The sequence below is a fragment of the Glycine soja genome, unplaced genomic scaffold (assembly GCF_004193775.1).
Source record: "Glycine soja cultivar W05 unplaced genomic scaffold, ASM419377v2 Super-Scaffold_81, whole genome shotgun sequence".
NCBI lineage: Eukaryota > Viridiplantae > Streptophyta > Magnoliopsida > Fabales > Fabaceae > Glycine > Glycine soja.
Genome location: NW_021143574.1, coordinates 268,605 through 320,618, shown reverse-complemented (window position 1 = coordinate 320,618; position 52,014 = coordinate 268,605). Strand labels below are relative to the sequence as shown.

The 52,014-nt window shown below is 33.0% G+C and overlaps 2 protein-coding genes and 1 pseudogene across 2 annotated transcripts; 1 reads left to right on the top strand and 2 right to left on the bottom strand.

Moving 5' to 3' along the window:
* Positions 1-21,760: 21,760 nt before the first annotated feature.
* Positions 21,761-23,451, top strand: LOC114404097 (class V chitinase-like). The gene is made up of 2 exons (XM_028367209.1): positions 21,761-22,856; positions 23,288-23,451. The coding sequence occupies exons 1-2, from the start codon at positions 21,782-21,784 to the stop codon at positions 23,308-23,310; spliced, it is 1,098 nt and encodes a 365-aa protein (XP_028223010.1). The 5' UTR covers positions 21,761-21,781; the 3' UTR covers positions 23,311-23,451.
* Positions 23,452-27,775: 4,324 nt separating this feature from the next.
* Positions 27,776-33,474, bottom strand: LOC114404104 (annotated as a pseudogene).
* A 1,249-nt stretch (positions 33,475-34,723) lies between these two features.
* On the bottom strand, positions 34,724-37,215 carry LOC114404103. The gene is made up of 9 exons (XM_028367215.1): positions 37,075-37,215; positions 36,728-36,995; positions 36,555-36,639; positions 36,328-36,455; positions 36,145-36,251; positions 35,691-35,848; positions 35,482-35,602; positions 35,060-35,122; positions 34,724-34,864 (listed from the first exon to the last, which is right to left on the bottom strand). Exons 1-9 carry the CDS (start codon positions 37,213-37,215, stop codon positions 34,724-34,726), a joined length of 1,212 nt encoding a protein of 403 aa, XP_028223016.1.
* Positions 37,216-52,014: the final 14,799 nt, after the last annotated feature.

Sequence of the window (52,014 nt, the reverse complement as noted above, 5' to 3'; positions counted from 1 at the left end):
GACCTTTGTCTTGCATATGAAAAAGATTTTGCTACAGTTCGGGAAAGACCCTGCAACACACAAAAAAATTATTAATAAACATTTTACAAAATAACATTGAAGTAAAACAATTGAGAACATGTCACATACCTTCTGTTGAATTTCAATCTCAACCACTGCAAATGCAACAGGGAACATGCCTTTATTCCCATCAAGCCTAACAAAAAATAATAGTACCCCTCCAAATGGACCCTTCAAATGGCCGCCATCAATAACAAACCAAGATTTGCACCCTCTTACAAATTCATTTTTCATGGCATCCAAACAAACAAAAATCACTAAAATTTGGGATTCATGCCCACCCTAGGTTCCACTTCAAACTTTACTAAACTCCCTGAATTTGTTTCTATTACTACACATGCCCAAGGAGGTAAAACATTGTAAGACAAAGAGTGTACCCCTTTAGTGGTTTGGAGGATCCTATTCTTGGCATGATACAATTTCATGCGTTACTTTGGTTCAACTCAAATACTTGTCAAGGAATGCTTTCTTCATTGCTTCATAACTAATATTGGGATCTACCAAAGTTAAGCTCTCAAGCTTCTATGCAATCCATGTTGATATTGCCTCAAAGTTCTTTGTTGTTCGAATACAAGCGTATTTACCATAGTATGCCTTGATTTGGTAGGTTATTTTTTTCAAGGTTAGGGATGCATGGATCCTCTAGGTACATCCTTTAGCATCACATTGAGAAGTCACCCTTAACGATTCATTTTTAACCTTATGTAACTCAAATCGTTCTTGAATAGCAAAATCACTTTGGATTTCCCAAAAATGAGTTACATTCAAGAACAATTTCCCCTTTTTCAAACTTCATCTTGTCATCTACTTGCCTCTCAAAAGGTTTCCCCAAAATACCTCTCTCAACATATATTTCATTTATATCATCATTTGAGTGCACTTCATCTATTACATCAGTATTTTCCTCAAAATCACTTAATTTATCACTCTCATCACCATTACATCCATCAACATAATCTTCAATATCATCGTATCGAGCTTTATATGTTTCACTACTAGCATTAACCACATTATAGGTCATATCATCATAACTAACATAGACTTCATGAGTAGCACCAACATGACTAACTCCAATTTTCAACCACTCAAATGATACATTGAAAATTTCTGACCCAACCTCACCATGTTCATCAACAAACTTATTCACAGATTCTTTAACAACTTCAAACATCCATCGATTTGTTTGTCTTACACTAGCACCAACAGGCTAGTCAAGAAGCTCCATAAAGTCGACCAAATTGTCCATATTTCCTGGGGTAGGACCAATATAAGGCAAATTTTTCATCTCATTCATTGGGTCCAAAAATAGAAAAAAAAATAAGGGGTCAAACTCATCAACGAACACGGATTTTAGGGTTAAAGTTGTTCATTGTGTGCACAATTCATGGTCAAAATTGTCTACACTAGTATGGGTTAGTATGGTACCAAAACACAATTATACTAAGTCACTGCTCCATACATAAACCCTCAATCAATTTATAAATAATTCGATAAAAAAATAAAGATTCCTTAATAAGGTTACAATTACCTATTCACGCAAGTCCAGAGAATACAACTCCTTCACATGTTGACGTTCCTCGCTGCATCGCTCCTTCATGCTTCGATGCTTTGCACGTAACTCCTTTGTTCTTCAACGCTTCACTCAAATGCAAAGAACGTGACCCTTCTTCAATTGCAGAGAACGTGACCCTCATTCAACCAGGAACACTACCCTAATTCAGGTTTCAAACCATAATTGCCCAAACCCCTTGCAACCAGAATTGAGAACCCTAACAAAAATGACCCAAATGCCTTCTTTTGTGATCCATAACCACCATGGTGACAAAGGACGGGAGTGCGGGCAAAAAGCCAAAGGAGCATCTTCCAAAAAGGAAAATGCACGGGAGTCGCCACCAACGTTTATTCGAGGAAAACGTTAGAAAAACCAAAAGAGGTCTACAAATATTGAAAAGAAGGGTTCGGGAGTTGTTTACGCATGGAGAAGGTATTAGCGCCCCATGCACCCATTATAAGGGACGACAACCCTTAATCGAGTGTGCAAAAACGTGACTTCAATATTATTTATTTTCCCTTTCTATGCTTCTTTATTTTTTGGGGTTGACAAGGGTGTTGCCCTTGCTCCTACATATCCTCAGGTACGATGACGAATTCAGACCTACGTAGTTCTTTAAGTCTGAATGTTTATGTGTTAATTTGATTTTATGTTTATGAAATATTTATTTTAATTGCAAACAAAAAGTCATTTGAGGCATTCGACTTTGAAACGTTGTTTTAAATTTTGAAAAGCGGAGAGAATCATTAAGGTGTTGGACCTTGGAACAATCTCAAGCAATATTTGATAAAACGAAGTTAGTTGTGAGTTGGTTTTACCTTGGTTTTGTTTATTAACTTTCGATCTCTTTAAAGACAACCTTACAACACTAGTGATCGGTTAAGATTGAACTTTACAAAGATAAACGAGATCGTCGATGATAGATGGACAAGATGAGTGTGCCCATAATAACAAGGGGGATCCCAAAGGGTGCATAGATCACATTCAAATCTTAAAAACAAAATTAACCGACGATCACACAAAGAACACCGAACAAGGAACGATGTAGAGATTAATCACAATTGCAATTTGGCAGCGCCTTGGCTTCATTTCCTCTTCTTTCTTCTTCTTCTTCTTCTTCTTCTTCTTCTTCTTCTTCTTCTTCTTCTTCTTCTTCTTCTTTCTCTCTTCTCTCAATTCCCTCAACTTCTGGACCGTGGAACCATTTAAAAGACCCCTAGGATGCCTATTTATAGGCAAAAGGTCACTTTGGGGCAGTTGCAGCTCGCCCTGGCGATCTGAAACTTAGTGCTGAAGCAATGAGCTCGCCCAAGCGAGTTGGTTTCTTCACCATAAAGCTATTTGGTGGCCCAGGTGAGTCAGAGGCTAGTCTGGGTGAGCTATGGTCCAGGAAAACCAAGGAAAAGACCCTTTTGCTCCCCTTTTTTTGGTATTTTTTGCATTCTTGATCAAAATATTGAATGATCATCTGTTTCGCACTATAATTGGCATTCAACACCATAAGTCGACTAGCAAGGATCAAAAGATCAACGAACAATAGTCCCCGGATGAAATTAGGGTATGATAGTTGCCCCTTTTTACTTATCTTTTATTGGAAATAAATGGGAAGCAAAGATAAGGACACTAATTTTGTTCGAGTGACCTTGCTATTTGACCGGGCAACTGGTGAAAAACAAATTAAGTGAAATCGAAAAACAACAGGACATTCAAGTCTTATAAAATGTAACATGGAGGACATTGAAGTCTTGTAGTGTAGAAGAGATTTGAAGAAGTTTTTTTTCAAAGCATAGAAATAGAGGATGTTGAGTCCTAAGAAGCACAAAGACAAGGACATTGAGTCCTATAATAGACATAAGACGTTGAAGTCTTCTAAAGTGTAAAAGACAGAAGACATTGAAGTCTTGTAAAATGTAAAAGACAAAAGACATTGAAGTCTTGTAAATGTAAATGAAGACATTGTAGTCCTTGAAAGCGTAAATGACTGAAGACATTGAAGTCTTTGAAATGTAAATGAAGACATTGCAGTCTTTGAAAGTGTAAATGATTGAAGACATTGAAGCTTTTGAAATGTAAATGAAGATATTGTAGTCTTTAAAATTGTAAATGACTGAAGACATTGAAGTGTTTGAAATATAAATGAAGGCATTGTAGTCTTTCGAAAGCGTAAATGGCTGAAGACATTGAAGTCTTTCAAATGTAAATGAAGACATTGTAGTCTTTTGAAAGCATAAATGACTGAAGACATTGAAGTCTTTGAAATGTAAATGAAGACATTGTAGCCTTCTAAAAGGGTAAATGACTGAAGACATTGAAGTCTTTCAAATGTAATTGAAGACATAATAGTCTTTTGAAAGTGTAAATGACTGAAGACATTTAAGTCTTTGAAATGTAAATGGCAGAGGACTGAGTCCTATGAAAGCATAAAGATAGAGGACTTTAAGTCCTATGAAAGATAAAGGCGAGGGCTTTGAGTCCTATGAAAGATAAAGGTGAGGACTTTGAGTCCTATGAAAGATAAAAGTGAAGACTTTGCGTGCTATGAAAGAAGCCAATAGGCACTAGTACCAAAGGGCTCAACCTTATGAGAAAGCAAGAGGTTGACTCTTTGAGAGGACCTCTCATCCTAAACTCAAAAGATAGGACATTAGATTTGGGAAATTGGTATATAAAGAGAAATCTATGCACTTATAGCCTAATATGAACATGATTTTTGGGATGCAGATGCATGCAACCTTCATCTTGAAATGCAGTAAATGTAGGCTTTGCAAAAGGTTTTGAATCATGAAAATTGTGTAATGCTCATGACATTCTTTCCTATTTTTTTTATTTTGATTTGATTTTTATTTTTGCTTTTTTTGTGGAAAACACAGATTGACTGTCTCTTTTTGAAAGTGTGATAACTCATGAGACCTCATCTTATCTTTTTGCAAATCTCTTCGGGGACTCCCTCGGAGTGTATATTTTGTTTGATTTAGTCACTTGACAATTTTGGAGGACGACAGTGGAGCCGTTTGACATTTAAAAAATCAATTAAAATATTGATTCTAGGGTTCATCCCTTTCTTTTTAAAAGCTTTGATTATTCTGCACAGTATGAAAACATAAGGCTTTGGGATCAATCGTGCACCCCATTGAAGGATGGTAATGGATTGTCACACTTTGGTATGTGACCAAGTGAAACTTTCCCTTTTTAAGATCGTAGAGTGAAGCCAAGGGTCTATCGATCCCTCTAAAACTTGATGACATGGGTTGATTCCAAAAGAATTTATATAACAAAGGCCACCCTTGGATTCAAAAGGAATCCTAAGGAGTCTCCATGAGAGACTCACATCAAATGTACCCTACTATCAGAATTGTATTTGGGCATTTTCCATGAGCTCTTGGTCGAACGAGTTTTCTTCTCAAATGTGCAAGTGTGAAACCTAGAGGATTCTCTTTTTTTCATATATATATATATATATATATATATATATATATATATATATATATAATCAACAATCACAAGCGTGTGCGAGTTTTATTCCAGAATCCTAACTTAAAAACAAACCATTTTAAGAGTATCAATACTTGTATAACCAGAATTGGACGTAGTTTTGTGAATGCTTTTGTTCAATTCCTTTTTAGTTTCTAATTTTCCTTTAGGTTTTTGCCCCTTTCTTCTCTGTTCATTGTTCAGTCTGCTATGTAATTCAGGGTGACGAGGTGTGGGACTATGGGGTTTGGATTTCGGATTTGATGGGAGAAATGGGTTTGGATTCACATTTCGAATCTGCTCATGGAGACGTCATCATTGCAATTGTGGAGGGCAGCGCGTGCCCTTTGCGTGCCTCGGCACCTGCGCGCTCCTAGCGTCGGCCTCTAGGCTCTCCATTCGTCCCGTCATGAAACACGGACCAAGGAGTCTGACATGTGTGCAAGTCAACAGGCGAGTAAACCTATAAGGTGCAAGGAGCTTATTGGTGGGATCCCCCTTTGGGTTGCACCACCGGCCGACCCTGATCTTCTGTGAATGGTTTAAGTGAGAGCATACCTATTGGGACTCGAAAGATGGTGAACTATGCCTGAGCGGGACAAAGCCAGATGAAACTCTAGTGGAGGCCTGCAGTGATACTAACGTGCAAATCGTTTGTCTGACTTGGGTATAGGGGCAAAAGACTAATTGAACCGTCTAGTAGCTGGTTCCCTTCGATGTTTCCCTTTGAATAGTTGGAGCCCATGGGCGAGTTCTATTGGGTAAAGCCAATGATTAGAGGCATCGGGGGCACAACGCCCTTGACCTATTCTCAAAATTTAAATAGGTAGGACGGCATAGCTGCTCTGTTGAGCCACGCCATTGAATCAAGAGCTCTAAGTGGGCCATTTTTGGTAAGCAGAATTCGCGATGCGGAATGAACCAAAAGCTAGGTTGCGGCGCCCAAGTGTGCGCTAACCTAGAACCCACAAAGGGTGTTGGTCGATTAAGACAGTAGGACAGTGGTCATGGAAGTTGAAATCCACTAAGGAATGTGTAACAACTCACTTGTCGAATCAACTAGCCACAAAAATGGATGGCGCTAAAGCGTGCGACCTATACCCGACTGTCGGGGCAAGGACCAAGCCCCAATGAGTAGGAAGGTGCGGTGGTCACTGCAAAGCCCAAGGTGTAAGCTCAGGCGGAGTGCCCGTCAATGCAAATCTTGGTGTTAGTAGAAAATATTCAAATGAGAACTTTGAAGGCTGCAAAGGGGAAAGGTTCCATGTGAGCGACACTTGCATATGGGTTAGTCGATCCTAAGGAATAGGGGAAGCCTGTCTGATAGCGCTCTGTGCATGTACTCCGAAAGGGTATTAGGTTAAAATTCCTGAATCGGGATATGGCGGCTAATGGCAATGTTAGGGAGTCCAAAGACGTTGACAGGGGCCCTGGAAAGAGTTATCTTTTCTATTTAACAGCCTGCCCACCCTAGAAATGACTCAACCAGAGGTAGGGTCCAATGGCTGGAAGAGCACTGCACATTGCATGGTGTCCGGTGTGCCCCCGATAGCCCTTGAAAATCCGGAGGACTGAGTGCCTCCCATGCCCGGTCGTACTCATAAGGACATCAGGTCTCCAAGGTGAACAGCCTCTGGTCAATGGAAAAATATAGGCAAGGGAAGTCAGAAAAATGGTTCCACAACCTCGAGAAAAGGATTGGCTCTGAAGGCTAGGCACGAGGGTCCCAGTCCTGAACCCGTCGGCTATCAGTGGACTACTTGAGCTACTTCCGCGGTGAGAGTGGGTTGTCGCGTCTCGTTCGGGGGATGAATTGGGAACGGGCCCTTCGGGGCCTCTTCCTCGGGCATCAAACAGTCAACTCAAAATTGGTACAAACAAGGGGAATTCGATTGTTTAATTAAAACAAAGCATTGCGATGGTCCCTACAGATGTTGACGCAATGTGATTTATGCCCAGTGCTCTGAATGTCAAAGTGAAGAAATACAACCAAGCGCGGGTAAATGGAAGGAGTAACTATGACTCTCTTAAGGCAGCCAAATGCCTCGTCATCTAATTAATGACACGCATTGTAATGACCCACCTCGTCGCTACGATATCACCACTCTAAACCGCAATAATTTCAATTGTTAAATGAAAACTCTGTTAATTTTCTTATGAAAAATGAAAGTAATTTTTTTTCTCGATATACATTCACCAAACAACGCACCATTACTTAAGTGAATATATATATATAGGTATTGTAACTCAGTATACATCATTCACATAATGGAAAGTAAATTTGTTCATACATATAATTAAATTTATAATTTACATCCTCAATTCACAAAAATAATTATGGAACCAGCTATGGAGGAGTTGATTAACAAAACACAACTCTTTCCCAAAATCATCACAACGTCATCACGTCGGCTCGGCGGCTCCACAAAAGAATCTCATTTCTCGTACTCTATTGTTGTCATTCTGCTCCCACAAACAAAGGTTCACGATTATCACAGGTAATAACCACATGGTACAAAAATTGCGAAGGGTGAGTTTATTATAAAAGATATCAATACAAAAATCAAATAACCACAATTAGTAAGAAAACATTAACAAATATCATAAGCTTACACAAACATTCATTAGTCCAACACACGCTCAATGAATAGTCATCATCGGTCCATAGTTCCAATCAATCATGCTCAGTATGATGCATGCACCTGACCTCAACTCTCAAATGCAACGTGGTACCATCCCAAGGAAATAACCTAAGTGTGTCCACACAACACTCTCACTTAGGAAAATTAGATAGCAAGTGTCGAGATCACCCTGTCATTCACAGGTAACTCCCCCCCCCCCCAATGGTGATTAGCCTGTGTCTCAAGGGAGTTCCAAACCGAGTGACATGCCCCCAAGTACAAGCATTCCTCTTGATGAGAAACTACAAGACTACAAGTACTTACTGACAATGTTTATACTATTTCCATGTCATATGAAGTATGAAACATGGGCACCATCAATGCACTGACCGTGGATAATTAAAGATTCTACGCCATCCCCCTCTAGAGATGCTTAAAACTCTTTAACCACTTTATTTCCCCCACCAGGGATATCCAACAAGGTCACTGCACCCCCATGTACATGCACAACATACATCATCACAATGACATTTTCAACATCATCAGCATCTCATCTCAATATCATTATCTACATCAGCATTGCCTCATCTCATTTCAATGACATTATCAACAACAACAACATCATATCATATTAGCATAATCATCAATAACAACATTAACTCATATCAACATAATCATCAATGGCAACAGCATCCCACATCAATTAATATCCTCAATAGTAGTATCATTAGTAAGTTGCATACCACATATACATACATGAATAGTTCATGCCTGGGATTCACACTCCGCAGGTCTTCAGACCATACAAGTCTAATAGAAACAATAATGTTATTCATCAATGATAGATATATCGCATCCCATTAGTCAAAAATATTGTTTTCTTGAAAACCAGCATGCAACAGGGACATGCATACATCCCCATAGTTAGGCTCCCTGACCCCCAATTATGGTATTAAAAACTATAAATGATAATAAACTCCCCTCACCTATCACGAGCTCTTCGAAAATTCCTCTTTGCATCACTCAGAGGTCTCTCTCGTTCACGCTCGTCAATCCAATCGCAAGGTTCTATATAGCAAATTGAAAGAAATTTAGTATAGATTTCAAAAACAAGGTTAGTAACAATATTTGGGGTTAAATACCCTTGTCAAAACATAAAAGGCTGAGGGGTGTTTCAGATTCTACTAAAAGGAGACATCATTTTAAAATTCTGATCACGCCAATGTGACTGAGGTTTAGTGAAGGTCATGAAAATAACATCAATGTTATAAAAAGATAACTTTTACAAGCAATAAGAGTTGAAGGGATAGAGAAAAAGATGCATGCATAATTTATATTGGTTCAATTTCTAAGAAATCTACGTCCACTTGATCCATAGTAACCCATTAGAATCTTTCCACTATAATATTTGAGTTACAACCAAACTCACAAGCAAATGCACACTACAAATGCCTATACTCTTGAGAACCTATCAAGAACTAAACCTACATGTAGAAAACACACTAGTGCAGACCATTGTAAAACCTACTCAATGAAAACGAAAAATCGGAAACACAAATTAAGAAAAGATTTCACCTGATATGTGAAAATTTGAAAACATTTTCTTTGTAGTATCAACTTCCCTTCACGATGCTTTGCAAAGATCCATTGCACCCAATGTAAAATGATGTTTCCAAATAAGGATCAAAGTGGTGATGACACTCAAAGGTTCTAAAGTTCTCTCAATGAAAATATAAGAGAAAAGTGTCACACTCGAAGTCCTTTGGAAAACTCATTTTTATAGCTTTAGAACAAATATAGTTGATTGTCCTGTAGAGATAATCGACTAAATTGTTCTTTGCTTCACCTAGGTTTCCTAATGAATAGATAGTAGATTATATAACCATATAGTGAATTGTTTGGGAAAGCAGAAACTCATGAAACTTAATATAGTCGATCAGATACTAAGGCTAGTCGACTAAATGTGAATCAATCTCAATTCCAAAAGAACATAGGATCGATCTAGTCTACTATATCAGCATATTGTTGATTATATAGATGCAGAGTTGAAACTTCATGATTTTAAAAACTAAGTTACGATAATTTCAACTATTCAAGGCTAACAACCATGAATCAATGCAATGCCAATCATTTTGAACATGTTGAATTACATCTCCTAGTCTAGGATTCATGTATGCATGATATCACACACAATTAAGCATTAAAGCAATACCAATCATCATAATCAACTAGTGTTTATAAATTTTACAACTCATCATCAACAAAAAACTAAGAATCACAAAGTCTTCATAAATCTTTCATGTTTACATATGGGAACTCGGTTTATCTTGTATGTACCTTGGTTCTATTTTGTGAGGCACATGAGAACTAAGAGTATTATCTTAAACTTGTATATGTTATACATGTTTAAGTTTTAGTTTCATGTAGTTAAATCTTATACACTTATGTTCTAAGTTTACAAGATTTAGTAATATAAAAAGGAAAAATGTAACATTTTTTAGGGTGTTATAGGTATGTTATTCCCTGTCTCCATCCCCACTCAATAAAATTAAATAAAAAATAATAATTAAAAGATATGTTAATCTTACCCAAATTTGTAATTATTTAACCCCAAAAATTGTATAAGTGATGATTGTGAATTGGTATGAAAACAAGATACGGCGAGGATGAGTATGTTGTTTTTCATCTCTGTCCTCTTCTGTAACCTCTATCATCCTCATCCCCAATCTGGGTTGGGTATATTTGCCCTATCCCCATTTGTTTCTACTAAAACTAGCTACTACTTAAAAAAAAATGTAGATATTTTTTTGTGTATTTTTTAATTTAAAACTAATTTTATAGGTCACTAAATTGAATAAGCAATAAAAATGCAATGATTCATAACATAAACTTAACCTATTGCAATAAAAAGTCATGTTTGAAAAAATGATTAAATATATTTCAAAAATGCAAAAATAGTAGGAGCATTCAAATAGAGAAAATATATTTGATTATAGTCAAATAATAATTATTTTTTATTTTATTTAAAATATTTATATAATGGTATGATAAATTGATGTTTCAAAGCTTAAAAATGATTTAACTTATTTTAAATTCATTTTTTCTTGTAATTTTCAAATATGAAATAAAACAAGCATTCAATTATTTTGTAATTATACTCTATAACATATTAATTTGATAATATTATTTTATTAAATAAAAATAATTTAATTTACAAAATTATTTAATAAGTAACTTAAAACAATTTTTATCAAAAATATATTTGATAAAATAAATATAATATAAATTTTATATATTATTATAAATAATTAATATTATTATATAAATATTAATCAATAAAATTTTTCTTTATAAAATTAATAAACATGGAGTCAAAATAATATTTTATAATACTAATATTAACCAATTAAATTTAAATATTTTTTAGTGCAAAAGAATTGAGCAGAATAATATGAATATTATTCAAGAAAAAGATTTATTTAGTAAAAATGATTTTGTAGGATTTTAAAGTAAAAATAAATTTAGTTAATTAAATTATAATTAATTTGAATAAGTAATTATGTAAATTTTAAAGTGAAAATAAATTTTATTAATTAATTCATAATATTTAAAATGGAGAAAAAACTACAAGAAAAAGAGAAATTTTGGAGAGAGTAAGTAATTATGTTGTAATAAAATAAATTTGTGTGTCGAAAAACAATAAATAAATTATTATTAAGCTAAAAAAATAACGTAAACAGAACAAAAGAAAAGAATATAAAATTAAGAAAGAAAACAAATAAAAAAAAATAAGAAGGAAAAACATTAAAAAAAGAAAAAAAATAAATTAACATAAAAAAAGAAATAAAAAGAAAAAGAAAGAAAAAAAAAAAAAACTAATCGGTGGTCATATAACATATGTGTGCATCTCTTGACTTAGGGGCTTGTATATAACGAGAAGGATCTATCTCTTGTTTAATCGGTGGTCACGGTCAAGCTATTATATATCCTCCGAGTTAGAGGTAATTGCCAATTTGTCAATTGTCATTATTGATGGTTTTGTGTGCTGTTCCTATACGTTGTTGGAATGGTCCAAAATCCAAATAATCATGAATCAACAAAAAACTGTCCCGTAAGTAAGCGTGGGTGTACTAGGTGGAAACGTGGCATTGCATGCTTAATAGCCATTTTTCTTGGTGACTGGTGTAGCAGCTTGTGTAATGCATGGAAATACGTTAACAATATCGATATAGATAAATATTAATAACGTACATATTTTTAAATTTAAAATATACTATAAATTTATTTTATATCTTATTCAATAATGTCTATTAAATTTTAAATGTTATCATGGACAATAAATAAAAATTAGTGATTTAAATTAATAATAAAAATAAATACTTCAGGATATATATATATATATATATATATATATATATATATATATATATATATATATATATATATATATATATATTAAAGGGTTTTATTAATCAGTATCTTTTATGTATTGATTAAAAAACTAAAAAAATATTTATTGTGAAAATGATAAATGAGATAAAAAAACTTTATATATAATATTCAATCATTGTATGAAATTATGTTCATATTTTTAAATTTAAATCACATTACAAAGTTATACGGTATCTTATAATATGAAATGTTTATTTAATTGTAAATTCAATTCTCAAATAACCAAAATAAGTTATTTAACTTAATAACTAAAATGAACAATACCGTGCACCATAAATATTTTAAATTATAAATATTATACTAAAAAATTATATTTATCTTTTGTGGTATATAAATAATATAAATATACTAAAAATGGATTTTCAAAACTGGTTGAAATGCTTTCTTTTGTGATATGCATATTTATCTTAATACATTGACACTTCTAAATTCGGATTAAATATATCTATTTTGCAATTAAATGTTTATTTTATTTTTTAATTTAAATGATGTATTGACAATAGTATAAACTCGTGTTGGCAAGAGGAAATTTTTTAGCGGAATGGGAAGAGGAAAGATAAAAATTACAAAACAACACTTACTATTAAAATATCACTAATTTTTTTTCATTCGATACACGGAATATCTATAGAGTTTGAGTGTGTTTATTTGGACTTTATTTTTTTATTTAATTGTAAAAATGAGCGTTGACATCTAAATATATATGACATTTTTTACTTGATTTTTTTATATCAATCTAATGCTATAATTTTATTTTAAATATATTTCTTTTTATTTAATGGAAATGGATAATAAGACAATATTATATACAAAACCGTAACAAAATTAATACAATGAGTGTAATATTTAAATTGTGACAAAAACACATAATAAGATTGAACGATTTATTTAAGTTATGTCATTCACTCAATGTGATTACCCAAGTGTTAAAATAGGCAAAATAATTATTAAAGAGTGTGTCAAAATTTTATTTGAATTTTTTTTATCCAACTAATGACACCAATTTATCTTAAATGTGATTGTCTTTATTTAATGAAAATGAACTATTGAACTCACTAAGAATATGTTGAAATATGTGAAATCAGCTTAATATATTAAGTATCGTATTTAATATGTGCTATTCATCAAACATGATTTGTCCAAATATGAAAATAGGCATACTTAATTGTCAAAGAATGTGACAAATTTTACTTGAGTTTTTTTTTTCTTTTGTATTCAATTAACATCACTATTTATCTTGAATGATATTATCTTTATTGACCCAATATGATTTTCTTAAGTGTAAAAATAGGTATAGACAATTGTCAAAGGATAAAACTAAAACTAAAACATAAAAAAATCTCTATAATATAATAGCACGAGATAAACAAAGTGTGAGCATATTTATTTAAATTTTTTTGGTAATCTATATGTGATTTGTCCAATCATAAAATTAGACAAAGACTTCTCGACAACAATGTGATAGATAATATTAATAATATTATTAAATGATTAAATAAAATATTATTTGAATTAATAATTAACAATACTTCCTTGGTTTCTATATATAAGACACAAATATTGAATTCATCGAGACCAATAAAAGTAATTGAATTTATTAATTTCAATTAATATTATCATGAATTTAAATTTTATTTCAAAAATATTCATAGACTTAACTGATTTAAGTAGTTGTTATATATAATGATATTACTCATAATTCAAGGAATAATTATTTCAATTAATGAATAAGTGATAAAAAAAGATAAATTTAAACATAATTATATTAAAGTTGTATATATTAAATTTAAATATAATATATAAGAGTCTCTAAACACAAAAATAACCTATGATTACAAAAATTAACTAATCATCCCAATGGATTTGCCATAGGAAAAAATCTTCAATAATTTATTTCAATGATAAGAAAATAGAAAAAATAATTAAAATGAATATTATATATATATATATATATATATATATATATATATATATATATATATATATATATATGACTTTTTGGCAAGTTATGTTTATATTTTTTTTTTCATTTTTTCTATTTTTGTAAAATAAAATATTCATTAAATGTTTTAAGTAGAGTAAAAGACAGCCAAAAAATATATTTAAACTAAAATTATTATAATAAAATTATATAATTTCACCAAAATAATTTAGATATTAATGCATTTCAAGTAAATTATTCATCTCTATGAATTAAGTGATTTTATTTATTTATTTTTATATATAAAAAATACTCATCCATCCCTATCCTTATGTCTTACATTTTAAGGATACTCGTTTTTCCAAATTTATTATATATATGTATTTTTTTTAAAAAAAAAAGCTAGATTTTTCTTAAGCTCTGTAACACGATGAACACTAGTTAAGGTTCTAAAAATCTCATCATGCATCCTGGTTTGTATAAAACCTATATCTACTGACTTGCAAGGAGCATCATTACCCATTAGAACATTATCACCAAACTTCTTTTCATGTTATGAACCAACTTTCGTGTGGGCACATATATATGATAAGAATAACTTGAATCCAATACCCATTGTTCAAAATGTTGTTGTAGTTGTTCACCAACAGACATAACCAAATCGTTTTTAGAAGAGGAGTCATTCTGAATAATGGCGTAAGCAAAATCATTCTTTGCTTTCTTAGGACAATCTTTCTTCCAATGACTAGGTTCTTTGTGGTAATTACATATGTCCTTTGTCTTTCTTCTTCTCCTACACTTTAGCAGAATAAGCCACCGATAATCCGAATGCATAGACTTCATCACCATTCCCAGATTCTTTCATTCAAAATTCTCTAGAATAGAGATTGAACTTGACTTCTTCAAGTGTAATGGAATCCATGCTAACCCTAAGAGAGCTCACAAAATTCTCATAGGAATGAGGAAGAGAGGCTAACAGAATCATTGTCAGATCTTCATCTCCTATCTTGACATCAATGTCACGGACCTCCATCAGAACGGAGTTTTACTCATCAAGATGTTCTTTTAGTATGAATCTTCTCTCATTCGAAGACCAAACAAATGTCATTTCAGAATCAACATTTTAAAGTGTTAGTGTTTAATATTTCCCCCTCATTTCCAAAATTTTAAAATAGGATAGTAATTTATTTTGACACACTTTTTACACTTTCAAAAACTATGTCAAAAATTTTGTTATTTCCTAAACTAAATTACCCCTCCTTTACACTTTCAAGTAGCGAAGTGGCCATTTATCCTATTTATTATAAAGATTTTCTTGTTCAACACATATTATTTGTAGAAGAAAATTCTACTTAAGTCGAATTAGACCACTCGGGCTGACAAATTTCTCTAAGTATTGTATTTAACATAATTGTATATTTATATCTTAAATTCAAGATTATTGTTTAAACTAGAATAATCACACATTAATTGATTAACATGCTAAGTCTCATGTAATCTAATATGATTATATTAATCAACAAAAGAATACTATAATAAAATAATAATTTATTAATAATAATATATTACATTATAAATCAAAACTTGCAATTAATTTAATTTTTAAATGGTATTCCTAATAAATATTTATTATAAATATGAAATAACTACTAAAACATATAACTAGAGAAAACTAATGATGGAATAATTTATTCAAATGTATATTTGTTGGGTAATCAACACTCCCTCAAATAAAATTACTCACACTCAAAGAATCGTGAGAACACACATAAAGATTACACCATAGGAAAAATAATAACAAACATAAGAATTTGACGTGATTTAACATCTCTTGTCTACGTCCACGGAATCGCCTCAAAAATATTTTCAGTATCACAAGAATGATTACAAGATTGTAACTCACCCCAAATAGTGATGCAATCCTACCCCGTAAGGGCATTGGATAGAAGACTCCAAGAAGATTGAGCCAGAGATGGAAGAGAAGGCCTTAGGATTCTCATGAGCCTTAGGGTAGATTTCGGACCTATGGGCTAAGTATGAGCCCGCTTATCTTTGTACATATTAGATTAAGGTTTCATTATTTTTGGGATTTGTATTTAGGGCTCCATAATATAGGTAAGGTACCCTAGAAATGTAGGAATTTTCAGCCCTTGTATTTTAGGGCACCTAGACTAGTTTTTGTATTAGGGGTAGTTTTGTAATTTCACATGCATTAAGTGAATATTTGATGTGTGTGGTTGGAAATAAATTTAATTGAATTAGGAGAAGCCCAATCCAATTAAATTTTAGAGGGGGTGGTGAGTATTTGCTTGCTACACCTTATTGCCACATCATATAGTCACACTTTGTGCATGTCCTTCATGCTTTACATGCCTCATGACACCTAAGCACACTTAGTGGAGAATCTTGGACTTGATCTTGGATTAGTGGGCTGAACCATATCTAAAATTCACTAATCATAATTAGTGAAATTTTGGATCCAAAATTTGGCTCCACAAATTCAATTTCAAATTCAAGTGAAATTTGAATAGAAACAAACTCTATTTATTTATTTTTATTATTTTATAAAAACAAACTCTATTTTATTTCTTATCAAATGAATAAATAAAATACCTTTTTTATTTTCTCTCAAATTATGATTTTAATTGATAAAGTTATTTCTCCTTATATATATAATTATAAAAACCTTATCATTTTTCTAAAAAACTATTTATTTATAAATACAATCCTTTTTAAATTAGAGTAGGAAAAATGGGATGTTACAATGCTAGGTGCACCAGCATTATTGCTTGTGCACCCAACAATTGTTTTTAATTCCCTACATGCCCCTGGTGTCTTCTTCCTTTTGAAGTTGGTTGCAGTGTTATTTTTTCTCTTATGCCTCCATTGTTTTTTTCTTCACTTTCTCCCTCTGTTGTTGGTTCGTGTTGGTTTTTCATTGTTGAGAGAGTTGCTGCTTGGGTCGAGGAGAAAGTGTTATGGGTCGGTGGTGATTGTTGTGGTGGTTGTTTCATCGTCGGCGGCATTTAAGGTACACCATTTTGCTGGGTGTGCGTGAGTTGATCCGTATGTGTAAGTTATAAGTACAGATCAAGTTGATCCGTAAGATCTATACGGATCAAGTTGATCCGTAAGTTAAAATTACACATACAGATCAAGTTTATCCGTAAGAAACATACGGATCAAGTTGATCCGTATGACTCATACGGATTAACTTGATTTGTATGACTTATACAGATCAACTATGACTCATACAAATCAAGTTGATCCGTATGAATCATATGGATCAACCATGACTCATACGGATCAAATATGACACATACGGATCAAGTTGATCCATATGAGTCATTCATATCAACTTGAGTGAAGGGCATTTTTGCCCATTCACTTAAAATGTTGGGTGCACCAGCAATAATTGTAACACCCTGAAATATTATAAGTTATAAATCGATGTTTAATTGTATTTATTGTGTTGTTTGACTATATGATAGACTTGAATGAGTTAAAGTATGCCTTGAACTAGTCATGTGTGAATTTATTGATATGGATGTTGAATTATATGGAGTTTTGTTGAGCTAAGTTGAAAGTATGAGATATTAGATTTTACCAAAACCTAGTTTAGTGAAATCGCGATACCAGATTTGTTAATCGTTGGATCATCTTCAAATTTTGTCTGGATATACCAAAGTTATGTTTCTACAGTCTGACCATTGGGATCTTGAAAACAATAACTTTTGGTCTCCCGCTAAGCGAGAATGGCGCGCTAAGCGCAATTCCAACCGAGGGGAATTGCACTAAGCGACCCAAAGCTATGCTAAGCCTAATTCCAATCGAGGGGAATTGCACTGAGCGGCCCAAAGGTGCGCTAAGCGAGCCCTAGTGTAGAGGGGGCAGCGCTAAGCCTAAATTCTTGCGCTAAGCGCAAGAAGTGGACTTCGGCTTAGCGCGACAGGCCCGCTAAGCGAAAGTTGCAGGTTATAAATACGTCCTTAGCATGAAAAACACGATTTTCATTCTCCTCTTCTCCCAAAAACATCTCCCAAACCCTAAAACCTTATTTTCCACCACCCAAGACCACCGGTGACCGCTGTGAGCTGCCGTTGCTTGCCGTTGGACCCCCACACCAAGAGGAACACTTTAATCAGAGCGGAATCCTCATAGTCCTCCTCGAAGATTCAATGGAGAAAATCCCTTAATCCTCCATTTCAAAGTTTCTCTGAGGTAACCTTGACTTCTAAGCCTTCTCCTAACTAGTTTGAGTTTCTCTTAGTGTCTCTTATGTGTTGGGTACTGTAATAAGGTGTTTTTACACTTCATTTGAAAATGCCTAGAGAATGAGACATTGTAAAAGTTATCTTTTTATAACCTTGAGGTTATTTTTGCGGCATTCAATGAACCCCAGTCACATTGGCGTGATCATAATTTCAAAATGATGTTTTCATTTGTAGAATCCGAAACACCCCTCAGCCCTTTATGTTTTGACACGGGTATTTGACCCCGAATGTTACCTTTGACCTTGTTTTTGAAATCCATTCTAAATTCCTTTCGTTTTGGCGTAATAGAGACTTGTGTTGGACCGACAAGCGCGCACGAGAGAGACCTCTAAGTGACGCAAAGAGGAACTGATGAAGAGCTCACGATAGGTGAGGGGAGTTATTATAAAATTTACCATTTTGACACCATAGTTAGGGTCAGGGAAGCTAGCTATGAGAATATCTGCCTGTCCCTATTGCATGTTGATTTTCTTTCAAGAAAAACTATTTTTTTAACGAATGGGATGCGATATATCCATTGTTGATGAATAACATTATTGTTTATTAAACTTGTGTTGTTTGAAAACCTGGGGAGTGTGAGCCTCAGGCATGGAAAATATATTTACATGTAGAATGCGACTCATTGTTGATGTTGCTATTGGTGAATTTAATTGATATGTGGTGATGTTGATATTTATGATGATATTGGTTTGAGATGACATTGTTAATGGTGATCATGTCAACATGAATTGATGTTATTATTGATGGTTATGTCAATATGGAATGAGGTTGTTGTGATTATTGGTGATGTCATTGAAATGAAATGTTGATGATGTTGGAAATGCGTTGACAAGTGCATGTTGTGTATGTTCGTGGAGGGCGGAGTGCACTGACCTTGTCGGATGGCCCATTCGTGGGGGACAAGCGTTGTTAAAGAATCTAAGCATTCGCTACGGGAATGCTTAGGCGCTTTATTTGGGCCATGGTCTTTGGCACTTGCTTTTGGCCACGTTCATACGTTGTATGTAGGGTATGTTCATGGAGGGGGTGCCCACGGGAAATAGTATAAACTATGGTAATATGTACTTTGTACTAGGGGGTGTGTCACCTGGTAGGGAACTCCTTGTGGCCCCAGGTTGATCACCTAGGGGTGGGGGGGGAGTTACGGTGCACGACTAGGTGGCCTCGACAAATACTGCATGGTTTCCTAAGTGAGGTGTCGTGTGGACATGCTTAGGGCTATTTCCTTGGTATTGGATACGATACGTACCGCATTGCATCTGAGAGTTGAAGTCAGGTGCATGCATCATTCTGAGCAGTCTTGATTGGATCCATGGATGAATGATGTGTCTGATGAGTAATTGTTGAATGTGGACAATGAACAATTGTTGGATGTGAGTGTTGAATAATGAATGTTGTGTAAGCTCATGATGTTTGCTTATGTTTTCTTGCTAATCGTGATTATTTAAATTTAACAATAGTCCTTTTTATAATGAACCCACCCTTGCAATTTTGTATCGTGTGGTTGATACCTGTGATGATCGCGAACCTTGTTCGTGGGAGCAGAATGACAGCAGTAGGGGTGCAGGGATGAGATTCTGTTGAGGAGCCGCCAAACCGACATGATGATGTTGGGATTATTTTGGGGAGAGAGTTGTGTTTTGTTAATCAACTCCTCCATAGTGCTTCATGATTTCTTTTGTTGGATTAAGGATGTAAATCACAGATTTAATTATATGTTCGAACTGATTTAATCTTCATTATGTGTATGATGTGTACTGAACTATTATATTAATATTCATGTATTCGGTTAAACATTGGTGCGCGTTTGGGGACATATATATATATATATATATATGTCCCCAAACGCGCACCAATGTTTAATCGAATATTGTGAAATTCAAATTTACTACGATTTTTATATGCAAAATAATGGAGTTTTCATAAAAGAAAGAAAAAAAATTTAATTTTCCAATTATTAGAGTGATGATATCGTAGCGACGAGGCGGGTCGTTACAATAATGCTGGGTGCACCTAGCATCACCCACTTGTTTGTTGTCTAATCTCTAACGAGAGGCTATCATATGGGCTTTGTTATAAATATCAATCTTTCTTGACTTGTAATGAACTTGTGCTTCATGTCATGTTTTTATTTTTGGGTGTTACTAACTAGTGTTTCTAAAATATTGAATAAAAAATTAAAAAAAAAATATTTAGTGTCAATATTATAAGAAAGTGTATAAAAAGTCATCAACAACATTATTTTATGTGTTCTAATAAAAATATTTATATTTTTAATTCTTTAATCAATGTCTTAAGTAGGTGTGTAAATGATTAGAATTGGATTGTATTTTGTCTATTTTTCAACTCAATCCAATTAAATCTGATTAGGTTGAGTTGGATTGGATTTTTTAATTTTTGTTTGCAATTCAACCCAACTTTAATTAGAGTAGTTTGGGTTGATTATCGAGTTGCACCATTAAAAAAATAGTTTTACAATTACTCTTTGAATAGAAAAAGATAAACCATAAACTTGTGATCAAATTAAGTAACTCATTCATAATGATAAAATATAAAACTCAACCTATTTAACAACTCATAATATTCATACAACATAACATTGTCTTACAACTAAAAAAACACTAAAGACAACAATAATCACTAATCATAAAAATATAGAAGCCTTGAACTATATAATAAAGAAAAGTAAACAAAATTTGGATGAGCTTTGCTTACTTTAGAATTTTTATGTTAATTAGTATTTATTATTTAGTATCCAATCGGTATTTTGTTATATGTGTGCTTGTTGGATACTGATTGGAGTGAATTTTAATTGGATCCAAACCTTCAAACTCATTATCTAATACAATTTTAATTGAGTTCCCTAGCATAAAACCAATCTAACCCAATGATCAATCCAACCCACACAATCTACTTAAATTGGATTTGATTAGATGAGTTTATAGATTGAGTGGGATATGCTTATGCCCCTAAATTTCTAGGGATAATAGTTAATATTTATCTTTATTTTATTATTATCTTTTAGGCACGGGACACTCTTATAAAGAATATGTCGACTTGTTTGACACGTGTTAGACACCTTTTTTTATGTTTTTTGTTTTAATTTAAACACCTCTGACGCGATTTGGGCACTCTCCAACATGTCTTGTTCATGAATATGGACACTTCTGGTCATGTTTCAATTGTTTTCCTGGTCAAATCCTTTTTTAATTTGTAATTTTTTATTTATGAAATTATAAAACTTGACAATTTTATTTTTTTAGACAATGGCCGTGTCAGATTATTTCTAATCTTTTGCATATAAAAAAAATAAAAAACTTGTAATATATATATATATATATATATATATATATATATATATATATATATATATATATATATATATATATATATATATATATATCACCCATACATAAGAGGCACAAAGAAAATGGCCAACTCGAAGAACAATTTAATTCTAGTTTCCACTCTCCTTATGTTGCTTCAACTCCACTTCACCCCATCAAAAGCCGCCATCAAAGGAGGCTACTGGTACTCCGAAAGTGGCCTTGCAGTTTCCAACATTAACCCCTCTCATTTCACCCACCTCTTCTGTGCATTTGCCCACCTCGACCCCAACACCAACAAAGTCACCATTTCCTCGTCAGACTCATCTCAGTTCTCAACCTTCACTCAAACCCTCCAAGCAAAGAACCCTTCAGTGAAGACCCTTTTGTCCATAGGCGGCGGTTTCGGTCCTTCTTTGGCTGCAAATTTCTCCAGAATGGCAAGACAAGCCAACACCAGAAAATCATTCATAGACTCTTCGATCCAACAAGCCAGATCGAACAACTTCCTCGGACTTGACCTAGATTGGGAGTACCCTTCCTCGGACACAGACAAGACCAACTTTGCATCACTCATCAAGGAGTGGAAAGAAGCTGTGACCAAAGAGTCTAGAACCTCTGGAAAGGCACCACTGCTCTTATCTGCTGCTGTGGCTGGCTCTGACCAGATCACACCTTTAAAATACTACCCAGGAAAAGACGTAGCCAACAACTTGGACTTTGTCAATGTTATGGCCTATGACCTTTTCACCTCAGAAGGGTACCCCACAGTGACACAGCCACCTGCTCCTTGGAACAACCCTAGAGGCCAATTCAGTGCAGAACAAGGGGTCACGGAATGGAACAAAACTTTAGGGGTGCCCTTAAACAAACTGAATCTGGGTTTGCCCTTTTATGGTTACAAGTGGAGTTTGTCAGATTCTAATAAAAATGGACTCTTTGCACCGGCCAAGCAGGGACTTGGGGCAGTGAAGTACAAGGATATCAAGAATGTTGCGGCGCAGGTTGTGTTTGATTCCACTTATGTTACCAATTACTGCTTCAAAGGGACCGATTGGTTTGGCTATGACGACACTCAGAGTATATCTGCAAAGGTTGTTAATGCAAAACAAAAGGGATTGGTTGGATATTTTGCTTGGCATATTGAACAAGATAGCAACTGGGCTCTTTCTCAAGCCGGTGAGTACATTCAAAATTGTATATACCCGAGTCATCAAAATATTTTAAGCTTAATTATTAATTTGATGTTTAAATATTCTATTTGGTTTCAAATTTTTAAAAATAAATAATTTAATTTTCAAATTATTTTAAATGATTCAATTTAATTTTATTCTTTAAGTTATTAGAAATTTAAGAATAAATTAGTTCATTTTAATTGATTCAACCTTAAGGACTTAAAAACCAAATTATTAAACCTTTTAAAAGTTTAGGGTGAAATTGATTCACTTTTAAAAATTTGATAATCAAATTAAATTTTTAAAAAATTTAAAGATCAAAATTAAATTATTTAAAATAATTTAAAGACTAATAATTAAGTCAATATGAATTTTTTAATGTTATAGCAAATTAATTTATATGAACCATTCTAATGAGAAAATTTTATCTTGCAGCTTCTCAAGCATGGGGAATGTAGCTATGGATTTCGGACACAGACAGCTAATAAATTGAACTTAACAAATAAAACTGTATTACAATCTGCGTGCGCAGTACATTCATAAATATGAAATAAACTTCAATCTCAGCTATATGATATCAATGGGTTTTATCTTTTGCAGGCTGTGGTTCATTGTTGACTTCGGTACCGAAAAATATTTTGGTAGATATAATTACGATGACAGCTAACTTACTTTATGATCATACTAGTTGATAAATAACCGTGCATATGTATGGGTCACTTGTAATTTATTCTATACGAATTTTAATTTATTCAATAAAATAAAATAAAAATAAACACAAATATGTGTAATATTAATAATAATTAGATCTTTTGTATTTCATTGACGAAGATAATGTTAGTAAACAAAAGAAATAACCTAAACTTAATTTAGTCATTATCATTATCATTGTTATTCCAATTCTTTTGTCTTCTAATAATAATTTCCCAAATTTGTTCATGATGTCCGTAGTAGAATGAGATTTCATCATCATGAGAAAAATTACTATCTTCAAGGAATTGATACCAAGGTTGTAGAACATATGTTTGGTCAATTCCAATATCAAGAACAATAACATTCCACTGTAACAGAGGTTCAAATTTTCTAAGGATTGTCATGTGGTGATCGCAAACATTTAGATGTCTAGTTATACAGTTTGGAAGATTCTGCAAAAGAGGATAAATAATAATAATATTTAGTTTTGTATTTATGTGAGTCATAATAATTTTTTTTTATCATTACCAAAAGCTGCGGTCTGTCAATCATTGATTGTGTTATTTCAAGTGTCCAAATATGCTGCCTGCATATCATCCAGGGTCTTCCGAAAGTCTGGTGTTCCAGCGGTGGATTGAAATGAAGGTCGAATATTGAGATGTGGTCGATTGCAACAAAATGGATGATGGTGGATTCATAAATGGCCAATTCTTTTCTAAACTGTTTCAGTCCTTCAGCAAAGAAGATTTTTCCCTTATGGAGTCTGAGTTGGATTTGATATATAAGTCCATTATATTTGAAACAGACATATTCGGGATATTCTGGTGCCCACTGAATGTGGTAAAAAAACCAAAAAGAAATGAGTTTTAATCCAATACTACCCTGTCATTGTGGAATGTGGCTCTAAACTGCATGATTGCTGGTTTTCAGATAAATGGAAGTTCTACCTAGAATGAGATTGGACATAAAAACCAATATAGCTGTATTATTTAGATAGATAATAATCAAAGATGTGGAGTTAGGAAGAAACAAAGCAATAAAGTTTAATCTATGAAGCCGGTATAGAAAGTGTAAATATGGTTAGTCATTTTAGAGGAGTAAAATTGTCGAACAATATGCTGAAATGATGGAAAAATGGTGTCTATCCATGTTCTTCCTCTCTGCTGTAATTTAATTGAAACAAAGTATAAAAGCTATTCGAGAATAAAACAACTGATGGTCGCATCAACATAGTTTCATCTTAGACATTCCGTGTTGCAGTAATTTCATATTTATTTGCTGCCTATTTGATTGCTTATGTTTTACAGACCATGTAATATTCATCTTATCTTAAGCTTGATTAGCATCACAGATTAGCCATCTTGCTGTACTGGTTTTTTCACATTTAATTCAATTATATTAACAACTTTGTTAGATACTTAACTCAATTCTAATCTTTTGTCGTGTTCATTTAGTTATTTAAGCCTCTATAGGCATGTATAATTCTAGATTAGGACATTTAGATGGATATAACCTTGTACAATTGTTGATCAAACATATAGGGAATTAAAGAGAATTAAAGTTTAATGGAATGTTTTAAAAGAAAAAGTAATCTTGAGCTAGAGTGCTTTCATTGTTATGCTGATAGAATGACGAACAACAAAATTTAATGAGTGAGGTTCACATGCACACAATAATTTCATATTTATTTGCTGCCTATTTGATTGCTTATGTTTTACAGACCATGTAATATTCATCTTATCTTAAGCTTGATTAGCATCATAGATTAGCCATCTTGTTGTACTGGTTTTTTCACATTTAATTCAATTATGTTAATAACTTTGTTAGATACTTAACTCAATTCTCATCTTTTGTCGTGTTCATTTAGTTATTTAAGCCTCTATAGGCATGTATAATTCTAGATTAGGACATTTAGATGGATATAACCTTGTACAATTGTTGATCAAACATACAGGGAATTAAAGAGAATTAAAGTTTAATGGAATGTTTTAAAGATATATGTAAGAAAAAGTAATCTTGAGCTGGAGTGTTTTCATTGTTATGCTGATAGAATGATGAACAACAAAATTTAATGAGGGAGGTTAACATGCACAAATAAACACGATATGAAAAGAATAGTTGAAATAATCAGTATAGTTGATAGTCTAAAATTATTTAATATGGTTTCGTGAGCTAGGAAATTCAGTTAAGATCTAAGTTGTGATATGGCAGTTTTAGGAATGGGCAATCAGAGTAAGCAAGAACAGGAATGAAATCTAAAAAGCAAGAAAGGTTGAAGTTAAAGCAAAGCCATAACAAAATGGAAGGTGTGAGCAGGCGAAAAAATCGAGTGGAAGTGATGAAGATACAAAAATGATCAACAAACTGAGAAAAGACCAGAACAGAGGAAGCAGGGTTAGAATAGTTGAAGCAATGCTGGAGAATGCATCCCAACATGCATGAAACAAAAAACAAATTTCCAAAGCAGACAAACTGAAGGTCATACGGAAACAACAGTCCAAATAATTGATATAGTTCCTAATGTAGAATAATTTTAGACATGTCGAATGGATGTCAACTATAAAACATAAAATATATGGGTGCATGCATTCAAAACATTAACTGAGAGAGAAGAAAAAGTCGGTAAGGATTCCGCAACCAAGTGAGGAAATTTGAAATGTAGATAATAAATTTCATCATAGAATCAGAAATAGAAGTCAAAATCGGAAAGAAGAGTCAAGAATTTTACTTTGTTTGAAGCAGTTGATGAGTCTGAACTCATAATCGGAGCCGAGTTGCTGTTGTTTTTTAGCAAAGTTGAAAGAGGTTAATGTTTGTAAGGAAATGGTGTTTGTGTTATAAATTAGTCAGTAAAGTGCTGGTTAGCCAACAAATGTGACGTGAAGCGTGGCAAGTAAATTGGAAATCATGGAATATTGAATGTTGATCCAATAGATTGGACATGTAGGGGCAGTTGAATTTTGGTAATAATGAATTTGTTCCCTTACACCACTGAATGCTATAAATTATCCAAGAGCTGAATCATGGTTTAGATCGTGTGTATATATTTTTTTCTTTTACCATCTGTTTTTCCTTCAGTGGTTGAATATCATGAGCAATATATATATCTTAAAAAATGTAGCGAAGCAAAAGTGTTGTTTGTACAAATGTTGATGATTAAATGGAAGACCTGAAATATGGTGTAATTGATAAGTATTAGATGATATTTGTAAGAAATAAGTGTTTGTAAAAAAAAAGGTTTAAATTGTTTATTTTCATGTAAAGAATTTAAAGATTAAGTATCTTTTTTAGTTTTTTGTTTAAATGTATTTATAGTATTTCATAGTAAATTTGGTATTTCAGAAATGGCTAAATATTTAATCAATGAATATATGGTATAAATATAGTTTGTTTTCCTAAAATCATGTTAATTAAATAATGTGATTTAAGTTATTTATGTATTTGCTGGACAGTAGCATTTATCGAATGATTAAACTTGCTTTGGATGATTGTTAATATTGAATGCTGGCTTTCTATGTTACGTGTATATATATATATATATATATATATATATATATATATATATATATATATATATATATATATATATATATATATAGATTGTTGCTAGATTGCTGGACAGTACCAATTATTGAATGAAATATCAGGAAAATAGATTTGCCTTAGACATTTGCATCCTCTATTAATGTTAATTCAAAGAGTTTTAGGATGCCAATGGTTTCAGAATTTGGTGCAGTTATTGCAGGTGATATTGATGCAAATTCGAAGACAGATATTATTCTTACTGCAAAATTATGTGGTTGATGGTTCATGTGGAATTTTGAGGCTTCTATGTCCGTGTATGAAGAAGGGAAATATGAGGAGTCAAGAAATGTTGATGGGACAAAAACCAACAAAGGGATTATAATTGATGGCAGATATATTCAGCTCTATGATTCAGAATTGAAAAAAATACAAGAAGCACATTTAAATATTAAATGGTGTAAGCAAAATACTTGTATTAAATATTTTTTCAAGTACATGAATGAAGAATATGGTTTTGCCTATATCTTGAAGTTCTGGCTTGAGCTCTTTTTTTGCTGGATTATTTTGTAAGGTTGCAGCAAAAATGGAGCTATCATATGTAGGAACTGGAATTGATTTGTCGAAAGCTGGAAGCTATAATTTTGTATCTAACTGCATGTTAGAGAATGAATAAGCAACTATCGAATATTATAGCATACAAACTAATCATTGAGAATATATATGAAATGGATTTAACCTTTTAAGATTTGCAAAGACCTCTTTGAAGACAACATTGGTTGTAGAATTTGAATTTTTTTTGTCTTTGTCATGGATTAAAACTTTAAGGCCTTTTTTTGATTTAACCCTTGACAATGCCACATATAATTGTCCATGTGAGAAGATAGGTTTAGGTAAATAAAGGCCCACTGAGGATAGTGATTGACCTTGGGACTTGTTAATTGTCCTTGCATAAGAAAACATTATTGGGAACTGTCTTCTCAAAGCTTAAAAGGCCATGGTGATTGTGAAGGAGACATAGACATTCTTGGAATATAAACATTCTGACCAATATTTTTGCCAGAAATTATATCATTTGCAATCACATGTTTAGCTAAGTTTGTAACAATTAATCTAGTATCATTACATAGTCCTTGAGTTTGGTCTAAGTTTCTTAACAACATGATAGGTGATCCAATTTTGATTTTGATGTTATGATTCGGTAGATCGGGTGTTGTTAATGAATTAAGAAATTCTGTTGTTAGTGATTGAAAATGAGAACTCTTTAGTGTTTCTGATTTGTCCACATAATCATCACTTAGATATTCCATTTGGTCACATGTGATTTTTTATCAGGTTATCATATTGGATAAAGAATAAAAAGAGTAAAAAATTAGAAGATCAGTATGGAGAAAAAATACTTAATAGATTTGATTAGTAATCCTGCAGAATGTTTGATAAGAATGACATAGAGTCCAAATTTATATATAATAAGAATTAGATTAGGTAGTTATAATCACCTGGTATCAATGAGTATATAATCATTAACTTCTTGTACGATTTTATTTGTGGAAGCTAATATGGCTCTGGTTTGAAAGTATTCAGGATTGGTATGATGGTGAGATAAATTTGGAAATGTAGAATTAACTATTGTATAGAGTGGGTCATCATATTCTGTGATTAACAGATCTTTTGGAATTTCAATTGAACCATAGCCATCATTTTGCTGGCCTACAATTCCATCACCAATATTAAGGATCCACTTCGCAAAAGCTGCAGTTTCTTCTTTGTCTGTTGCATCTGTATTGGCTTCTAAACGCATGTTTTTTGACAGTGTCAAAACATGACAATGATTCCATAGATAAGATGAATTAATAGTTGAATTAACAATATCAGAGCGGCTACCCCTAGGAATGATTGGCAAAATTTGTCGGAAATCTTCACCAAATAGCATAACTTTGCCACCAAAGATTTTATCAGAATTTGATTTCGCCTTAATAACATCTCTTAGACTTCGATCAAGTGCTTCAAAATAAAATTTGTGAGCCATGGGGGCTTCATCCCAGATTATAAGACTTGCTTCATTCAATAATTCAGCCAATTGTGTTCCTTGATGAATATTGCATGTCGAGTCTTCAAATATAGGAACAGGAATTTTTAATTTTGAATGTGCTGTTTTTCCTCCAGGAAATAACAAAGAAGCTATGCCGCTAGAAGCAACCATAATAACAATTTTATTGCCAGCTCTCAATGAGGCTGCAAGTGTCTTCCAAATAAATGTTTTTCCTGTTCCTCCATATCCATGTAAGAAAAACATTCCACCTTCATTTTTATTGAAAGCCTGAATAATTTGGTTATAAATTTTTGCTTGTTGGTTTGTAGGCATAAAGATTGTTCTGGTTTTAATAACAGGTTGAAATTCCAGAGAGAAACACAAGGGAGGAAAAAAAGGAAGGCAAGTTAGTACAATAAATAAACTTGTCATTTGAGAAAAAAGGTTAAGGAATTCGGATCTAAGTTCTTCATTGTTGAAATTCAGCTAAGACAAAATGAGGTGGTTGTTTGCATGTGTTAGTAAATTTGCGTTCTCAGGATATGGCATGGAATAGTCTTTAAGTGATCTTTGATTGGCTTGTAACAGCTTTTCAACTTCAAGCAATACCAGATTCATCAGATTGGAGTCATCAATATGTAATCCTAAGACATTTGTAAAGGAAGTTAGATAATGTTTATGATTAAAGTTTTTTGTGTCAAGCTATATGTAAGCCAACCTGGAGTGTTTGATGATCTGCGATGACTATATACAATATCATCACTTAACCAATGCCATGTTTTTTCCCATACTTCTTCAGGTTTGTTCATGGTACCTGTCAAAAGTAATAATACAAAAAGATTCCTTAGATAAGGTGCTGAGCCCCAGTCTTTTGCTTCCTGGATTGCAGCAATGAATTCTCTATCATCTTGTTAGCAAAACATGCTTTTCTATATGTAGAATATTCAACACTATTAACTGTTCTGATATCTTCAAATGAGATTGGTCCTCTACAGACAGTCAACATCATCCTTAAATAAAATAATTCCCCTGTAGTTGGAGGAACCCATTGAAGTCTGCCAATAGTATAACCCTTTTTCCTAAGTTGCCAACATCTCTGTTTCTGGTGATACACGAACTTAGTCACAAATTCAGAATAAGTCAGGTTTTTACCTTCAACAAAAACTTGGTTTGTATTCATCCAAGCTATAAATTTTGATTCAGAAATGCTTGGGTTAGAGAGCAGATCATCAATATCATCATGGTCTTGGTAGAGAACGATATGTTGGCCTGGAAGATGGAACTGTAGCCTCTCTACAGAAGATTTTCTACCATGTATTGGAAAGCCAAAGATCCTCCATGCAGATTCATATGGAGAAATGTATCTGTAATAAAAAAATATTAAAAATACAATCATAAGATGATTTACATATTAAACTTGGTTCATACCTGCAATCCAGATATTCCTTGATTTCATCATTTGGAGTGTTTGCATACGGAACTGTTTCATTGTCATCATGTACCATCACAGTGGTAACTCTATCGTATCCTTTATTGATGTACTTGAATAAATATTTGATAGAAGTGCTTTGGTTACACCATTCAATATTTATATGTGCTTGGTATTTTTTCAGCAATTTTGGATTATAGGGTACAATACATCTATTATCAATTATAATACCATTCTTGGTTATTGTCCGACCAGTATTTCTTCTATGATATACAGGATAACCATCTCCATCTGTAAGAGTTGTGGCCTGAAACTTTTTTGGATAAAATCGACTGCATTTTCCTTCCTTCATGCATGGAGATGCAAGCCTCAAAATTTCGCATGGACCATGAATCATGTGATTTTGCACTAATATATAGAGTTCTGGATCATCTTTTTGTGAAGGTATTTCTACTGATATAATATGATCAATATCGTTTGGAGATGGATATTTGTTGTTGGCGTGTAAAAATAACAATAAATGGACATGAGGAAGCCCTCGTTTTTGGAATTCCACTGTGTACATGTCTGTAGTTGTTACCAAATATGATTAATAGAAAGGTATTAAAGAAAACATAATCTACAATAAATTGCTTATCTATTTGTAGCACTACAAATAGGAATTAGCATCAACTTACATGCGACGACTTTGCCTAGCAGGTGATTCTTTGTAAGGTCTGATAACATCTGCTCATATTTAAGCTTGAAAATGCGGGAGATTATTTCTGACCTATCTATTGCTGTCAAATTCAAAGGTATCAGCAGCCTATGAATTTCAGGCCAATTTGGATTGCAGGTAAAAGTAATAAAAAGATTTGGGAAGCCTACGTGACTGCATATAGCTATGCCATCAAAATAAAGTTGATCCATGTAACGTGGGCTGTCAACAAAGGTTAAAGGTAAGATGATCCTCTTGCCTTGGGCTAAACCTTCTATATTTCCAGCTTCGGATGACTGCTGCAAGCTACAGAACTTGTCAACTCTGAGTTTCTTTTGGTTGTTTCTAACATAGGAGAGTCTTTCAGATTCAATCATTGTGTATCCTTCAGCAACAAATTGTTGGAATAGTTTTCTAGAATGCAGTAGAGTTTGACCTTCATTGGGTCTGCATTGTAGTCTATAAGCAAACCACTCTCTCATTGTAAGACGATTCCTTTTTTTTTCTTTTCCCACTTAATGTGTCACGATGTAGAATGTCAGTCCTATATCCATCTTCTCCATAAGTAAACAATAGAGGATATTGTAGAGCTAGATAACTACAATGTAATTCATGTATCCTCTGTAATTGCCCATTTTGAGTTTCAACAATAATATCTCTGTTCGAATTTGCATCAATATCACCTACAATAAGTGCAACAACTTCGGGAACACTTGGTATATTATATGTACGACCATCTTTTTCTCGACCAGCAATCAATTTGAGTCTGACATTATGCACTTGAGTGTTTGTCAATCTATCCCTTGCCATCCTGAAACTTTTTGCATGAGCATTGTTTTCATCCAGCATTTTTTGCAAATTTGAGACAATATGTGCCTCTATTTCATTATAGTGGCTGAAAATCCAGATATTCAAATATATCAAAAATTAAGAGGATGTTAATGTAAGATAAACAATGGACATCAATCTAAATCAGGGATCTTATATTGGCACTATGTTGTTAACTACCTCATGGTGTTAATTCTATTTTGAACTTCATTTTCTGTTTCATAGATATATAATTGTGCTAATTTAGGTTCTTTTCCAGGCATTGGTAATAGACTTCTAATTCTATGACAGGGTTAACCCTGAATTCTGATTGTAGGAGGACCTCTCGAATGACCAATTGTTTTGTCAAATTTAATACCAACAAAAGTAAATGCGAACATCATGTTATAAGTTCTTATGTTCTGTTGATAATTTTTTGCATGAGCTGTATTTTGCTCAAATAGAAGTTGCTGTAGAAATTTAGGTGGATTTTGTAACAATGGAAGTTCAATCTTGCCACAACATAGGTTGAATAGTGGGCTTGAGCCATTTGAACGTTTTGATATGTTTTCATTATACCACATTTTAGCATTACAATGTCTACATTGTATGAGCTGGTCACCAAGATCAAAATATTTTGGAATAATAACATTAGATATTAGACCATAACCGTAACCATTGAGAATTTTTTTTATAGGAATGGCTAAAATAGATATAAGAACATTAACTAGTAGCGAACATCAAAATAGTTTAGAATATGTTTTATGGTGTCATTTAAAAAACAAAAACAATTCTATAAGACATTTACCTCCTGTGTCCATTGAAGAATCATGATGCGAGGATTCACAGTTTGGATATCCAACTGAAGAAATAGTCTCAGATTCTACGAAAGTTGCAGTTAGGTATTATGATTAGAAGTGAATTTAATAAATCAATGAAGCAGATTTGTAATCCTACCTTCTGCTGATCCAGAAGTCTCATTCTCAGATGAATCGCAGATATTAACTTCAAAATAGAAAAAGGATGATAGAAATAACAAATAATGATAGTGATTCAAACCGAATGCTGAAATGACATGCATTGCTATAATCTTGCATCAAATCTACAATTTCCTTACCTTTTAACAACAAACTATATATGGATATTGTATCAACATTATTTACTGATATGAGCTGAATGTAAAGATATAAAAATGTTAACTTTGATAACGCACAATGATCTTTAGCATCGTGTGGAGCTCGATTGGCAGTTGCATGAACACTATGAGGTGGTGTCTTTGGTTGGTTATAATCATCTTCAATATGGGATGAAGTTGGATTGAAACTTGCATGGACACTATGCTGAACATCAAAATGGACTTTTTGTTGTCTAACACGCTTTCTCTTGCTCCTAGCTTTTGCTGAATCAGACTTGCCTATAAATCTATGGTTTTCCATCTTCATGTTGTCTTCAGTTGATGATATTGTAGTTTATATTTGGATAGTGGAGTGTTGTTGGAAGGAACAATTATATTGCAAACTCAAATGGTAAAAGACAGAAACAAACAATGAGGATTGTTGAGGACGTTGTAGTTGAACTTTTTTTGGTTAAAGCTTATTCAAATGAGGTTTGTCATAATTAACTTAAGCAGTAAGTAATGAAATACAACTAAAAGAGTGTAATAACAAATTTGGAATTTACAGCTGGCAAAATTTGGATACTTTTAATTTAAATAGTAATGACACATGTACCTATAGACATGGATTGGTAAGATTGATAAGGAACTTCATATCAACTATGTTGCGAGCAATAGAAGTAGGGTTCATTCATTGATAAAATATTTAGCCTCAGCTTCTTTAAATTCATATCTTGTATAATATTTAAAAAGTTAACGACATTACATGATGAATACATGACAGCCATATTTGTTTCTTCTTGTATACATGCGGAACTGGATACCAGATTTTGGCTGATACATATAATAAATTGACTTAAATTAAATTAAACTTAGGCTATTAAGCTCGATACAGGTGTTGATCGATAAGGAATTTGATATCAAGTATGTTGTGGCGAACAAAAGTATAATTCATTGATTGATAAAACATTTAGCCTGACCTTCTTTAAAGTCATAGCTTATGTTATTTTATAAAAGTGTACAAAATTATATGATGAATACATGAGAGCAATTTTTGTTTCTTCCTGTATAGATGCGGAAGTGGATACCAGATTTTGCTTGATACATATGATAAATTAACTTAAATTAAATTAAGCTTAGGCTATTAAGCTATACAGAGGCGTTGACCAAATTTGGTAATCAAGACATTTACTCAATTATAAACAACGAATCATCCACGCATGCTTCAGTTACTGTGGAATAAATAATGTTTTTTTTTAAAATCTGTTATAAAAACAATAATAAATCATAATCTCAGTTAATAAATTAACACATCTAAACATTGTGCAAAAGATATAAACAACATGTCAGCCTGGAATAATGCATGCTAGTATAAGCGTAATGTTTGACAGAATGATAGATGAAAATAAAACAAATTAAAGAGTTCTATTACAATTTACAAATAAACAGGATGTTAGACTGGAATAGCCCATGCCATCCAGGATTACACACCAAAATAAAACAAAGATAGTTCAATTACAATTTCCAAAAAACCAACAAAAAAGCAAAAAGTGTTGGCTATTCCTAAGCAACAAAATCTATTCTATCTTCTCATGTTTTGCTAATTTGTTGGACGATAGCTGAGCTGGTGAAATCTGGGAGCTTCTTGCTTCATCATCACATTCATTAAATGGCTGTCGTTTTGTTGGTGTCAAGGGAAGTCCAATAAGTGGATCGGTCTACTGTTATAGAAATGGATTACTAGATAGAACAAACAATAACAATAAGTCGATGCAAAAGCTGAACTTTATGCAAATGGTAGTCGGGATTCTTGATCCCATTCGATAATGTTTATGAATGTGGATTAGAGTCCTGGTCCAAATATGTCTATGCAAATACAATATTGCAATAAGACGGTAAAACTTAAAACTTACGCATTCATCGTGGACAGGATCATTGGAATCAAACGGTGTTGTAGCTTCAATCTTTGAACATGTCTGCGTAAGATGTTAATTGATACCGGTAGAGTCAATGAAAAATAAATAAGCATATAAATAAGATATACATATAACAATAATGAAGAGTAACAATTCCATAAAATAGGACCTCAGCATCAAGCAACATGTCCAGAACATCATTAATTAAAGTTAAGTCAGTGGAGCACTTCAAAACAGTAGAATTTTTATACTACAGTTGGATTTTGACTTTAAAGGCGAACAAATGACCCACTAGTTTATCAAGTGCTTTTGGGGAGGCATTTAAATCTAGATCACCGTCCTTGAACAGGAAAAAACATAAATAAAATTAAACATTATGCCAGCATTAAATTTTGTATTTTGAAATTATAGACACCTACTTCTATTTTGAGGCTGTTGACTTCATCAGCTGACTGCCTAATCAATTCAGTGCATTGACGATCCCACAGGAGAAATTTTGTGTTTTCATCTTTATAATTGACCATGACTTCAACTCTATATCTGGAAACATATATAATAGGGTTAAATACTAAAAAGAAATTAAAACATAAATATAGGGGCATAGAAATTTAAAAAGCATAACAAAGACCTAAGCACAACCCGATCATTATGTTTGCCAAATGGGCACACAAATGGTTCTGGATAGACATCTATTTTCTTATAGCACTGAATGCAAGATGGATAACACCATGAATGATTGTCCATAACAATCCTTGTGATTGTACCAACAGTAACACAAGCAAACTCCTGCAGGAAATATTACGACTATAAAATTCAGCAGGAGGCATCCAAAGAAGCGATAAATAGGTAAACATATATAAGTGAATTACTTCACAAAGGTTGTTTATCTTAGAAATTCTCTTTGCCTTTGACTTGGAAATAAATGTCTCCCTTAATGATAACTGAGCAGAACCTGAAGGCTATGAACTCCACAGGGAACGACGTGTCAAAACTGACCGGATCTCAATGCCCAATTCTGAAAGCCTATACATAATAAATCAATAACAAACCGAAGGAAAAAGAAACAAACATATATTAATAACAATAGGAGGCAAATACTTCTGATTGAATTCTTCAATTGGTGCTAGTGGCTCATTAATAGTCAATTTAGAATCCTTCAAAGAATTGCTAATCGAGCATGGATAGGATCCTGTACCACTCAGAAATGAAAGCATAAGTTGGATCCAACGAAGATGAAAAACAAATAACTATATATAATAGTATACCCTGGCCCTCTTTAATTCTTGCATTGGTCAACAACACAATAATAGGCCCTTCATTCTCATGCTGATCCAAATATTCCAGAAATTGGACACAATAATCGTCTAATAGAGTGAAAGACACCAATTTGTTACTGAAACAAAACAATTCATTATACAAACAATGAATTAACAACATACAGCCATGCAATGATACAACCGTCAGTAACTCATAGAACATATCAGACGTTTACCTCAAATTCATAAGCTTAAAAACAACTCTCTTACTTCTGGGTGAAATATGATGAAAGACAACCTCGTCAACAACACCAATGATGTCTAAAAAATCAAGTAAAAATCAGTAACGGAAAACAAAACCCACAAATACTGGTGCTGAAATTAGAAATGTAAATCTAGCTGTGCTTACCTACTAATAGGTCAAACTGTAATTGGCCAACAATGATATCCGAAAAATCTACAAATCTATACTTTTTTAAAGGAAGGCCATCTAAGCCATACTGTCTGACAACCGTAACTCCAATAAATGTCAATTTATATGGATGATCACAAACTCTGTACTGTCCATCATTCTTGGTGACTTTAAAATTGTGCATCACATAAGTACAACCTTCCTTCAAATCCATTTTCCATGCCTTTAACTGGTCTTGCTTACAAACCACGTGGATCTGATCATCCTATGAATAATACAAATATCTAATTAACGGCTACAAATAGAACCAATTCATGAACAAAAAGAACAAATTAAGAGCATACGTCAGAGTCAACAATGATCATCTCAGCTTGTTCAGACCTGCCCGGTGTCCCAACAAACCAGAGATCGATTATCCTTACAGCAAGTTTCAGAGTTTCTTTAGATCCGTCGATGATTTTTATCTTGTCAGCAATACGTTCCATTAGTCTAAACAAAAAGTCAGACGCTTACATAGAAATTGAAACCACAAAACAACCAGATAACTTGATAACAACAACAAATAGAATGTTATTTATTGAAAAAAACAATGATATGTCAGACTATAAATATGATGACTCAGATAGAAAGAATAATGGAGCTGACCTGATTCTGTTTTTTTCGACAGCCAACAGGAGCACCAAAAAGGAACAACAATATATAGTATCTATCAAACATAATTTTTTTTTGTCATGATGAATAACATATGAGAAAACATGAATTAAAAAAACAGCGAATAGGCAAGAATGCATAAATATGGACCAAAACTTAAGGCCCCACAACCAAAAAACATTACAGGTATAGCCATTCAAGGTGACCTCGATAGCAAAATAGTACTCTCGTAATGATAGCTTAGCTATTACCCGATTTTGTTTGACCTGCCTAAAAACATACAAAAAGCAACACCAGCCAACAGGCCGATCGTAAAAAAGAGTAAGAAACAAACATGCATAAACAACACCAAACATGCATGCATTAAAACAAACAGCTATGACCGTAAACAAATGTAAAGAAAAAAAACAAAACCGAAAGAACTTAAACCAAAATGCATGACAACACGAACTCTCCACAAAATGGAAACTCCGACCAGCTGGAAAATTTAAAGCCGATTTTGTTTGCCCTGGCTAAAAGCATACAAAAAAAAAACACCACCCAACAGGCCGGTCGTTAAAGAGGGTAACAAACAAACATGCATAAACAACACCAAACATGCATGTATCAAAGCAAAACAACTGTGACTGTAAAGAAATGTAAACACAAAAACAGAAACGCAAGAACTCAAACCAAAATGCACGACAATAGGAAATCAACACAAAATGAAAAGTCCGAGCAGCTGGAAAATTTAAACCTAAGAACCAAGAAAAGTCTAGGAAACACCAAATGCGTACAAAAATGGAAGGCCTGAGAGCAGTTTCAAAATCGAACTTTAAATAATGGAGGAACAAAAACCAAAAAGAAAGAAACCAAACCAAGGAAAGAAAAGAGTGAGAGACTGCGCAAAGACAGAGTAAGAATTTCTTTGTTCTTGAATGATTGGGAATGCATGCAAAAGCTGGAGTAGTGGTTGAAGGAATGACTGCGAATGCATGCAGAAAGCGTCAGTTGGAGCCAGAATCAAATACCCAAAAAATCAACAAATAGGGTTTTTTTTTCCCTCGAATGTGTTTTATTTGTGTGTATTATTTAATTAATGGATGTCTAATAATTGTAGTGTTGAAGGTGAAGCCGTCTTGGTGAAAGTTAGGAATGTTTGAATTTGTATTAATAGAGGTTATTACAATATTATTTTTAAAAATACAGGGTATAATAATAATGATAGTATTTGAGGTTAAAGCATAACAACAGGGAAAAAAAAGACAACTTATAGTTTATTGATAATAACAACAATAATAATAATAGTAATAATGAATATAATAAAATATAATAGAATTTGATGAAGTGGTAACTTTTAATGAATAGGAAAAAATCATTTGTTAATTTGCATATTATTTTTTAATAAAAATCGTTTAAGCAACAATGTTTAATTTGGATTTAGGAATCTTCCTGTAAGAATATAAATTGTTGTGCTAATTGGTAATCAAAAGAAGACAAATTCTTGTAAACATTGAAGACCCAATTTAAATATAGTTGTAACAATAAACTCCTATCATTTGTAAGGAAAATGATATCATGGTTTTTTTAAGAAAATTTAAATCCAGATTAGCAATATAATAATCAAACATGGTAAATTTAAATAATGTGGTAAACATGTTATACTAAAATGGAGATTGTTTTTTTTTGAAATATTGATAAAATAAGTTTGATTTTTTGTTAGGAAAAAAAATAGTTAACATAAATGCAGTAAAATATTATCTATTCTTTCATATAAAATTTCTATAAAAACAAACTATGGTAACCATATTTTATTTCCATAATTCATACTAATATTAATCATTTACTATATCTATGCTAAATCATGAATAACATTATAAGTTCCATGATAAATTTTTGCAGTGAAAAAAATGACACTATCAATATAATTAGAAAACACGGTTTTGCGAAAATATAATAAATGCATTATATATATTGAATGACAGAATAAAAACTATAACTCCTGCTATATATATTCAAACATCTACAATTGATATACTTAACAATATGACATGTATCATTATACATTTAAAATGTAAAGCCACAAAAAAATGTTTTAAAAATGGAAACAGGAATTGGGAAGAAATGCATATAAATTGTGTCGAAAACAATGTAAGAAGAATAGTCTTGCAGGGAAAAAGTCTGAAAAAAACGGTGAGCAAATAATAATGATAATAGTATTTCTGATGTACAACAAAAACCATAATCAATGAAACAAAAGCTGAACAAGAAAAACCAAAACCAGAGAATAATAGTTGAAAACAAAAATGTCAAACAAAATCCCCACAGCAAAAACCAAAATTGACGAAACAAAAGCTGAACAGGAAAAACTAAAACTAGAGAATAATAGCTGAAAACAAAAATGTCAACTTTTAACTAAAACCCAATGCTCAGATGGAAACAGAGCCAACACAGCAGCACACGACACCTGTAACCAATTTGACCAAAAGAAGACACCTGCAGCACTACCTGGAGCAACCAACAGCCTGGAAGTGGGATGCGGAAATGTCCAAAAAACCAATAAAATGGATAGATGATAACCAAGCTTAATCAACATATAAATAACAAAATATAACTATACAACACAAAAGGATAGTTAATTAACATGGTTAAACCTTGGCAGGAAAAACCATTGAAGTAACAAAATAATAAAGCATAAATTGTCTGATACCGTACGATATTTGAGTAACAATATTAATAAAAACTTAAAAGAAATAAACAAAAAAGAGGCTGTGTCTATGGTGTATGCGCATTATCTTCAGTGGAAAAGGTCCTCATCATCCCATATAACTTCCTTTCTAAATACAACTTCCCATACATGTTTGTCAAATCTGAAGAAGAACATTACCTCATCTCCAGGCATTAAATTATTTTCAGAGAGATATTGGGACCATGGCTGGGCAACAGATGGGACAACATCATGCATGGTGATTTTCCATTGTCGACATTTTCCATAGCCTCTCTGAACAGGAATAATTTTTTGTGATCCAAACAAAAAACTAGAAGCTGTTGGTGGAAGGACCTGCATTAGAAAAAAAAACAGTGAGCATACGACTGAATGTTTTGCCTGTATTGTATTTACAGTACTCAGGGTAATTTAAATTTGACCAATATTAAGACAAAAATTAAATAATAGAATAGGTTTGTTGTCATAAAGAAAAGTGGGGTGAGAAAAATAACAACATGTAGCCATCGTTAAAACAAAATAAAAGTAAATAATTTAATAGCATGAACATAATTGGGTGGCTACCAAACAATTACCAAAGGAAGACTCTGTTGCATCATGTGTTTGATGACATCGACTGTAAAGATGTGTCTCCTGGTTGTCAGAACCGACCTTGGGCGACGCTGCCCAAAGATAGGTCCAATGACATCCACCTCGAAGGTGGTATTTTTGTCACCACCAAAAAACCGCAGGATGACATTATCGTCAATTCCATGAGTTCTTCTAAACTCTTTGAGGCCATCAGAATAAAAGTATCGGCTACCATATCTGTGAAGCCTAATAAAATGTGTGGTTCCATTATGCTGAAACAAAACATACGTCGCATAATGTGGCCTCCACTGTCTATGGTAAGATAGTGGAACCTCAATGATGTTCTGCAGGGAAACATGTAAACATTAATTAAAAGAATTTTGTTTCATATGAAATAAGACAATAGGGAGAATCGTTGAATGCTGACCTTGGAAACACGGAATGCGGCCGAAAATCGTATTGTCGTCAACCTGTTTGATCGGTCCTATAGCACAAAAATTAATTAAATTTGTCACAGAACAAAACAGGGAATAATTAATCAAAAACTGGACAGGAAAAAATTAAGCACAAATATTAGACATAAGAAAATATAAAAGTAAAAGCGAGGTTGTTTGTATTGTGTATATTAGGGCAGACAATATTGAATGACTTGTACTACAGAATTTCTATGACCCTGAATTTTTAATGCAGAAAAGCTTTTTGTTCTGAAATTAGTATTATAAATTATAAAATTGGGAAAGTGATTTATATATGACCTCTAACAGACAACAGCCCTTGAATATGGATCGTTAATAAATTCCAAAAAACCTAATGTTGTCAAAATATTCAACATGCATGAGGGAGTACTAAAAATTAGGATCAATATATGGAAACATCTTGCAATTTAATACGAAGCAACATAAGAGATAGGGAAAAAAAGTGATCTTTTTCTGGTGTAGCAGTCAAAATAGGAATTAAATTTGGGAGTCAAAATCGGTAATGTTAATCAACAAAAATATATGTATGCATGTACTCAAAATGTCATCTATAACAGATAATAGGCTCTTAATCCATGTATAGAGTAGAAGAGGACAAAACAAAAACCTTGCTTATAGCCGAGGATGGATGTGAAGCCATGCTTGTCTAGGTTGAGTTGAAATGGGAGTCTGACCAGGGGTTAGTGCTATACCTTGGTTAAAATATTGACCAACTTGTCTAAAGTTCTTCTGGATGATAAATATAAATGAGTAAAGATGAATCGGGTGGATGTGCGGAAGCGGAATGGTTTTTGGAGAAGAAGTGGGAGACTTACTGACTAATTGGTTCGTGCCTCCGAGGATTGTATGTGAAGAGTCACATATGCAACTATTTGTAAGGTTTTTATGCCTTCGAGGTTTTTATGCCTATGTTTTTTGCGGAATGTTTTGCGCCTTCGAGGATTGTATGTGAAGAGTCACATATTATAATAATAATTATAAATATATGAGATGATTTTTTTTTGTAAATTTAATGCGCATGAAAATATATAATAGAAATTTCTATTATTGAATAATAGTCCGTTTTGGTTGATAGATCAAGTAACAACTATTTTTTTGTCCTTTTTTTTCAAAATTAGAGAAAAATAAAAAATAGTCATTTTTTTAAAAAAAAGCTAAAAAAATTGGAATAAATAGAGGTTACAAAGTTTTTTTTGCTTAGACATTTAGTTCTAATTGGAATGAGTTAATTGGTTATAAATTAATTAAAGTTATTAAATATATCATCAATTAACTCTGAAATAAATGTATAAAAAGGAAAAAAGTAAGAAATTGTTCCAAATTTGGATTTAGACAATTAGGATCATAGATAAACGATTAATATAATATAATAATTACAATAATATAGGTATATAGTGTTTTGACAAAATAGATATAACTGTATGGGAAGGAAAAAAAGGAAAAATTGTTTTTGCAAATTTTGATCAAGACAATTAGGATAATAGAAAAGCGATTAATATAAGGTTATAATAACAATTACAGAAGTATGCAGCATTTTGCTCAAACAGCAGAACAAAAGAATAACAATATCCAAAGCAGTATAGACAAAATTTGCCAAAATAGGCATTTTATTAACGTGCTAACAATTGAATGCTATTGTAGACTGCAATATAAATGAGTGGTTGATTTGCTGTCCGAGACCATTTGAAAAAACACAACTTACCATTTGACTATGCTGTCTTAGCAAAAGAAGTTATATTTGGTGATGGTGTAAAGAAATAGAGGCTTAAATAACTAAATGCAAAGGAGAAAAAAAATTGGAATTGAGTTAAGTATCTAACAAAGTTGTTAATATAATTGAATTAAATGTGAAAAAAGGAGTACAACAAGATGACTAATCTATGATGCTAATCAAGCTTAACATAACATGGATATTACATGGTCTGTAAAACATAAGCAGTCAAATAGGCAGCAAATAAATATGAAATGACTATAGCACGGGATGTCTTAGATAAAACTATGTTGATGCGACAATCAGTTGTTTTATTCTAGAATAGCTTTTATAATTTGTTTCAATTAAATGACAGCAGAGACGAAAAACATGGATAGGCACCAGAATATAGTAAAAATTAGAGAATATCGAAGCTTCGTAAAATGAAAACATCTGCAGGAAGGAAAGGATAGCCAGAAAGAAGTTAAATAGAAGGCATTAATAATGTCAACTATTCGGACATCATATATATTTCAAAAAGCTGTGTAAGCACCAAATTAACAGTCATATTAAGCTGCATTGTATTGGACAATGATGAAGAGGATGTAGCACATGACTTTGTTATCGGGGATCAGTTGTATTCCCTTGGTTTCCAATTTTCTTGCCACCTATACTTTTTCCTTTTGCAAACCATAAATAAAATTTGAGCTAATGTTTAAAATTTAAAAAAGTAAACATTTATAATATATCTAATGTTCAAAGTCAAATAAGTTAATAAGAAAGAGACCATGCAGCTAACAAAATGTTTATAAAACACAGAATGATAGAAAAATGAAAGCACATAAGCTAAATCTAGTAGTCCCAATTCTTTCTCCGGCGGATGAAAATTTCCCATATTTTGTCAATGCTTCTGCAATAGAAGGACACTTCATCACCATGGGAGAAATCATTATCTGCAAGGAATTGATACCATGGTTGTACAACATATATGCGCCTAACTCCACTGTCAACCACCACGACATTCCACTGTAATGGAGGTCCAAATCTCCAAAGAATAGTCATGTGTCGACCGCAGGCATTTACATGCAGCATGGCATAGTTAGGGAGCCTCTGCATGGGAAAAAAATAGCATGATATATAAACATGAATTAATAAGCAACACTAAAAAGGTTTTCATTGTTACCAGTGGTCCTGGTGCACCAAGCATCGATTGTGTGATTTCAACTGTCCAAATATATTGTCTTGGCATGAGTTGTGGCCTCCCGCAAGTCTGGCATTCCAGTGAGGGAATGAAATAAAGATCAAAGATGGATTTGTTGTTGCATGCCAAGAATTTAATGATCACAGATTCAAAAATTGATAAATATTTTTTGAATTCATCCAGGCCTTTCGCAAAGTAGACTTTTCCACGATGCTGTCTTAGCCTGATTTGGTATGTTATTCCATCATATCTAAAATTAACTAACTTAGGGTAATCTGGTGCCCATTGTCGGTGGTAGAAAGATGACACTTCTATCATGTCCTACAAAAAAATCATAGCAAGAAAGCAAATATGAAACTGAATAAAGAATAAAAACAATTGGTATGTAACATTACCATATCATTGCGGAATACTACAGTGAATTGTAGGATTAATGGTTCTGTGTGAATTTGATATTGAATCTGCAGTGAGAGGAAATGCAAAAATATAAATCAAGTATAGTATTGAAATAGTAAAATTTAAAATATGTGGAGAATGACAACAACATAATTAAATGAATGAATGTATCATCGAATGACTAAAATGAAAAACTTCCAAACTTAACAAATATAAAAGTTATGCAGCATTCTGACTGGTGTAAATGTGGTTATAATCTTTTGGATCAAACTTTCAAGGTAATACTCATGCCTAACTTGCTCACATTAAGTCTATTTTGGAATTAAACATTGAGATGAAAACAGGCTGCTGACATAAAGTATCTTTCCAATGGAATCTGGATTAACAATCAAAATAAAAAAGCCATGGCCAAGTTTTCAGATTGTTTAAGTTGGTAAGAAAGTAAACAAATATAATTGAATATGAGAGACCAATATAGGTCAAAATTCCGAATTTTAGCAGCATTATTCCCTATCCAGACACAATTGAGGTAAAGAATAATGGTAAAAAAAGGATTTGTAACGTGATAAGACACTCAAAGTCATGAAAAAACATAACAAATAACAATTTTCTAACATGTTATATATGTTTTTTTTTTAAAAAAAATCAGTTATGAAGCTGATTGGAGAATCATGTGCTACATTCTTCTCGTTATGGCCATGATTGAGTTAATTGGAAAATTTGTGTCATGGGATTGGCTCACTGCACTCTTTTCCTTTTAAATTGTGGATGAGCTAAGTTAGTCATGGAATTTGTTATGCGTTTGTAGCCTGCGGGTATCTGGCTATAACACAACCAAAACATACACCGAATGACATAAGCTAAGCCATAATTGAGGAAAAAAGGAAACAAGTAAACATGCATAGATATTAGGAAACATTCGACCCATCATCATCATCGCTCTGTCAAATACCAAATCCATGTTGAAACAACAATCCCTGCAAAACACATAGTGCATGCACGAAACAAAGCCTGAAAAGGCAAAACCAAAACAGCGAAAACAAACAACATTGCTTGCCAAACACAACATGCATCGATGAAACAAAATCCCCATAGCAAAAACCAAAATCGATGAAACAAAAGCTGAACAGGAAAAACCAAAAACGGACAATAATAATAGCTGAAAACAAAAATCTCAACTTTAACTATTTAAGGATAAAGGAAAACACAAAACATAGATATGAGATGGAAAACAACAAACTGAGATGGAAAACAACAAAAAAAGGAAGGAAACGGAGAAAACAAAATGAAGAAGAAACAAAGGCAACGAAGAACGAAAAAAACAAAACACAACGAAGAAGAAAGAAAACAGAATGAACCGGCAATCCAACAGCACATGACACCTGGAAGCAATTTAAGAAAAAGAAGACACATCCACCAATACGTGGAGCAACCAACAGCCTAATTGCTTTTACACTGACCTTGCTTGTAGTTGTTGATGAATCAGAACTGGTACTTGTATTCGTTAAGTCAGTGGATGATTCTGAAGCCATTCTCCGAGCCGTTTTACTATTTTTTCTTCAAGGAATGAAAATTGAATATCTGTTGAGTGCTGAAGAAGTGCTCTGTGGAGAATAAATGTTGAAGTGACACAGTGGTTGGTGAAAATGTATAAGTCCCGCAATACGAACAAATTTGAGGATTGCCGAGCATTCAATGCAACATGGGAAAATTGGATATGGAGAGTCATATCAATCATTGTGAATGTATCTGTGGTGGTGTAGACAACCAAACTATTTTTTTTTGTTGACTCAATGTCCAGAAGCAACATTGATATTTATAAAAATGCAGGATATATGAGCAAAAAAAATCAGGATATATTTAATATGACAGGTGTTACCAAAGTAATTATATTATGTATAATAAATATATTATTTCAGAAAGTCAATTTTGTGGTGTGAGGCAAAGCTTTTGTAACCAAACTATATGAGTTTTAACTATACATATATGCATATTAATATGTGACATGCAATCGATTCTAATTTTTTATTTGATTAAACGCAGTAATGAAAATTGGGCGTTAGTAAAAAAATGGTAAACTAATAAATGTTGATTAAAATTAACAAACTTCATAAGTTTTTTCGTTCCTTCCGTGTTTGCCTGTATGATTAAGAATAAAAAACATAGATAAAAAAATATGTTGCAACTCTTTTCTGCACCAACATTGAGGAGTTGTCATTTAATTGTTGCAATTCTTCTCTATCAGCTGTGACTGTTCACCACTCTACTCTGCACCAAGCATCGAGGAGTCACCATTTAATTGGGGCAACACTTCTCTATCAGTTGAGACTGTTTGCCATTCTACTCTAAATTAACCATTGAGGAGTGGCCATTTAATTGGCGCAAGATTTCTCTATCAGTTGTGACATATACATACATACATACATATATATATATATATATATATATATATATATATATATATATATATATATATATATATATATATATATATATATATACTACATTGCTTTTTAAACTCCCTTGTATCTTACATAAACATACAAACATGAGTACTTCCAGATCCAACTCAACCATTGTAACTTTTTTCCTGCGATTCCTCCTTCTAATCTTTGTTATATCTATTTTCCTCTAATCGCTTGGTTGCTTACTATTTTTATTTCATTCCTGTTGCAGTCATCCGATTGTTTAGCCACCATCAGATTCACTGCACCATTTCGTGTTCAAAAGGTTAGGATTCGCACTGACAAACATCATTTAGTTAACATAATTTTTCATTCTTTTATTGTCTACTTCTGTTGACTTCTTTTCAATGCAGAACCTTCTGCAAGTCCCATTCTCTTTTCATAGGCAATGGCTGTACAGATACCCAAAGTATGTTTTATTCCATTATGATGACAACAAATATTTCATTCGAGTAAGGAGGCATGGTGGAAAATGTTTTTTTGCTGATGGCCTAAAGGAACTTAGAAGGGCACACGATCTAAATGAGAGTGTCATTCTCCATTGTGTTGCTTCTGACAAAAATACTACTTTCTCGGTTCATGTAATCGAACCTACACAGAGGCAATTGCGTGTAAAGCCCCTTAAATAAAAAAAGGAGATATATTTTTACAGCTGATGTCACAAAGGACATGATACAGCACAACCTCCCCTTGGTGGGTTTCACTGCACCTTTAATCATCTATGATCATTTGTCATTTCTTTTTTCATTCCATTGCCTGCTCATTCCTTCCTGATCAAATTGTTTGACCATTCCTTTCCTTTTTCATTTTCCATACAGATACTTCCAGCAACAGTTTCAAGATTTGTCCATGCTTCAAAGAAATTTATTATCGTTCAACGCGCACTGGCAAAACGCACCCACTGGGACATCACCATCCACAATGATGTCCCATCAGTTGCCAACCCATGGTTCCACTTACTTGACGAAAAAAAATTGATCCCCAGAGATGAGGTAGTCTTCTACTACCAGTTTGGTGACCATGCATGGGAACTGCTGGTCAGGAAAGGTATTGAATGGGACAACGACGACATCAACTTTGACGACTGACTTTTCTTAAATTAAGAAATGTAATTTCCATTTTTAAACATTTTGAACAATTTTATATTCTGATATCATCCAACGACATTAGTATTTTTATTCTGTTTGACATGCACATCCAACAACTTATTTATTTTGGTGGTTGTCCCTGCGTTCGATTATTTATATTCACATGTGATCTGCATGTTTCACTATTTTTTTTTCTCGTGGTTGTCCCTGCGTCCGATTATTTGCCATGGGTTGTTTTTATTTATGGCTTTGTTCCTCTTTTTGGGCTGACGTCTATTTGTATATATATTCATATGTGATATGCATGTTTGGCTACTTTTTTTTAAAACTTTTCCAACCAAAAGAAATGTTGAACCTCCGTGGGATTCTTGTCTTGCTTTTTGATTTGGTTGAAGCACATTTTTATTTAATTGGTGGTTCCAGTCCACCGGGAGTTTCTCTCAATTCCCTTCGTTTGATCCTTTTGTCATTTGATTCAACAAATTCTCTTGATTCATATCAATTTTTGTCCCTTTTAATTATGGGTCTCAACACCCCAATTCTATGTTTCTTTCAGATTTTGTATTCGTTTTTTGGAATCTCGAAACTCTCTGTGTAATCCAACAATGTTATTTTTGTTGAATTAATGAGAAGGTGTGGGGGTTCGATGTAATTTGGTTACATGGAAAGTGTTGTTTATGCCAACAAATTAAGAGAGTATATCTTAACTAATAAGATACTCTCTAATTACAGTTTAGAACTTACCATGAAGGAATGATGCTTTATGTTAGATACAAAACGTATTAGATATATCACATCAGTATTAGAATTCAGAAGCAATGAAACAACACATCCTAATTAATGTTTAGTACTCATCATCATGAAGCAATGATGCATATATGCTAGATATATCGTATATAAGAAGTAATGGCACAATAAATTAAAGATTGAATCTTAACCCATAAGTTACTCTAATTACAGTTTAGTACCTAGCATGAAAGAATGATGATATTGCTATATATAATATATAGCATCCAGTAGATATCACATAACCCCACTAAAAAAATGCATATACAACTAATGTTACAACTTTTCGCTTCATCACCCAGTCCACCGGATGATAGATGTTCTCTGGGCGGCAACGGAACCCTTAGAAGTGTTGGATCAAGTGGTCTCAGAATAATTAAGAAGGGGGGGGGGTTGAATTAATTATTCCTAAACCTTTACCAATTAAAAATTACTCTTTTAAGGCTTTTACTAAATTGTTAAGAGAATGAGGAGTAGAAGAGAAACTTAACAGAAAGTAAAAGCGGAAATTAAATGCACAGCGAAAAGTAAAAGAGTAGGGAAGAAGGAAACAAACACACAAGAGTTTTTATACTGGTTCGGCAACAACTCGTGCCTACCTCCAGTCCCCAAGCGACCTGCGGTCCTTGAGATTTCTTTCAACATTGTAAAAATCCTTTTACAAGCAAAGATCCACAAGGGATGTACCATCCCTTGTTCTCTTTGAACCTAGTGGATGTACCCTCCACTAGAACTGATCCACAAGAGATGTACCCTCTCTTGTTCTCAGTCAAACCCAAGTAGATGTATCCTCTACTTGTACCACAAAGGATGTACTCTCCAATGTGTTAAGACAAAGATCTCAGGCTGTTAAACCTTTGATACTTTGTAAATGGGGATACAAAAGAATTCTCAGGCGGTTAAACCTTTGAACGCTTTTGTATTAGGGAATGGGAAGAATCAAAAGAATTCTCAGACTGTGTCGTTTTGAATTCTTTGACAAGGGAGAAGGGAGACACAAAAGAATTCAGGCGGTTAGTCCCTTGTTCTTTTGGAAAAGAGAGAAGAGAGACACAAAAAGAATTCAGGCGGTTAGTCCTTGGCGAATTCTTTTTGGCAAAGGGAGAAGAGAATGAAAAGGATGAATAGCACAAGTTTTCAAGGTTTAGAAAACTAGAAAACTTCTGAAAGCTTTTGGTACAAAGAAGAAGAAGAAGAAGTTGAAAGAGATTTCAAGGCTTGTAAAGGATTGTATAAGAAAAGCAAAAGTATTCAAGATTGTTGAAATGCAAAACAAAGCCTTGCTTTTATAGACTCTCCATGTCTGGTCAAGAAGACCATTCAGAAGAGTTATAACTTTTAGAAAAACTTAAAACCCATTTGAAAAAGTCAAAACCTTTTTGAAGAGTTACATCTTTAGATTTTTCAGAAACAAACATTGGTAATCGATTACCAAATAAGTGTAATTGATTACACAAAGCTTTTAAGTGAAACAATGTGACTCTTCACTTTTAAATTTGAATTTCAATGTTCAAGGGCATTGGTAATCGATTACCAAAACATTGTAATCGATTACAACCTTTTGAAAATAATTGGAACGTTGTAAATTCAGTTTGAAAACGTTTTCAAACTCATTTTTCTACTGGTAATCGATTACAACAATATGGTAATCGATTACCAGAGAGTAAAACTCTTTGGTAAAGGTTTTGTCAAAAACTCATGTGCTATTCAAAGTTTTGAAAAAACTTTTTTAATACTTATCTTGATTGAGTCTTTTCTTCATTCTTGAATCTTGATCTTGATTCTTGAGATCTTGAATCTTAAATCTTGATTCTTGATTCTAGGCTTTCTTCTTGAGTCTTGAATTCTTCTTGATTCTTGAACTCTTGACTTGTTCTTGATTCACTTGAGTTGTTCTTTGATCTTTTGAGCTTTTTGTTCATCACCTTTGTCATCATCTTTTGTTGTCATTATTGTTATCATCTTTTGTTGTCATCATTGTTATCATCAAAACACCTTTGAATCATTGTTGATTCACCATGAAGCTTTGCTTCCACAATCTCCCCCTTTTTGATGATGACAACTTCTGAAATCAAGAAACACACATACACTTTTTCCTAGTCGATCACTCTTATAAATGCTCCCCCTTTGTTTTTGAATTTATGCTTATCTTAAAATTAAATTGATTACTCATGTGAGTTCTTGATTTATCCCTATTTCTCTCCCCCTTTGGCATCAACAAAAAGCTAAAGTGTGTATCAAACTTAAAGTATGCAAATATATCTTAACCATTCATATAGCATTCATAAAAAATATTAACCACAACATGAAGTAACAATCATAAAAAGATTAACTTATAAAATCCACATAGTCAAATAACATACTTGTTCAACCAAACCATGCAAATAAGGAAATAATAAATTGTTCAAATACCATAGTAATATAGCCAAAATACAAGGCTGAAAATCAAAGTAGTAATAATATTAAAATATAATTCTAAGATGATGGAGGCGGCGGTGGTGGAAGATTGAAGCTTGATCGGATGTAAGATACATCTTCTTCAACCTTTGTCATCCTTGACTCCATTTCATTGAAGCGCATATCCACTTGCAATTCTAAAGTATCAAACCTTTCACCAACAAAGGTTTGAAGACCATCAAACCTTTCCAAAATCTTCGAAAGAAGAGATGAATCTTCTCTCTCATGTCCTTCTTCACCAATATTTCTAGCACCCTTCTTTACCCATGATCCATCATGCTCCTTAATATAACCAAAGGATGCTATGACTGAAGCGCCTATAAGGAATGATCTCTTGATTGGAAAGAATTGGCTGCATAAAAAACAAAGCAAAGAAACCAAGTAAGAAAAGCACAAAAACAAAACAAAGAAACCAACCAAGTAAAGCACCATCGAAGACTCACCATTAATAACCTGGCAAATAGCCCCACCAAAGGCAGACCAAAAATGCATCAAAGATGAGCAAAATAGCTCTGATTTAAGTGGTGCCTCCACTCCACCGACTCATTAATAGGCAACTTGCAAGCAAGCAAAGAATTGCTAACTAGGAATGAATACCATCCTACAACAGCCAAAAAATAGTTGTATAAGCCAGATCTGTTCGAGAAGAAAAGCACAAATAAATTGTTGGAACAATAAAATAAAACCAATAACAAAATGAATAAGCCCCAAAACATATTAGACATCAATCTAAAAAGGACAAAAGGCAGCCTCAGGGACCACCTGGATGACAAAAAAAAAACAACTCCACTAAAAAACAT

Excerpts from the sequence above, each read along its gene's own strand:
- LOC114404097 (XM_028367209.1), top strand. The coding sequence starts at position 21,782 with ATGGCCAACTCGAAGAACAATTTAATTCTAGTTTCCACTCTCCTTATG. Across the intron at positions 22,857-23,287 it reads CTGGGCTCTTTCTCAAGCCG|CTTCTCAAGCATGGGGAATG; the intron begins GTGAGTACATTC and ends TTTATCTTGCAG.
- LOC114404103 (XM_028367215.1), bottom strand. The coding sequence starts at position 37,215 with ATGGAACGTATTGCTGACAAGATAAAAATCATCGACGGATCTAAAGAA. Across the intron at positions 36,640-36,727 it reads ACAGTTTGACCTATTAGTAG|ACATCATTGGTGTTGTTGAC; the intron begins GTAAGCACAGCT and ends TTGATTTTTTAG. Across the intron at positions 36,252-36,327 it reads AAGAATTAAAGAGGGCCAGG|GATCCTATCCATGCTCGATT; the intron begins GTATACTATTAT and ends TGAGTGGTACAG.